Source organism: Quercus suber, unplaced genomic scaffold (assembly GCF_002906115.3).
Source record: "Quercus suber isolate HL8 unplaced genomic scaffold, Cork oak 2.0 scaffold_169, whole genome shotgun sequence".
NCBI lineage: Eukaryota > Viridiplantae > Streptophyta > Magnoliopsida > Fagales > Fagaceae > Quercus > Quercus suber.
In genome coordinates, this window is record NW_027069629.1 from 1113884 (window position 1) to 1180460 (window position 66577).

The following is a 66577-nucleotide window of genomic DNA, read 5'->3' on the forward strand; positions in this document are numbered from 1 at the left end:
TAATCTGTTGTCTTAGATCTAACATAAACTGATTGTGTTTCCTTGCTTTGGACATCTTTTTATTTGTGCACTCTAAAATAATAATACGAACATACATGGAAAGTAGTAGCGGGAGTAGTAGAGCTAAGATTGCTCGTGCTTTCCATTTGATGGGGATTAGAAGGTTTTGGCCAAGATGAGCCTACGACAACCTAATTATAAGTTTTTGGCCATGGGTTGAATTTTCATGAAGCAATTTATTGTAAATTTATCTCTAACTTTTAGCTTTTCTATTTTACAGAATTTGTGAATGGTAGTGTGGGAGGACGGGAAACCGAGGACAAGAGCATGCACATCGAGGACAAGAATAAACGAGAAGAGGTTAAGACAAAAGAGGCACACCTTGGAAAGTTTTGTCAAGGAGTTCTCAGAGCAAACATGATAACGCAATCACAAAACTCGAGAAGATTGGCATGCCCGAGGAACCTGAGGATATTGATACGTTCTCGGAAGGGCCGAAGTCTGGCCATGAAGACCACCAGACACGTAACCGAGGAAAGGAAGGAAGGTTTGTCATTAAATGGATGAAGGAAGAGTACAGATAAAGCATCCATCACCTTCACATTTAACGCTCTACACCTACTTAGCTGGCTACATTAATGGTGGAATGACCTCTGAACAGTGTCATTACAGCTTATAACCTAACAGAGAAACAATCTAGTAAGGTCCTGATGGGACAAGTATTTGAATGAATAACTTTGGCCCTCAAAGTGGAAGGTCAAGATGCAACCTAGATGACTACATCAAGGAAAGAAACCCCTATAAGAAAGGGGATCAAGGATTAAAAAGAAGAGAAGAGAGAGAGACTGAGAATATTATAGTGCAAGAACAAGTGTTAACCTTCACCTTGGCCTAAAACCAAGGAGCATTGTTGTATTAATTCCAAACACATATTGTTTCGCTTTACCTGACTTATCTATATCTATATAATATAATACTAAAAGCTGAAGCGTAGCAATTAATGTTGCTACACTCACGTTGAGCGACATCAGCAGTCATGTCATTTCAATCATATTTTCTGAATTTATCCTACAATTTTAAAATACTAATAAATCTAAAATAATTCCTAGCCCTATCTCTTTCATAAATCCCACTTCTTACATATTTAATTCCACCATAAAGCACAAATCCAAAGCCTTTTCAATCAAAACCTTTGTGAAACCTTTTGTTTTCTTCCTTTCCTTTTGTTGCAAGCACGTCACTTCTTTTTTTTTTTTTTTAATCTTTATTGATTGTTTATTTCAAAATTAATTCTTAGTGGCAAAATGTGATCCTTTTCAATGAAAACCTTTGTGAAACCTTTTGTTCTTCCTTTCCTTTTGTTGCAAGCACGTCACTTTTTTTTTTTTTTAATCTTTATTGATTGTTTATTTCAAAATTAATTCTTAGTGGCAAAATGTGATGCAAACGTTTGTGTTTCACCATTTGCTAACCATTTGGCATAGGATATATACTAAAAAAAAAAAAAAAAAACTGCTAGAGAAAGAGATATAATTGACAAACGTTTGAGTTTCACTGTTTGCTAAACTTTTTTTTTTTTTTTTTTGATAAAGTCTGCTAAACGTTTGGCATAAGATATATATTAATTAAAAAAAACTGCTAGAGAAAGAGATATACAAACATATATCTGCTAGAGAAAGAGATATAATCGACAAATGTTTGAGTTTCACTGTCTGCTAAACGTTTTTTTTTTTTTTAATATAAAGTCTGCTAAACGTTTGGCACAAGATATATATTAAAAAGAAACTGCCAGAGAAAGAGATAAACGAGCATATATCTGCTAGAGAAAGAGATATAATCGACAAACATTTGAGTTTCACTGCCTGCTAAACGTTTTTTTTTTTAATTTTTTTTATAAAGTCAGCTAAACGTTTGGCATGGGATATATATTAAAAAAAAATAAATAAAAAAAACTACCAGAGAAATAGATAAATGAACGTTTAGCAATAGAGATTAGGGAGCATCCGTGAGTCACAAAGAGAGAAGAAATCTGATATGATGCAGAGAGAGTTGGAGAGAGATCTGAGGGAGGCCTCTTCACTACTGTCAGTCTAGTCTCCCTCCATCTTCCGGTTCCACATAGTTGTCAGTAAGTTTTAATTTCTTGAAAACTTGAGGATGGTGCTAGGGTACGACCATGGGTGCAACTTTTTCAATCTCCAACCCAGGCTCGATATCAGAACATTTTTCTCGGTAATTTTCAACTAATCTCTCATCCTATTGTCTTCAACTAATCATTTATCATATTGTCTTCATATAGGTTTGCTAGCAATATAGGGATTTATTGAAATTAGGGAAACAACCTAAATGATCAAATTCAACCTTAATTGTTATTTGGATTTTTTGTCAGTTTCTGAGTTTTGTTCCTTTGCTTTCATGAGTTTCAGTTTTAGTTTCATGTTCTTTTTAAAAAAAAAAAAACTTTTCTGGTTTGTTATTTGGGTTATTAGAGAAGAAGAGAGAGAAGGCAGTGGAGCAAACATAGGCTAAGAAGGGACAAGATTTTCAAATCCACAATGATTACAAGGTTGCCCACGACTCATTCCCCAACAAGTATTTTCCAAAAATAAAAAATTTTGCTTGTATTTTCATGCTATGAGAAGTCCTTGCTTTTACGAATACAGGTACATGATGTTTAGTGCTTCCTCTAACTTTATAGAGCCCACATAGAATATCACATAGAATATCACCATTCAGCAATTGAACTCTTCTCTTAACTTGTGTCAAATCCACATGTTAAGGGCTTGAGTGAGTTTGGTTGATAGTTCATACCATGATGTTATATTAATCTACAACAGATTTGAAACAATAACCATGATTTTGACGCTGAGAAGAAATGCAAGCCTTTTGTTGTAAAATTAGCCTTTGTCACATTCCAAAGTTGGTAATGATAAATACCTATAAGCCATTACTTTTAGTTGCAGAGAAATTATGAAGCTATCAACTATCGAACTATTTGACTAAGGCAAATAACATTTGACCTGATAATAGATTTTTCTTTGCATGTTTCCCTCATTAGGCATATCTCTTAGGCCTGTCTAGTTGCCCATGAATCAAAACCATTCATATTTTGTATAATACTACATTCAAAAATTGTCACTATATTGGATAGAATGACTTATTTGTGCAAATTCAGGAAATGCCACTCCAATTTTTTTTCATTGAAATAAGTTATATGGTTTCACGATTGGGCTATGTTTTATGCTAGATCATTTGTTGTTTGAAATAAGTTAACGGTTTTGAGTTTTACTATAATGCGGATTTTAGCAAAAGATCTTTATTTAATTTTTGAGAAAATTGGTTTGAATTCAAAATGGCTTTAGAGTGAGGTTATGATTAGTTCAAAAACCCTTTTATGATTGTCCTGCCTTGTATGCATATAAGCATGCAAGGTTGTGTGTGTATTTTTCTCATTGGGAATAATTAATTTCATTAAATGTCTTTCTTATATTTAGAGGGTATTTTTTTAATTTGTAGGTTTGGAGAATTGACGGGCTTTTACTTGAGTTCTTCTGTGATGCAGAAGGTACGTTTTTTGATGTGTCATAGTATGCATTCTTTGGCCAAGATGTTGTTGAGTTAGGGGGTTGCCATTCTTCATCGCTTGGAGTTTTTAAAATGGTTAGTGATGTTATTACTTTAATTTTAGGAGTTTCACTCTTACCTATTTTCTTTATTTGGCCCTTTGTTTTACTAATCTACTTAAATTTTGTTCTTTTAATTCAAGGTTTTCTAAGCTAGGTTTGATCTTATTGAAATAAATAAATAAATAAAAATTCTAAGCAAGGTATGCTTCTTTAGTTTTAGATATTAATTTTTGTGTGTCAATGTCTTTTAATTACTGTTTTATTTGTATATTTAGCTACTATAGTTTCTTTTTTTCTTTCTTCTTTTTTTGGGTTTCTTCATTGCATGTTATATAATTTATTTGGAGTTTAATATTAGAATTCATGTTTATTTAATGAAATTTTAACTTTATGTTAGAAATTTTTTTTTCTAGAGCCTAATTAATTTAGTTTTGCATATAATTCTAAACATAAAAGCCAATTAGGACTAGATTTAGTGCATAATTGAACATAAGTGTAGAATTTAGAGGTCGGGCTTGGTGCAATGATAATTACCTTCCACAAAACAAGTCACTATAGTAGTTGGAAATACCATGGTATGGCCCATCTTTTTTTGGTTTCAAGCAGTCACAAATCACATAAACCTGCAAAATAATTTGGATTCCATTCTTTTTTGGCAAAATCATTTTGTTGAGAACAATATACTCCTATGAAACTAAAGCTCCAATTATTTCCAATTGATGATGGCACTCGGAAAAGGGTGAGATTAAAAAAAAAAAAAAAAATTTGATAAGTGAGATTTAAAATAATTAAAAACCTTATGAGGTTAGTATGAGATTTTAGTAGCATAATAGTTTTCAATACATAAAATTAAATTTATTTCTTTCCATATGTTCCACTTTTCACAGCATAATTAAGCATAATCCTCATATGAAGCTTTTTTTTTTTTTTGGTTTGTGTATATTGTTAATTTTTAATTGTCTTGGTTATTTGTAGTTCTTTTGGGCACTAATATATATTTGTCTCAATTTCGTGATACTTTGACGAGCATTGTCTTTCATTGTTGCTTTTAATTATTTTTTTATAGGTTCGGGAAGAATTTTAGACTTGCATTTTCTTTTTCTTTTACTTTTTTTCTGATAAAAGTAATTGCCTCTTTGCAGTAAAAAAATTTTAGCTGAGGTTTTGGTTTTTCTTTCATCAAGCCAGATCAATCGTGGTAACTCTTGCAACTACTATTGGCTTGCAAGAAGTAATGGGAGGACATGCACTGTTATAGTAGTGATTTATCTAGAGAGTTTAGTTTGATTTGCATTCTAGTTATTAAAATGTTCCCTCAAACATCACTATGTTAGCTTTTGAAGTTACTATTGCTATATAATTTTTTTTTTCTTTCAATGGCCTATTTTAGTAATTGTGGAAATTGTTATCAGATGAATAAAAGTATTCGGGGTGTGCAACGATTTGCTATACAAGATCTGGTGATTAGTAAGTATTTGGTTCCAAGAATACATTCAATGGCCTATTTTAGTAATTGTGGAAATTGTTATCAGATGAATAAAAGTATTCGGGGTGTGCAACGATTTGCTATACAAGATCTGGTGATTAGTAAGTATTTGGTTCCAAGAATACTAAAGCCAAGAGTGTGAAGTAGTTGCAGATTTTTTTGGGGTTGTTTGCTTTTGTGGCCAAATGTCAATTGGGCATGAGCTTTTTATGGGATGTTATGCTAAGTATGCATCAAAAATGTGTTTGGCATGGTAGCAGTATGGAATTGAGACAACTGATAATGAAATTGAAAATTGGGAAATGATTTGTTTACGCTTTAGAAGCAAGTTAAATCTAGATTGGCTCTTCAATTAAAGGATCATATAGAATAATTGTTCGACTTTTTCTTTCATTTTTTTTTTTTTTTTTTTGGTGTTGAAAAATGTGATACAAATGTTAACTGGTGTAAAATTTCATTTTGGTAAACTTTATTGACCGTAACCCCTCTCTAATTGGCCATTGAAATAAAAGTGCGTAAATATTAACCTTAAACACATTCAATCTAGAGAAACTCCACTCTTAAGAACTTTTCATGGTTAGTTTTACACATACTCTTTTAAACCCAAACACATTATACCATTAAAAAAAAGTTTAAAATGATATTAAACTATAGATTTACAACTCAAAATGATGTTATACCTCTTTTCTTCATTTTAATCTTTAATTTCAATTTTAATTTTAATTTTAATTTTCAATAGAACGTAATCTGCTACACAATGATTACTCTTTATAGAATAAAAGAAATATTAAATCTATTTTTCAATAGCATTCCCGCGTATCGCACGGGTTAGCGACTAGTATGAGTAATGCTTGGGACACATAATTTCCCACAACTTTGTGCCACAACTCGCCACATGGCGAGTTGTGATTGGCAAAGGTGTGTCCCCACATGACCCACCATCACATCTTTGCCAATCATAACTCGCCACGTGGCGAGCTGTGGCACAAAGTTGTGGGGAATTATGTGGTCCTATCATTACTCGACTCATATATATCAAGCAACCATTCCAACATCACTTTATAGACTTGTTAAAAAAATGGAAAATAAGGTTGATTGACATTCTATCTCTATAAATTAATTGTGCGAGGTTGAAATCTATATTGCTAATTTTGGCCTGCCACAAGTAGTATTTTGTGATAGTTTGATATTTTTTAGTTTTTAGTTTTTAATTTTATTTTTTTGGTGGGGATCCAAATTTAACTCTAGAAGTTAAGCCAAGAAGATTTGGTTTCAGAAATTGAATTTAATTTCAAGCAATTTGTTATTTCAATGTTTTCTTTTTTCTGATTTGTGGGCAGTTGTCTTTCATGTCAATTTGATTTCTGATTTTGTTTTAATCTTTGTTACTTGTTAGTATTAATTTTCTTTTACAATTGGGAAGTTTTGTGAGCAATAATAGTCTTTATAGTAGTGATGATATTTGGCTAGACTCTGGAAATATCTCTCCTACTATTTCTCAGTATATACACAGTACTTCCTTGTATAAAAAACTAATAAGAAAAAAAGAGTAACGCTATAAATACAAACTATTTTACAACATTTTTACAAACCGTTAATGTGGACAGCTTCTTATTGGCTTTCAACTAAGCCCACCATTAACACCACCTTTTTATTTACCAATAACCATTCGTCATATCAACAGTTTGTAAAAAATTTTATAAAAAAGTTTGTATTTCTAGTATTATTCATAAAAAAAAAATGATAAAATAAAATAATATTTCAATGTGATAGTAAATTTGGTAATTTGCTATAATATTTTTAATATTTAAATAAGTAATTCTGAATATGAAATTTCAAATATTTCAAAGGAGTAAATTACAAATTAATCACAACCCTGAATTTGGGGTCATTTTGATTCTACTCCTTAATGTTTCAAAATTTAGATTCGCTCTCCTAACATTAGAAGATCATTTTGATTAGCATCTCATCTATTAATTAAAAATCCTTGTTGGCTGTGAAGTGAGCCTAGCACGTACATTAGTTCGTTCAATTATATTATAACATATAAATTTAACTATTACATATAATAAATAACTTTAAAATTTTAAAATAAATATTCTAAAATTTACAAATCACAAAAAGAAAAAAAAAACATTTTTTCCCTTTACAATATTTTTGGACATTAAAAAATTTCACAAGGATATCAATATGTTCTTTCAAAACAAACACGTACATACTCGAAAAATTGTCGAACATAATCAAAACCAATAAGTTTGTAAAACCCAAAAGTCCCTCTTGCCCAAAATCTGGAAAAGTAAAGAAATCCATTTTCTTCCATAAGTACCCGTAAACCATATTGAAAAAAAAAAAAAAAAAGCAAAATAGAGACTTCATGAGAGAGAGAGAGAGAGAGAGAGAGAGAGGAATTGAATTGAATTGTTTCGTTAACTTTAAATAGATAAATTAAATTCAAAAGAAATTATAAATTAATTATAATGTAGAAATTTGTGAGGAGTCTAGAATTTATGTAGAAAACTCTCATGAGATTAAAAAAGTTAAATGCTTTGATTTTATAAAAAGTTAAAAAAAAAAAAAAAAGTTCAAATGTTTTTTTAGAATTTATATGGATGTTGAAAAAACTGGTTTTGCATCTCATACAAAATGTACAGCAAAAGCAACACAAGTATTTACTTCATTCATGTGAAATAACATGGAATATCTAGAATTTTAGAAACAAAAATAAAAAGGCATACCTTGATATAGTAAAATTCAAAACAAAAGAAGTTCAAACTTGGGAAGACCTTCAATCGTCACCCCAATTTCACATATCCTCAAGATGTGCGGTCTCTCAATCAGTTATGTACGCACTTGCTCAAGAGAGAATGTGTTTAGAGAAAACTGTACTTTTCTCTTTTAATCGTACATACGATTTTTTTAACTGTCAAAATGAAGTTATTTTAAACAACTAATTATTTAATTGGGTTTTAATATGTGGCTTGGGATGGGACAAAGGGACAAATAAAACTCTAGTTCCAATGGGCTTTGGGCTTATCTGTCAACTCTTGACAAACCCAAAGCTATAATTAATTATATTTAATATCACTATATAAATATAATTGTACTCTAAGTTTTATTAATAAAATTAAATCCTAAGAATTTATTATCTAAACAATTAACCCCTTCATTAAAATATTTGTAGTAATACAAAGTCATAATATATAACTACCACTTTGAAAATTACTATCTCTTGATCTTTGAGTACCTGGTTTAATCCTTTAAGCTATTCATATATATTTATGAAATCAATTTTCATAAAATATAAATTTTAGTAACTCTTTACTAAAGTGGTTAGGCCTGACACTCAGAATAATCAAACTTACTAAACTTATCTCAAGGGAATATTATATATCTCTACAAAGAGACTATGAATTTCATCTTGAGGATAAGTGTTCCTTTAGCACTACGTGTAGCTGCCCAACATACTGAGGTTTTGACCGTTGAATTAAATCTCATTCTTGATATATCAAAACAACCTACATTTCATGATTGAGTTCACTATCCTCTTAGGATTGAGAGTTTATGTAAATTAAAGTCATGAGATTTATTATTCAGTTGACAGTTGTTAATAGAATAATTAATCTTACAATGGTTTAGTTCAATATTTTTTATATACTCAAGACACATCAACATATTAACTAAAAGTCTTCACTTCCATGATTAAGACAAACCATCTTAGTTGACACGTTATAGTTTTCACAGATGAAATGCCCAATTTCATCACTGACTACGAACTAAGGTTTTGAATTTACAAAAAACTTGTGATTTATATTTTCTATGACTAATCATATACTATGCATTTCAAGGACTATATGATAATATCCGAATATTCATGTTACCATTATTTTAGATAGTAAAACACCTTCATTATTTAGAACATAATGTCATAAATAATATCACACACAGCATCGTACAATAAGATTTTAGGACACTAATCCTAACAATGGATGGATGTTTATTTTTCAGAAGTTGTGCTATAATTCCTGATGCTACCTTACAATAATTTTCTATTATATATACGCGATTGAGGAAGGTATTATTAAGTAAGCAATCTCACTTCTCACCTAAGAGAGTGCTCAAACATAGTATTTATGTAACTAATTATTGCAGACACAAGAAATGGAAACAAGGTAACAAATGTTGTTCCAAAATTATGCATTCTTTGGAAGAAATTCCAAGTATAAATGAAAAGATAAAAGTCACTGGCTGTTTGCCTCTAATTGAAACAGAAACGGAATTAACATGCATGGATATATAGGCAGCTTAAGCTCCCAGCTAGACACTCATTTTTGTAATTATCACAACCTCCAATACACAAGCCATTCCATACAAGGCAAACTATTTAAGAAATTCCCATCTCTCTTATTGGTCATGACAATAGGGGATAGCCATAAATGGCACATGTAAATAGCAAGAACCATTATCAAAATGGATATTAAATAAATAAGTAAATAACTCATAGTTTGTATTGTTTCAATGGAAGTAAGATAACAGCTTCTCCTTATTCTAGCATATAGTTGTTAAGCATCTATTAAGTGATTGATTCTCTTAGTCAAAAATAAAGAGTGATTAGTGCCAATCTGGCCTGTCCTTTTTGTGAAACTTCAATGCCTCTCCAAAAGGTTTTACAGATGAGAACAGTTAGAATTATGTTTTAATGATTAAATTTACAATTTTCTAATAACTTAAACTTTTAAAAGAATTGGTAATTTATTTCTGTCTTCGCTCTAACTCCCATTTAAAATGTTAAAAATCGAACATGTTAAAAAAGAGTTTAACATTATGGTTAAGTGACTGTAATTCATAATTCATAATAATTTAAATATTTGAAGCATTGGTAATTTAACAAAAGTTGGTTTTGCCATAGATGTAGGTAATACTTTTCCTTCATGTAAAAAAATGTGATTTTAGCACATCCTCTTTTCAGGACATAACCGTACACTTTATCCTACAAAGTCAACTATTGCTCACAACAATCTCTTCGTCCTCAACAAACTTGAGATATTCACCATAATACATTTGAGCGTCTATGCCAGTTATTTTAAAGGATGACTTGTCTGGTTCAATTCACATCCAACTTCTTTCATCAGGTAGAAAGATTCCATTGCAAATCAGTACGGTTGAAGCTAATCAAAATTTTGAAGAATGTTAAAACCTTTAATTTCAAGATTTAAACCATGTCCTGCTTTCAAAGATGAGTGAAGTACTTCAACATGTTCAAACAATCCATTAGTAGCCAATACTGTGATCATCTCAGGTTGTGTCCATAACATTACTCATTTTATTACAAGAAAAAAGATCATGATTTCATTTCTTGTCAATTAGTGTACAAGGAATTATTCGTTAGCTTCCAGCTTAAGGACAGAATGTGATAAGATAATTAGCTCCAGTAGGGCACGTAAATGTGCTAGTTTTATCATCATAGGCATAACTATAAGCCTGAGGGCACTGTTTCTTGAAAATCATGGAATAGTTGGTAGGTGGACATGTGGCCGGGGTACCAAAAGCGCCAGTGCAACAGTATTGTGGCTGATTCAAAGCCAAACATGCACTCTTGCAAGCAATCACGCTGCCATCAGGTCCTTTCACGGCTAGCTCTGACGGGCATACACTGTTTACGTTCCCCGGGCAGCTCGTGCTATGGCAACTGCCTGCACCTTTTGGGGTTATTGATAAAGGCAAGTTGAACCCATCTACGAGGCTAACATCATAGAAATCATTTCCTCCAGAGCCGGATAAAGTGAATTCTACGAGTGATGCTGGTGGGATGGCACCTGCGCCATTGCATGCAACCTGGCCAGAGGCACAGTCGGCTGTTAAACAAGAGAACTTGCCGGTACTGTCAGTGGAGCATTGAGTTCGACCAAAAATTCGGCCCGACCATGTAGCGGGAACATCAAGGGTTGTTGAAGCTCCGGTGTCTAGCTCAAAACCGGTTGATGATAATTGTGCCCCTCCGCCACCAGTTAGGGTTCCTGGCCATACTGTGTAGGAGCACTTGTTTGTTAATGTGAGTGTCACTGAGTGAGCCCCTACACACATAAGTAAAGAGTATTAAATAATCTTTATTGTTACAAACCCATTAGTAGATCTTACTTTTGAAAACTAGCTTATAAGAAGAGGGTGTTCAAAAGTTTACAAACACATTGTTAAGCATATACTTTAAAAAAATATATTGTTATTGTTTGCTTATACAGTAGTTAATTACAAAAAGGAATACAATAATATTTCACAAAGAAAAAGTGAATGAGCATAAATAAATAGAAAAAAGAAAACTCAAGGAGAGAGAGAGAAAGGAAATGAGAATTTTGACCAGAAAAGAAGAGGAAGGCCAAGCTAAGGCCTAGAAGTGCTTGGATTTCCATTTGATTTGATTTTATAATAATTTTTGTGTTTTGTGAATGCAAGATTTAAAATGAGGGAACTAAGATTATATAGGCCCTGATCGCAGGACAAAAAGATAGTAGCAAATCTTGTTTAGATCATTTTTTTTTTCTAATCATTTGATTTTGGCTGATTAGGTAATTAAGCTGGTAAATTCGGGCTTGGATAAGATTAATTTTGCAATTTTACCATCTTCAAAATTACTCTCCATATATATTCTAAATAGCCAGTTATAATGGATCTGATCGAGGACACGCCACTATTAGTCATAATTTATGCCAATACAGCTTGGCCATGGGGATGGGATTTGAAGAGATAAATGTACCTTTTTTGGATCTTGAGGAGACACTAAATTTATCCAAACCTATAAATCATACACGCATTTACTTGGCCTAATTTCCAATCATATATGGGTATGAGTAGCATTTCCCATGCCAAGAATTTTTTTTTAGAAGACCCATGCCAAGATATATCGTAGCATTTCCCTCTTCTCTAATTAAGTTTTCCCCTACCTAGTAGTAAGTCCCTACGTACATTAAATAGTCAAGAATTTGGCAATTTGGCAATTTGCCCCCTTACACTAAGGCCATAAGAAATATAATGTCTCCTTTGATACGGTCAATAATAGCTTATATATATATATATATATAATTCAACAATTACAATGAGAGAGTTTTTTTTTTTTTTATCAACAATTACAATGAGAGAGAGAGTTTTTTTTTTTTTTTTTTTTTTAGTTGATAGTTACAATATGTTGCTAACTCTACAACTTGAACTTCCTTCCCTTTTTATTTTAGTTGATAGTTACAATATGTTGCTAACTCCACAACTTGAACTTCCTTCCCTAGACTTTAAAGCACTTTGTATATCGAAATGTGTCAATTAAACTACAAGACTCTTGACTAAGAGAGAGAGATTTGAATTTTAAATATTTTTATTAAAAATACCAATGGCACATTTGGTATAATACTATAATGTAATGATATTTACAAATAGTGTATTAGAAATTAGTGTTACAAGAAAACAAGAAGTTGTAATGGAATAACTATTACTATTTATTTTTTGGTGACAATACATAAATAGAACTTTAAATGAAATTATATTTAAGTTCAATTTACTAAATTACTCTAGTTTATAAATTTATATTGCACTTTTTATAACCTTGTATGTTTGGAATGAAGTGTTATTTTGACTTTAAACATTGGATGATTTGGGTATTGAAGAGCTGGTTTTTGTGTCCCATCCTAAAAAGAAGACAAACTTTTGGTAAATTTCAATTGATCATTCTCTTTATACTCTTTTTTCTTATTATTTATTTTTATAATCCACATTTTGAGCTTATAAATCTTCAGTCATGAACCAACTGTATAATTCTTCACCTATTGTTGCTAATTTTTGTGGGCCTTGATTGGACAAATTATTTAATTTGGGCCTTAAGATTCTGTTGCCAATGAAGATGGGCAGTGGCGCCGAATTGGAGAGGCTTAGGGGCCTTTTATTAAAAGTGTTTAAATAATAGTTTTAAGTGTTTAAATACTCTTACACATATTTTTATAACACTTTTTCATTCACACGTATTTTTATAACACTTAAACAATATTATTAGAAATTTCTAACCAAACGGGCTCTTAAGTGAGCATTTGGGAAGCGCGTTTTTGCGCTTCTCATGTCCTGCGTTTGGGTTTTTTTTTTTTTAGATGTGATTGTTGACTTTTTGTGTGAATAGTGCACACCACTGAGTTCTGTGCACTGTTTATAGAATTTATAAATCTAACTTTTCAACAACTTTTTCATTAAAAATAAGTTTTATAATACTATTTATATATTTAAAAATTATTTTATTACAGTATTTTTATTTTTCAATTGTATATAAAGGGACGCTAAGTCACGGGCTAGCCATTCACGTTTGCATTAGTAGTCGTGGGCCGCATTCACCTTTGCATGTAGAAAGGCGCAGCGGCCATCTCTCTCTGACGTGTAAAAAATATATCTGTCCATAGAAAAATAGTATCGTACAACGATATATAACATTCATTACCAGAATTGAATTTACAGACAAATAATGGCCAAAGACCAACATTGATTAACGGACGAATAACTGAGGTTGAAACTCTCTCTCTCAAAAAAATATAAATAAAAAAACTTCCAACTAACAAGGCACTAATCAACTAGGAACACGTGTTACTAACCACTAACTACACTGCTAATTAGATACAGACTTTTCTTCTCAAATAAAAAATAAATAAATACAAACTAAATGACAACTAGTTTACACACAACTTATACTTTATGACTTGTAACATAAGAGCATTCGAAGCCTGTGCTGATTTCCAGTATTGCAGTCTGTCTGTGCTTGATCTCAATAACCTCACCAATGCAGCTTCATATATTTCAACATTGTGCTAATCCCATAAATGCACACTGGGATTAACAGCCAACAGCTACAACGACTCGACTCAAAAAAAAAAAAAAAAAATCATCACTTCCATATTGTGAATACTCGAGTACTTTTAAATCTATATCTTAGTGTCACCAATACTGACAAAATCAACGGAAAGTTCTTGGCCAACACCCCACCAATATTCAGCCATAACCTTTTAAATGCTATTTGTTGCAAGGTTCGTCCATCCCAAAAGTGGTAGACAAACTTAATTATTAACTCTTAATGAGGATTTAAAATCTTCATTGACTTATATAGAAGTACCAAAATCTAATCAATAGGTTTATAGTGTGGATTTCGATATGAGAATAGTACTAAAAAAAATTTCTTACACTGCATTTATGAGAACATTCGCATCAATTTGTCTAAAAAANAAGGAAATATAGTATATAATTTATTTTCTAAAAATATTCATAAAATCATATATTAGGATTAGTAATCTATGATAAAGCGTTTTTCTCATAAGGGAATTTAGTTTTAGATGTAACCCTTTACCAAACTAACAAAGAGAAATAAAATTTTTTTTTTCTAAATTAAACAGTGTCATATTGCTTTCTTTTTTTAAACAATGAATTGTGTGTTATCATAATGTTTATTATGATAAGACTAAGATAGTGTCAAAATTCTATGATAAGACTCTTTTTTATTTTGGGTTTAGTGTCATAATGTTTAATAGTAAGATTGAGATAGTGTCATAATTTTTAGGATTTTTCTCTACATAAGTTTCTTTTTTTCCTAATTAGTTATTTGTCTAAAAAATATATATAATATAACCAAGAGTTTTTTTATTTTATTTTATTTTATTTTTATATAAATTTAAGAAAGATATATGGTAACATGGAATAATGTTTAAAAGTGAGATAAAGACAATATCCTAATTTTTAGGATCTTTCTCTACGTGAGAGTTGATAAAAGTTTAAAATTTTGAATTTAAAATAAAAAATTGTAATTCAAATTGGAGGGGAGAAATAAGAAAGCTTAAAACATAGGAATTTTTTAAAAAAGTAATAAATTACTCTTTTAACCAGTTTGTATTTTTAAATTTAAAATTATTTAACTAAAAGATAAAAATATTTTAGAGAGTTTAAGAATTTGTTTAAGGATATCTTCATAAGCAAAATTATGAAACCCAAATAAGAAATCTTGTTATTAGTAGTATAGATAGACAAAAATTTTTAGACAAATTGATGCGAATGTTCTCATAAATGCAGTGTAAGAAATTTTTTTTAGTACTCATTCTCATATCGAAATCCACACTATAAACCTATTGATTAGATTTGGTACTTCTATATAAGTCAATGAAGATTTTTAAATCCTCATTAAGAGTTAATAATTAAGTTTGTCTACCACTTTTGGGATGGACGAACCTTGCAACAAATAGCATTTAAAAGGTTATGGCTGAATATTGGTGGTGGTGTTGCCAAGAACTTTCCGTTGATTTTGTCAGTATTGGTGACACTAAGATATAGATTTAAAGTACTCGAGATCACATATGGAAGTGATGATTTTTAAAAACATCAGGAGCAGACGCCATAAGTTGAAACTTTCTCTCAAAAATATATATATATATATATATATATATATATTTCAACGTTACAATAATCCCATAAATGCACACCATTAATGGAATTAACAGCCAACAGCTACAAAGACTCAACTGTAAAGGAAAACAATCAAACATCATTCCACATTGTGACAGCTCACAAGAGTACTTTAGAGTATTTTCAAATTTATTTATTAGTGTCACCAATACTGATAAAATCATTATAAGGTTCTTGGCCAATCCTCCACCGGTGCTCATGCCATAACCTCTTAAGTACTCTTTGTTGCAAGGTTCATATCCCAAGCCTAGTGGCTGGTAGACGAAGAAAGCTAACGATGTGTTTTCATTCTAATTATAACACCATCTATTTCCATATTCAAATTCACGCTTTATTTATCTGTTAACTCTTGATTATGATGTAAAATCTTCAATGACTTATATATAGAAGTATTAAAATCTAATCAAGAGGTTCACTCAAGTACAGTGTGGATTTAGATATGAGAATAGGACTAAAAAACTCTCATAGACTCGTATTACATTTATGAAACCTTAATATAATAATCTAATTTTTCTATTTTACACAAGTACTTTACAAAAACAGTCTTCAAATTATCAATTATACATTCTCTTTTATTTAAGTAGTATTTTTCTCATTTTTATTTATTTATTATTATTTCACACTAACCCACCTAACACACACTATCTATTTTCTCTTAATGTCCTCTTCACAAAAGTCACATCTCTCTCTTTCTTCTTCTCCTTCTTTTTCTTCTTTTGTAATTTGGGTTTGATAATGTTCCATGATTTCAGGCTTATTTGGTATGTGATTTCAAATAACAATTTGTGTTAACACTGAAAATTGTGGTTCTAAAAAGAAAAGGTGTGTTTGGTAAAGGTGTTTGATTAAAAGTGTTTGAGTTATAATTCTCAATTTAGGTTGTTTAAATACTGTATTTTGAGAACTCATCTAGGCCAATTTTTAGTTTTTAAGTTACATTATTGAATGACATTGTTGTAAATATATTAAAAATTGTGGGACCCATGATTTGACCAAACATTGAACAGCATGTGAGAGACTCTTCTCTTTCTCTTTCCTCAATAGTTTCCTTTTCCTCTCTCTCTTTTTTATTTCACACTTATAGGTCTTTGTCTTCTTTGTATCTTGTGGGAAGCACTTTGTTATGAGCATCACCATTAAACCCTTAGATTTTTAGGTGATAACAAAGGGCCCTATATGATGGTATGAATTTGAGGAGTGAGGACCATGAAAATAATTGTGGTAGAGATAGACCGGGGAGTCTTATCCATAATAATTTGAGATTTAGAAGTAAATTACAATCGTACACACTATCAATGATGCATGTTGCAAATTTCCCTTGGAGTTTAGAATTTTTGTACAAATTTCAAAAAACCCATCTCACAATATTGATAGATCCAAATGTGAAATCTATTTAAAAGGAAAAGAAAGAGTATGGAGATATCACTAAGGGAGACGAAGATGGAGATGAAGGAAAGAGACCTGTGGGTTTTGAGAGGGAAAATCTCTCTCATCATTGTATATGTTAGATGAGACCTCACTTCTTTAAAAAAAAAAAAAAAAAACACACCCAAATAATTATGTTTTTTCACTTTTAAAAAAATGTTATTAGAAATATGGTGGTCAACATTTTTTGCATTATGAGTACTTTAAAACACGTGTTTTTACAACACTTTTTAAACTATAGTTTTCATTTCATTTTGAACACTAATACTTAAACTCTACTACCAAAAATGTTGGGTTTGATTATGAGCGGTGATTTTGAGCGGACGAAGCAATGATTTTGGGATTGATTTTGGGTGGTGAGTTTGGGCGAATTTCTCCGTTGCTATTGCTACTAGTCAAAAGCAACATACATTAAATAAGTCAAGAGCTTATCCAAGATACATGGATCATTTTCTAAACAATATGAATGAAATCAACAATCCTAAGTAAGTCCATATTCTGTGTGAAACAATTTAGTTATCACATTACACACATCAATTAATCTGCTTCAGTACTTGCATTTCTCCATAATAACATAACCGTTACACCTAATTCAGAGCTGAATTGGACTTAAGAGGGCAGCCCATGAATAGATTGTACAAACTACACAGTTCAACTTGTGCTTAAGCTTTGATAGTCTTCTCTTTATCTCCTTCAAAACCCTTTTCCTTATAACAAGTAGTATACAGCAACTATGACTGTAAATGAAATCTGCTACTAAAATATGTCAAATCAAAATCATCAAAACAATGTGATCAAGGATACAGTGAATATGATCCCAGTTCCTAAAACCTTTATAAATTAAGAATGTTAATAGTTCATACTCACATGATCAGCATCCAGATGAACATGGTTCTGTCCATAGCCATGTTGGTGGAGGCCAAAATATCTAACAATAGCTTGGAAAGTTTGCTAGCTAATTAAACACAAGACTATCATGAACACCATTAAGCCCTTTGATCAGAAAAATAAATACAAATCCCTTTACATCGAGCAAATTCTTGAGCTGGAACAGAGAAGTAACAATCATAATGCAATAAATATGGTTTAAAAAGTGTTATGAAAACATGCGTTTAAAATATTCATAATGCAAAAAATGTGTTTGGCACTTGATAAGGAAATTTTTGACATAAATGTTTCTCTTAAAATCTTCAATCTAACAGGATAAAAACACCTCGCCTGATTATTCATCAGGACAGACGTCCTACACCTCCATGAGATCCATCAGCTTCACAGAAATCCATCGGATACCTTGCAGCTAGTCTTGACGAGTGGTAGGCGCATAAAAATTGACGGATAGGTTTAAAGTATAGCGCGATAGAGGGATGTCACCAAAACCGACGAATGGATTTGTATGAACCCAACGGTTAAATATGTTGGGCCCCACAAACCATTACGTGTTCTCCACTCATAAATCCCTACATGGAAATAACTTGCACACCACATCCAAAAACGCTATTCACGTTTGTATCTTCCCGATATGAAAAGTAATTCCCTAGAATCTCAAAGCCTCAACTCCAAGATCTTGTCTACAAGGAAAGACCTCGCGTTCCAAGGGATCTCGGCTAAATCCACCCCACTATATAAGCATCAAACCTCCTCTCCCCCAAGGTACGTAAAATTTCCTAGCTCTCATACTTTGGAGTTCTGGGAGATTTTTCTACTGCTAACTTAACCTTCGGAGGGTCTTTGGCCAACACCCCACCGAAGCTTTCTGTTGGTTCTTTATTCTCTTATTCTTCAGGTACCCTAATCGGTGCGCATGTAGACTATCAACTCACTAACAATTTTTTGCATCATTAGCACTGAATTTCAAATAACATATTTTAAAATGTGAAAAAAAAAAACGTAATTGTATATTTAATATGTGTATGTGTTTTTTTTTTTAAGTGATGATTGCATAGTAAAAGAATAATATTTTATTTAAGGAGAGAGAAAAAAAAAAGAAAAAAAGAGAGAGAATGACAAAGAGGTGGGCTAGTGGGAGAAAGAGAAAAAAAAGTTTTGTTTTATTAATGGGCCCCATGGTTTTCAACTTATTTACAAAAAGACCAATCAATAACGTTACTTGAAAACTAAAAACTAGTATGGGTGAGTTTTCAAAATACATGTTTTAAGTACCCTAATTTGAGAATTGTAACTTAAACACCCAAAATAAAAAATCTTTATAAACAAGTTTTTTTTTTTTTTTTTACTTACAATTTTTATTATTTAAACACTGAAAATTGTTATTTGATCATCACTACCAAATAAGCTCTATTTTTCCCGTGGCCTTACGTCATATCTTTTCCTATCACTGTAATTAATTTGTACATATAAACTTTATGAAGTAGGTTGGGTTAAGAAGGTGCAATAAAAATTAGTATTCTCTTGGTCGTTTGGGTAAAGGTGGTCCAGTTTTGAATCCATCTAATGACATTATGAAAATTTATTGGGTAGTCTCACACATAAAAAAGGTGGGCTCCATGATGAGAGGAGGGAGCAATGCTCTGACTACACAATAATTACGTCTTTTAAAGAAAATCTAATATTGCATTTATTACCGAAAAAAATAGCCTGATCCTAGGCAAGTTAAGCTAGGGACACACTCATTTCCGCACCTTATTTATGTATTAGCAGGTAATTGGATTTTAGTTTTTTCAAGTATGTGTGATGAACTTATACGAAAGTTTTGAAATCCTACTAAGAGTTAACACATAAGCTTTATGTGAACTAGTATATAACCCGTGCGTAAGCATAATGAATTGTAGTGGTGTTATTGATATTAGCTTGTGTTATAAAATATATAGGATTTTAGTTAAACCAGGATATTTAGATGTACTAAAATAGTTTTTTCTTACAATTTTCATGGTATTAGTTATGCAAGTTTCTCATTAGACTACTATTATGTATATAATTTTGAAAATCACTAATTGAATACGACATATACAATATTAATTCATAATCATTGTATGTGAAATTCTATTAAATACAACACAAAATAAAAGAATAAATTAGTTCAACAATATTTTCTAAATTGAATGGGGATAGGTGCATGGGATTGTACAGCTCAATTATAATTTGTTACATTCAAGATTTTGACATTCAAAATATTTGAATAAAAACAGTATAAAAATATACTCATTAATTCAGAGAAAAAATAGCAACAAAAATCTAAACAATTAATTTGTATGGAAAACTAACAAAAGTGAAAATCAATTTTGAATCTAATTAAATTTTCTCTATGCATTGGTTATATATATAACCTAGTTAGTAATGGACCATATATAGTCATGGTGTGTGTGTGTGTGTGTGTGATTATGTTTTTTTTTTTAAATTTTTTTTTTATGGTTTATTTATATTGAACTCCTCGTTTTCTACATTGAATTAATTCACTTGGTACAAAACTTTAAAAACTTAGATTAGATGGGACATCTGACGTAAAATTATACTCTAATTAAATTTCAATTTGAAATATAATTTGAAGCTTTACCTGTTACTATATATATGTGTGTGTGTGTTCAGTTCAAGTTATAATTAATGTAACGCTAAACAATATTACACCATCCAATAATTTATTATAGAATTCATATTTTAAAAATCTCACCGTTGAATTACATATTTTATACGTTCTTAACATCCATGTCAATTTTTATGTCAATTAGATATTATTTACCACTTGATTCGTAAAATTATCTTTTATGCATTATTTTAAATTACAAAAACTTGAATTTAAACAATTGATTGATGACATAGTTATTAATCTTTTATTACCTTAAAATTTTATAAGTATGAAGAATATACAAAGATACTATAATCTAACAGTATATTTGTCAAAATTTACATAAAATTAAAAAAAAAATTAATTAATATAATATTATTTAAAATTATACCAAATATAATCTGAAACCATAGAAAAGGATGTCCTTCATGGCATTATATTTACCTTTATGTGGCGTTTGGTACGGGGTAATGTTTTAGGATTCCCGGGAATGTTTAAAGATTCCCATGTTTGGTTGCAAATTACGTAAGGGAATCAGATGCCTTAAACCCCTCTCAGTGGGAATGTGGATTCCCTTTGAAACAGGTGGGAATCCAGATTCTCAAGCTTAAAGGAAACACTATCATCTCACATTCCTAGGAATCTTAAAGAAATTTCCAATGAAACCAAACATAGGAATAGCTACATTCCTAGGAATGTGATTCTTAGGAATCACATTCCTAAGAATCTAGATGCCAGGAGTAATGTGGATTTCCCCGTACCAAACGCCACCTTACATCTATGGAAAGCGCAATGGCTAGCCAGCTGTTTCTAGAAAAACTCTCGTACTGCATTTATGATAGAAAAGAATAGCTTTGTCATAAGGGCCTTTGCATATCGATAAAGAACCGTAGAAAAAGATGTGTCCTTCCAGATTTCTCGTCCTTCCAGGCATTATATTCACCTTTGCATCTATGAAAAGCGCAACGGCCAGCCAGCTATCTCTGGAAAAACTCTCGTACTGCTTTTATGATAGAACAGATTCATAGCTCTGTCAAGGACCTTTGCATATTGATAAAGGTTAAATAACTATTTTGCTTCACTTTCAATTTATTTCTTATTCTAAAAGAAAATATTATTTTAGTCTTTAGGATCATAATCAATTTGATTCCCGGCTTGTGACTAATAAAATAATAAAAAAATATTTAATTGTTATATATATATATATATATATAAAGCTACAAAAGCAATTTTAACAATAAAAAATCCATGTCAAAAAAATTTAAAATTAAAATTTTGGATGAATTTAAAGAATTATTTTTTTTCCAAACTTTCTTGCTAATCAAACACAGCAACCTAGAGACAAAAATAAATAAATAAATCTTGAACTTTCGTGACCTGCCGATCACCACCTCCATGGCCATCTCTCAGTTTGCTTATTTTGATTGGCCCTTCCTCAACAAGATAGGTCTGTAAATCAATTATCTCTTTTCAACCCAAATCCCCAAAAATCAAATCATACAAAACAACAATGGTCTGATCTTTTCTACCCTTCAATCTTCAACCCACACCACAAAATTTCTCAGTTAATTTCTTTCTTTCTTTCTTTTTTGAGATAAAAGATAGGATTTTATTGATATAACCAACAATATACAACCAAGTATTACCCTGCTCAAACATAGGTAGAACCGGGGGAAAAAACGCAGCTATTACAGGAACACAAACTTATACTAAGCCTCCTATTTTTGGTTTCTCTCATATGTGCTCTCCCTTTAAGAAATGGAGGTGGGTAGATTGCTTTAGTTTTGCTCTGAAGGTTACGATTAGGACTTTACGAGTGATGGGGTTTGTTGTATGGGTTTGCAATTTGGTAGCGACAGAGCAAGCACCACCGCAATCAAATTCGTACCCACGAGCAGCTCGATAGCACCATGAGTGGATCTGGGTTGCGATGGATTTGGGTTGTTGGGTTTGCTTTGGGTTGTGATGGATTTTATTTTTATGATAAATTTTATATTTGGGTGGTGAGAAAAAAGTAAATAGAGAAGATATAAGGTTTTAATTTTGATGTTGCATTTGATTTGGTATCTCATAGCTTCAATCATAAAGAGTTGATTTCTACCCATGAACAAATTTCTAACGAGTGCAAAGCAACGTTAATTCTTTGTTGAGTCATCCCAGTTCTTACATTCTTATTAAATAATTAAGATTCCCATCTTTCACAGTGACATGGTTTTTGCAATTTACAACATAAAACCCACGTCAGTTTTGGCACACATTTTCACATTTTAAATAATCTTACACATATTTTAACATATTTTTTCACCTATACATATATCAAAAACACTCAAATAATATTACTCAAATTCTTCTACCAAACGGCCCTTTAATGATATGATATGACCATTTTCGACAAGAATTTGCTGATGTAGTTGTTTTTTTAAGTAACAATTAATTTTTTATTTTATTTTATTAGTATCAACCGTGTAAACCATTTGACACGTAAATATTTTTTGTTAGTGACTTAATGGTAGAGATAAATTGATTGCAAGTTAAAAATAATAGAAACTAAATTAACTCTTACCAAAATATAGGAATCAAATTATTTATAACTCCAAAATGTAGAAACAAAATGGTGTTTTTCCAAAAAAATGTGGTATGGGGCTAAAATCTTGCCCCATCCCCACCCCATCACCTTTACGGGGTGAGGAAAACCCGCGCGGGGCAAAGCAGGGAGGAGCGGGTTTAGCGGGGCAGGGAAAAATTGTCATCCCTAAACTTATATTTAAATGAAAACTTCCTTGTCAAGATTGAATTTTTCACCAAATAACTACTTGACATGTGTGCATTTTGTAGGAGTTGCTGTAATTTAGTTTGTAGTAAATCCTTGCTCTTTGCACAAATTGAGACAAATACTCTTATAGCTCAATTAGAGCATCCACAATAAGAGAGCTAATAAATTTAGCTTTTAACATTTTAAAAATCTACTTTACCTATTTCAAGACTTTACTTTATAATATCTATTTTTTACCGCTTCATTTAAATATATATATATATATATATATATTTTTTTTTTTTTTATTCTCCCTCTATATTGTTTGTCTCTCTTCCCATCTATGTCTCTCTCTTCTCCGAAGCAATCCAACCAACAAACTCACATATTTCTTCTCAACCCAACAAACCCAAACCCATACCCGCTCCTACTACCAGACGCCGCCAGCCACCAAAAAAAAAAAAAAAAAAACACCACCACCCACCATAACCCATTAGCTATAAAACCCACTCAACCACCACCATAGCCATGACAACCACTGTCGGTGTCGCCACCACCCATAATTACAACCCCCAATCACCAAAATCATAAACTCAAACCCACAATTGCATCACCACTAACAGTCAGAAAAAGAAAAAAAAACAACTCCCATAAAACACCACTTGACCAAAGAGAAAGAGAAAGACAATAGATCTAGAAAAAAAAAATTGATCTAAAAAACCCATCAAATTTGAGATCTTAAAAGAGAGAAAATCAAAGTTTGATCTCAAAAACCCAAACCACATTAGTGACTGAAGCTTGAGGAAGACAAAGATGAGGCTGGAGATTAGAGCTAACTGAAACAATGATTGGAATGAGAATGATGTGAGGGTGCCAACCACCAAACCTTGTTAGTAGGTACAAAGATCAGCTTGAATGGCCCTTGCCAAAGAAGGAGGGGGGAGGGGGGGGGGGGAGAGTGTAGGGAGAGGTCGACCAAAGAAGAGAGAGAGAAAGAGAGAGAGAGAGAGAAATGTTTGAAGAAAGAGAGAAGGTTTGGCTTAGTTTCGGTACTTTTTTTAACTAGAGGTCTCATTTTGTTTTAAATACATAACGACAAGTGGTAGTGGATTTTAATCTCTACATTTTATTTAGTTAATGGGTGATATGACAGTTTTTTATTAAAATCAAAGAAGAATTTAGTTAACAAATATTAAAGATAAGTCAAACTATGATAAAATTGTTTAGATTTAGCAACTTTGATGTAGTGAGTTTTTTAGTGTTTTTTGTGCTAAAATAGCAATTCTCTCAAGTGTTCAAAATCCTCTTGTTAGACATTGGTGAATGGAAGCCTTGGATTTGAACTTGAAATTTGTCTCAATTACAAACTTTGGCTGACTTTCCCCTCCAATATGGCAATTTCAGCGAGCAATTCTTGAACTACTTTCTTTGCCTTTTAGGTTTTAACATAGCTTTACACGTGGGACTGTGTCTGGAGCTTTCAGCTAGGCCTCACGGGCCGAGCTCGTATCCTCCTTTTTTTTTTTTGAACTTATTTTCTTTCCTTACGGGCTGCTCCTAAAATAGATCGAAAAACTTGAGGTCCTTCTTTACTTCTTTACTTGAGTGTTGGCCCAATTAATTCCATGATCCAAATTTGAACTAATTCAATCTTGGGAATTGTTTTGACCATCGGTATGAGTTATAGGCTTTGATAATTTGAGGGTTTTGTTTTGTGAATGGGCTTGGGCTGAAATTTGGGTTTTATTTTTATTTATACAATTTGTGGGATTCAGTGGGCCTGATTTTAGAAAGAAGTGGTATCCTTATGATTGCTGAGAAATTATAAGGAATATATATATATATATATATGTGNTTTTAACATAGCTTTACACGTGGGACTGTGTCTGGAGCTTTCAGCTAGGCCTCACGGGCCGAGCTCGTATCCTCCTTTTTTTTTTTTGAACTTATTTTCTTTCCTTACGGGCTGCTCCTAAAATAGATCGAAAAACTTGAGGTCCTTCTTTACTTCTTTACTTGAGTGTTGGCCCAATTAATTCCATGATCCAAATTTGAACTAATTCAATCTTGGGAATTGTTTTGACCATCGGTATGAGTTATAGGCTTTGATAATTTGAGGGTTTTGTTTTGTGAATGGGCTTGGGCTGAAATTTGGGTTTTATTTTTATTTATACAATTTGTGGGATTCAGTGGGCCTGATTTTAGAAAGAAGTGGTATCCTTATGATTGCTGAGAAATTATAAGGAATATATATATATATATATATATATATATGTATGTATATATATTATTATATGGAAAAAATATATATATATATATATTGGGCAGGGCGGGATGGGTTTAAACTTTTTAGACCCCATCCTGCCCCGCCCCTCCTCGTCCCCGCCCCGCGTTATTAAAGGTTATAATTGTAAATTTTTCATACCCTAAAACCCTACTATTTAAACAAATATATCAATATTAGCTTATTTTATTTTACCCAATATAGTTCTCTACCTTTATTTTGTTATATGTTATACGATGAGATTTTCATTTATTTATTTTTTTATGATTGTCTTGTTAAACACTTAGATATATTATTCAATTTTTTCTAAAAATTGATTTGATTTGATGCAATAAATTTAGTTGTAATTTTAAGTATATTTTTATTAATGAAATAGGCTTCATTAAAAAAATTGTACTAGTTATAGGGCAAATTAACAAAAAGTAGAGTTTTACTAGGTGGGGTAGGGCTTCACAAGGCTCCAAGGGGCAGGGATGGGGTGAGAAAGTTTTCCCCATCATGCAGGGAGGGGCAATGATGGGTCAAGACAAAACCATGCGGGGCGGGTACGAAAACCCCATCTTTTGGCCTTGCCCCACCCCATTGCCATCCCTATATAAGTTTAGACAAGTATCTATTTAAGGCATTGACATGTATGCATTTTTGCAAGAGTTGCTGCAACTTGTTTACAACAAATCTTTTTCCAATAGTGCCCAACTAACCATAAAATCATCCCTATCAACATAGGTAAAATTGTGTAAAACCCATCCAAAGTTATGGTAATTATGGAAATTTACATAAGCACTATTTATTTTGTATTTAATTTTGTATTATTTTTTTACATATTCCCAAATATAAATAAAAAGAGTAAATAGTAGTGGTTGTGTGTGAATAAAACAATTAAAATTTTTTAGAAAATTTGATATTTTAATTAAATATAGTTTAGACTTTAAAGACTCTTGGATTATACATTTATACCTCCACATTTGGCTAAGCTTTTTACTTTTTCTTTTTTTAATATAAAATAATTTTGAGCAAATTATATCTTACTCATATGTAGTTTGACCGAAATTTAAATTTCCTACCTATAATTTAAAATTTGATATTTTACCCACTTAAAATTAGTTTAGTTAGTTTTCCTTAACCAACCTCTTAAAAACATGGCTAAGTATATGAGTTTACTTCATTTTTATGTTTATTTCCTCTAAAAATACATAAAAACATAAAAATACAAAATTAAATAATATAAAAAAAAAAATTCATAAGAACACTGGCATCATGAAATTTCAAATCATAGTTAGACAACTTAAATTTTGGTCAAACTTCATGTAAGTAAATTATCAAATTTTAAATCATAGGTGGATAATTTAAATTTCAACTAAACTGGATAAGTTGTAATTTTTCCAATAAATTTTAGTATTTTATCTCACAATTAACAAATACTCCTAATCTATAGAAAATTACGGGATATCACATGGACTCATAAAGTACTTTTTTTTTTTTTTTTTTTTCTCTACCATCAATATCTAAAATTAAAATTTGAGCAAAATTAAAAATTAAAATTTAATTGCTTCTAAAAAAAAATAAAAATTTACGTATTTATTTGGTAATTTAGAAACTAATTTCACTAAGAAAAATGGCCACTGTAAATTAATCTCAGATTAACATACAAAAATAAAAAATTGCTCGTGATTTGAAGAAAACAAAAATAAAATACAATTTTTATTGTTTATTGTGTTCTTAGCTGAGAGAGAGAGTAGAGAATGGAGGTAGCAGAATTGGGTGAAGCACTCAAAGTGTTGGACTCTACTCTTTCTCTCATCAAATGGCGCCTCAAATCTCAATCTAGGCGCCGACTTGAAATAGGTCCGTTTTCTATTCACTTCCCTCTGTGTTTTTCTTCAAATTCCTCATTACTTTGATAACTTCTTTTTTGCTTTATTTCACCTAAGTCATTCATTTTTCTTAGTTATTATATGGTTTTGCTTTCTGGGTTTTTATTAAATTTGCGTCTTTTCCAAATTTGAGGCTCCATTTCGGTTTTGGGTTTTGATATTATTTGGTATGAATAGTGAAATTCACACCTTATTTTGTTTTAGCTTGAAAAACATGGAACCCCATTTAACCCATATGGCATTTTAGCTGATTCTTACTAAATTATGTTGTGGTGTGACTTTTCCTAATAGTTCAAGTTGTTGGAAAAGCTCTAGGCTGTGTTTGGTTATTGAATATGTTTGTAGTTTCTGCTATCATTTATTGGGAAATGAAATGGAAAATTAATGTGAAAATGTGCGGTTGGGTTAAGAAATTTATCATTTTTCCGGGAAATGAAAATGCTAAAACTTTTTCAGGACTAAACATGACTTATGATCCAAAATTTTAGTTTCTTTTCCTTTATGATGGATGTGATGTCCCATTAAGGTGAATTGTTAATTGTGATCAAGTCAACATGGTGTGCAGCGAGTCTGCGATGCTATTACGTTTGATACACTGATAATTTTCTTGTGTTGAAGCTTATGACTCATTTTCTTGTATGCTGTTATTGCTGAAGCATGTAGAACTTGCTCCTTTCCTTACATTTATTTTTCTTGTTTGGTTTTAATTAGAGGGTAAATGCAATTTTGAGTGATTTCTTTTTGTGCTGTTTGAATTGTGATTTTGGAATATTTTCTTGCAGACATACAGGCATTATGTACAGGAATGAGGCCGGTTGTAATGATAGACTATGGTGGAAAGATGCCTGAACTGCAGGAACGACTATGTGCACTTATTAAACTTATTCAAAAGGTTTTACTCAATACTTTTTGTTGCTAAATTCTGCCTTGGTGTTGCTAGTTACTGCCACTGCTTTGAATTTCTTCGATTCATTTGTAATTCTTTCTCAATTAATCGTCAACTGCAGAACTTACAATTTTTTGTTTGAATATTAGTTTAATTTTATGAGTTATATGTCATTATATCTCAAAGTTCTGTGTTGTAATCTGATGTCTTAGATCTAACATAAACTAATCATGTTTCCTTGCTTTGGACATCTTTTCATTTGTGCACTCTGAAATCAATTTTGGTGCTGTGCTGAATCAAGGACCAGCATATTGAACCAGTACTATTTTTATTTGAGTTGTTTCTATGGAGGTACACATATCGGGATGATTTGTCAACATGGAAAGAAGAAAATATGATTTAGAAAAATGTCACACATACAAGACTGGATCCTATCTCAAAGTAAACAATAGTGATTGGAGCCCCCTCAAATTTCTTAACTAGTCAGAACTTAAGGAAAATGGTCCTTTTCTACAGCCACTTACACAGAGGACTCCTGGTGATACCATTTTGCATACTTTCAAATCTTTTTTGTCACTGTTCAGAAGCAAGTGCCGACTCTGCTGAGTCATCCTTCAAACTTTTTTTTCCCTTTTCTATGGATCTCTTGTTCTCAGCTTGCAGTGAAAACTCACTAAATAACATGTAATCATAAATGAGAGCATATAGTATATTCAGGTAATTCTTCAGCGTGTTACACCTGTAACCTATGATATCTGATTGGTGTCATAAGGGATGCTACCTATACAATCCTTGTTATTAGCTACAAAGATCTTTAAGATGCCAGAGGACAAAAAGGACATTCTCAAGTTTTTCTTTGTTATTTTCCCTTGTCATAGGAGGAAGGGGAATGTGCTTCTTTAAGGAAAATGTGGCAATCAATAAGGGTTTGAGGGATAACCCTATGGTTCCTGCATCTCTTGTGTGGTGCCTTGGTACTGGGGTTTGAACTTAACCCCCCCTCTGCGTATCCAAAAATAAAATAAAATAAAAAGGCAGTCAATCAAAAACAAGTTCATACTGCCATTGAGCTTAGGTTCAAATGGCAGGAGTGAGATTGTGGATTCAAAACCCATTGAATGCTTGTATAATTTACCAATAAGAAAAAATATTTTTCCCCTTCTTTTTGTGTTTGAGAGAGAGAGAGAGAGAGAGGAGGAATGCACATAGCGGGGGGCAAAAGAAGGATTGGAGAAAATAAATTCCTGGCACCCAAGTTTCTCCCCATGGGGAGAACCGGGCAATGCATCATCACAAAACCAAAAAAAGTAGTCTTCCTGTCAAATGCATTATTACGTCTACTGTATAATTTTTCTTTATTACTACAAAACCAAAAAAGTACAGTTTAATTTAATTGAAGGAGACATATGGTGTGTTGAAGTTGAAGTTTAAATCTTTGCAGGAATGCTGCCCCCAGTAAAGGATCTCAGCTGGAAGAACTGCTGAGGTAAAAGTCAACTAGATTTTTGCTAATCATCTTAGTTGGTAGAAATCTGATCTAACTAGAATGGAAAATGTCTACAGCTGAAAGGCAAGTTATAGGATTAGGAAGAGAGAGAGTAATGTTTGGTTAGTGCATGTATAGTGTAAATGTGACTATGATGATAATGATTTGCAGTTCAAACTTTGGGGTTGGTTAATGTTAGGTGGATACATCAAGGTGATAGTTCTTAATGATGATTATGATAGCAATAGCTACTATTATGATGCATTCATAAGCAACACGTTGATCCTTTGGCTTTTCTGTAATTTGTTGGAATAGTTTTTCGGTTCCTTATGATCTAAGCATGGGTGGGAGCAAGGAACAATGGGCAGAGGCATTTCTGGCTCATATGCTGGAAAAGTGGGAAAGATGTAGGCCAGCTTGGAGTTCTTTGCAGATGGAGGTTAGTGAATGCTATCCACAAGCCATTGTTTTGTAATAAAATACCCTACCCTGCACTGCTTCCAACATCCCTAAAGTTCAAATAAAGAAGGGAATCCGATTTAGAATGTAATTTATGACTACTAAATGACCATGTAACAAATCAATCTTGTTTCAAGTATTGATTTTTTTGGTGGAGGGGCTACAATGATATTGAGAAATTTGAGTTTTATAGCATTTGAATTGTCAATTTTCTTTGAAGTGTACATCTTTATCCTTTTTTTTTTCACCATCATTTCATTTGTGAGAAAGGCTCCAATTTTCTAAGAAGACCAATTCATTTGATCCGAGACATTATGGAACAAGTTTCAATGTTAGAGTGTATGTACACACTTTTTCACAACTTATTGAAGTGGCTAATCAGTGGGTGACCAGTCTAATACCACTTTCAATGGACTCGCTGACAACTTTTGTTATTCACTATCCACAACTTACCACCTTAATTCTAGTCGACCAAGTTTTCACGTAGCAACTTTCCCTTAAGATATATAATAAAAAAATTGCATGCACCGGCACGAAATGTTTGACATTGAAGTTGAGAAATCAGCTTCTTTTTGAATTGTCACATCTTCCTTGAGAAGATTTTTATCCTCAGTCAAACAAATCCATTCAGGTTCAGATTTTCATTGAGAAGATATTATTTCTTGTATCTAATAATAATGTCCATCTCAAGAATTGCAAGTTGCAAAGCAATTTGCTGTCCTTCCAATGTCTTTGCTGTCAAGTCAGAATCAAACATCTCAAACCAGTGGTATCTGATTTAGAAAAAAAAGAAGTAATGAATGATCCTACAAAAGTCATTTTATCTATTTTATCTCTTCACACCCTCTAACAATAGAGCTATATTTTTAGCTTTTTGATTAAAATAATACAAATAACTCATTAAAAATATAATAATAATAATAAAAACATCCAAAAAAAAAAAAAAAAAAACACCAGCACAACACAAACATCCACCACCACCACCAGTCCAAGGAAAGAAAAAACCACCAACCCAAATCTTTAATCTTTTTTCTCAACTCAGATCAAACAAAATCACCAATCACAAACAATCAAAAATCAACGCATACATATCGGCAGAATAGATTGGCGATGGGGCTTGAGGTGGGTCAGCAAGCTGGGTTGACGGAACAGATCAGTGATGGAGCATGGGGAGATCGACGATGGGGCTTGGGGGGAGTTGGCGAGCTAGGTTGGCGGAATAAATCGGTGATGAGGGAGCTGGCCGGCGAGCTGAGGGATGATGGAGTTGGTCGGCGAGCTAGAGAGAAAAAAATTGAGAAAGAAAGAAGAAAGAAGAGAAGCCGAAGAGAGAGAGAGAGAGAGAGAAAATAGGAAATGTTTGTTTAATAAGAAAAGAGAGAGAAGTGTGATAAAAAAAAAAAAAAAAAAAATTAGCTTCAAACTATAGTACGTAGCGCATATTGTAGCTTTGAAGCTAAAATTTTTAGTTATACCTTCATTGTTGTAGAGCTATTTTTGTATTTTGGTGAAACAAAAATAGCTATATAGTTATTTAGCTTCAATACTGTGAGTGCTCTTAGAGATTCCCTATCCTTCTTGAATGTATAGTTATTTTAACTTCAATGCTGTGAGTGCTCTTAGAGATTCCCNGGGGGGGGGGGGTTATGGGGGAATGGGGATTGGGGAGTCTGTGACACGGCCTCCAGAAATTCATCAAACTAAACTCAATTTGGGTCTCCATATCGACTTGTGCTTGATTGGATTGGTAAGCAAAGTTGTTTTCTGGTTTTATATAATTTCACATGCCTCTTTTAACTCTCTTTCTGCCCCATAAAATTTGTATCAGAATGGAGTCACAGTTTTGGTTGGAAAACTTTTTCTTTATGCATAACATAGTTCAGATAGGTGGAATTTTGTTAGATGCAATGATCACGTTCTTCTTTCCTTTTATTTAGTAGGAGGATCTTGGTTGTTAATAATTACTTTATTTTGAATATACATATGCAGCAGTCACCCATTTTTGAGCATCTGAAAGTAATGGTTATAGAAGATATGATATATCTAATTCATGTGAAAGGGCTTTCTGAGTATGTTAGGTCAAGCTTGAGCTTAGAAGCACCTCTGCTTTTTGTGGACCTTGAACATGACCCTCCCAAGGTTGGTTCCTATTGTAGGGTACATATTTCATAATCTCTACGTTCAATATCAGACATTCTCTCCTTTTCCTCTTTGGTGAAGGCCCTCTTCTCATCTTTGTTACAGATGATAACACAAGCAGAAAATAGCCCAGTAGGAATGCAGCTTATATCAATTCAGAAGTTTTTCTCTACGCTATTTCCTCAAGATGGAATAAAAGATGATCTCTTGTCATGTCACAGGACAGAATCTATGGGTGATGCCACATCTTCTACCCATGAGCTTGTCACTTCTCAGGCTTCTGAATTTATTGATCTTAGTAGCTGCATGCACGATACACTGGTCACTGTGCCAACTTTAAATGGGTAACTTTTTAAACTCACTTTCATAATAAATGCATAAATCCTTCTTGTGATGAGGATGGGTGGAACTACATATTTCAAACTCAGCTTCATTCGAATATTTTACAAATGTGTTAAAAAATATTTTTAATCACATTGGTCAATCAATTAAATTTTTGGGCTTTGGCCCAAGTAAAAGTTAATTCCATCTCTCAATTTGAATAATATAGTATGTATAAGTGGCATAATTTGATTCGCAGTGGAGAATCAGGAGATTCTTATTGCAAAGAAAAAAAATTATGTTAATTTGGAAATCTTTGTGGGCCATTGCCTGCCTTGGCATTTATGCACATGTGATACACATGAATTGTGTGGTGGCCCCTAATCTAGTAATGTCCTGTTGAAAATAATTGATTTTCCCAACTTTTAGGAAGCAATTGGGTGGGTTTAGTTTCATTGACAGTAGGAATTGCTTGTGATGTTTAGGGAATTCTAAATGTCAAGTGAATCTTTGCCAAATTCTCATATAAATTGTACAGACTGTGTTACCTAAACTTCCCAGACAGTTGAATTGCTGGCCCCTTTGTGGTTGAATAGCTAGGAAGCACAGACATGGATATGACACGAAGATACAACAATTTCTGAAAAATTAGGACATGACATGGCGGGGATGCATATTAATTAATTAATTAAATATGCTTTTATTTGTTTATTTTATATATTTGTTAAGCATTAATTTTCATATATTGTTAATCATATATCAATTTAAGGGCAATAATGGATATAATACTAAAAAAGAAAAAAAAAATCCAAAAACCAAAATACACCCCAGCTGTGTCCCATCATATTTCAAAAAAAAAAGGGCTGGGATGTGCCTGCAGCTGTGTCCCAGAGGAGTCTGCTTGTCTCAGAGGAGTTGGACACGGCAGCCCAAATGAGGTGCCCGTGCTTTCTAGTTGAATAGTTAATTTGGCTTGAAAGGTTGGTCTTAATATTGTTGGACTACCCCATACGTCCTGTTATTTTCAAGAATGCTTAAATTGGGCATGAGCCTCAAATACACCATTTAACATTGCTTTCTACTTATTGGGAGAAGTGTTTGCTTGAATCAAGTGGACATAACTTAAAACATGCTGTTAGTTCACAACATTATATTTTTTCAACTTATCTGTTGGGATGAATGCAAGTTTATATGGAGAGAAGACCTTATGAGTCTAGAAATTTAGAAGTTTGGCTCTAACTATTAATCACTCTCTGAAACGTTTCTTTAATTTTCAAAAGGACATGAGAAATATGACAAACAAGCAAGAAAAAAAAAAAAAAAAAAAAATTAGCTTCAAACTATAGTACGTAGCGCATATTGTAGCTTTGAAGCTAAAATTTTTAGTTATACCTTCATTGTTGTAGAGCTATTTTTGTATTTTGGTGAAACAAAAATAGCTATATAGTTATTTAGCTTCAATACTGTGAGTGCTCTTAGAGATTCCCTATCCTTCTTGAATGTATAGTTATTTTAACTTCAATGCTGTGAGTGCTCTTAGAGATTCCCTGTCCTTCTTGAATGTATTTATCATCTGCCCCCCAGATTCTACTCATCTCATGGGGCCACACACGGGTCTCCAGTCTCCTTATATCCCTGAGAAACCTTCACCCGTTGTAATCAACTTTTTTTAACCTCGAACCTAGAAATTCTTTTTTTTTAACAAGTTGCTTAGAAAGTCCATAGAAAATAAGCCATTTGCAATGACTGGCATGTCAACCACGCTCTTGATCCCATCTTTTGGATGAATAAACTAATAAAACAATGCAAAGACTAGCAAAAGAGAAAACTTAAAAAAAAAAGTTTATTATTAATGCCTCGAAACACAAGCCTTCCCATCATTACAGGCAGGGAAAAAGGAGTAAAAATGAGCGGGTTCACACCCTTTTTAGTTGAACTGAAAAAAGCAAATCCTATGCAAAAATTACAAAAGCATTTAAAAAAGAAAAAAAAAGAAAAAATAAAAGAAGTGCTCCAAAGAAAAAGGTCGTTGGAACAATGAAGCACAACCAAGTCTTTTAAGCTCCTCCTTTAATCAGGCTGAGGGCATCAGACTCGGTTGGGAGGGCAGGGATTGCTCCCTTTTTGGTAGTTGTAATGGCTCCACATGCATTTGCAAATTTGAGAACGGCCCTTAATCTTGGTTCATCCTGCAACCAACGCATGGAAAACAGACATTAAGGGTGGGTTTGATTACAATAAACAGGTATAAAGAACAAAATCTAATTTTAAAGATGATCCTTTAATTTAGAATTTTAAGAAAGCATGCATAAACATCAAATATTTAATTCAAATCTAAGGAATGCAAATTTGTAACACCATAAAAAAATAAATGGGGAGCTAAACACCATCTGAATGTACAATTACTGAACAAGCAAGTACTTACTTCTAGTATGGATTGGTCATCAACGATCTTGCAGAGTAGGGCACCAACAAATGAATCTCCAGCACCAGTTGTATCCACTGTGTTGACACGGAAAGCCTCTACCTCTCCATGGAAGTTCTACGTTCAAACAAGTAAAGATATCACCAAGTGTTAAAGACAAATATAAGTTTCAGGTTCAGCAATCTAGTACAATTTCAATCTTCCAATAACAATTCATATTAACGCTCAGGTGAGTATCAAACTTGATTGCCGCCTATCTTATGTTCATTAAAATAACACATAAAACTTTGATTAAAATATTAAAAAAAAATTCTGCATAATGACCGCAGAAACCTTCTTTGTTTTGATTTAAATAGTGCAAAGCCCCATTATTAGAAATCAAGAATTCAGCTAGACCAAACCCCACAGATGGAAAATAAGAGTGAAACTCACAAGTTAGCGGTTGGCCTATGAATAAAATAGTTAGGTAACTTGCACCAAAAACAAAAAGTTAGGTGACAGTAACATTATTTTTCAAGAGCTTTAGACGACACTATCATAAACATCCCCACTTGCAGTACGACAAAGGGAAACAAAGCTGACAGAAAAGGATAAGAACGAAAGCAATTTGCAGTGGCCAGGCCCAAGGCCATGATTGAACCAACTCTATAGTTTATCTAGTGTTTAATTTTTTTATAAACTGGTAATGGTTATCTAGTCACCTTTTTTTAATTTATTATAACAACTGCTAGTCTACAAAATAACACCCCCAAAAAAATACCACCCAGTAATGTTATCATTACTATTTTTATAATGTTGTTGCTAAATGACATCTTATAAAGAAAGCAAAAATCAGATCAGCATTTGGAAATGACATGGGGAAGACAGAAACATGTAACATGATTACAAGAGTTCATACGCTGTAAAGGCTTGGTCAAAAACCAACCACCAGCACTAAAATCTAAGTCTAACAAAGACCTAAAAAATGAGGGGCCTGTGTACATTGTATTGTATTACTAGAGTTCTGATAATTCAAGTTAAACCAAATGGAAATTCGTATGATGCACTCTGAACACAAATAATGATGTAGGGTGTGACCCACAAAAAAAAAAAAAAAAAAAATTACAGTGTCTGAACCCCAAGTCAGTTAGAATTCACAAGCTCCCCCTAAAGGCCGAGTTTCCCATGTCCCCACCAACACGCCAATTTGGGCGTGGAAGTTTCATTACTTCATCCGTTAAGGTATCACCTACCCATTATTAGAGCTAACAGGCTAGAAAGTCCATTTAACTTTTTTTTTGGACAATAGCTAACAGTCAAAGTTCAATAGGAACAAAATAGATAAAGCAGTAAATTAAATGAAGTTAACCCCAACACCGACATACCTTGGTATAGTATCTGCAGCCCAAGTCACCAAGAGTGACAAGGAGGAGCTTCAAGTTGGGGTGCCACAGTGTCATAGCAGATTCGTCATCAATCTTATTACTCCCTGTGAGGAACTCTAGCTCCACATCACTAACTTTGATCAAATCAGCCTTATCCCAAATGCTCTTAATCTGCTCACGGGCCTCCTCTGGCGATGGCCACAGTGGTAGCCGGAGGTTGGGGTCATAGGAGAGCAGGAGACCAGCATCTTTGGCCACCTCCATTGCCTTTAGGTGTGCTGTTCTGCATGGCTCCACAATCAAGCTTATGGATCCATAGTGAAAAACTTTGGCCTATATAAAATAATAAGAAATTTAATATTAATTGGACTTTTCTCAACCAAAAAAAGACTTGATCAACTCCAACCGTAATTATTTATAAAACGTCAGCCTATAGATACGTACAAATATAATTGGACTCAACAAAGTAAACGCTGTTAACAAAAACTGCTTGTTCGACATATTTTATTGAAAAAAAAAAAAGAGGATTGAAGGGCAGGTAGTGAGTCAATATCTGGTGCTTGTATACCCTACCAATTGACAAATGGTCGGTTGTTAACGGGTGCCTGTTAACATCCATTTTAACAAAATTTTAATATTACTTTTATGAAAAATATAAATATATATATATATATTATTAAAAAATTTAATTACATTTTTTTATACAATTTTAATATTACTTTTATGAAAAATATAAATATATATATATATATTATTAAAAAATTTAATTACATTTTTTTATACAGAATTTCTAAAAATACTTCATAAAATAATACCCTTAACACATTAATTAAATTTTTCCATAAATAAAAAAAATTATAATTCATTATATGCTCCCCAATTGTACACATAAAGAAAGCAAGGTAAAAGAATACTGCCTTTCTAAATAAATAAAGTGCATATTAAGAAAATTGTAAAAAATGAAATTGAGAAAAAAGGCCTGGAACGAAAGGAAAGGATTAAAAGACAAGCAAAAATAGAGGACCATATATTCCTCACATTGTATTGTGAAAATTGCATAAAATATGTACCCACCAAACCACCCACCAACCTTTTTTTTTCGGTGCTTAATTAACTAACCACCTACATGGGTCCCACAATATATTTATATCCTTATACAACCAAAAGTTCAGATCTTTGTAATGCGTGACAGACAAAAAATAATCTTGATACTTAACTTAATTTCAGAAGAAAATAAAAAGACCCAAAAGTTTGATTTTTCAAAAATTTATAATCTTTCTCTTTTTGTCTGATTTTTCAAAAGTTTGTTTATTTTTTTCCAAAAACGTATAATCTTACCTTTTGGGACACATGATCATATTAATTTAGCATGCCGTAAGTTCACATGGAAAGTGGGAACTAAATATTTTATTTTATTTTATTTTCCAAAATTAGACGCAAGAGGCAATTCAATCTGGAACACAATCAAACACAATCACAGATCCAAAATATATCCTCAAAAGTCAAAACAAAAATTGCGTGACCAATAAGAGAGACATGAACTTAGCCCAAAAATTAAAGAAAGAAACCCAAATAATAAGAAAGAAAGCGCGTGTGATAACGTGAGAGTGGGCACTGCGCGTGGATTGTCAGTCAAAAGTCATGTTCTCACGAAGTTCACAAAAGCACTTAAGTCAAAGATGGATATACTATGCACGACACGTCACAGTGTTTCCAGAGTCCAACTAATCCACTCTTCCTTACAGCGAGTGACTTCCACTATAACATTAAGCCATCTTGAAATATATATATATATATATATATTTTAAATTAAAGCATTAAAAATATGCTAAAATTATTATATATTTTATTAATAAGTGTTAAAAATTGTCACATTATCCCCATAATAAAAAATATTCACAATAATTACTTTATTTTGTATTTAAAGTCATCCATTATGTTATTTCTTATTTTTTTTCAACAAAACAAAACAAATGTTTGATAATCTTTAAAAAAAAAAAAAGGTACGACATACAATGTCACATCCATCTTACTACACTGCACAAACACATCTCAAAATAAAAAAATGTAACTTTATTGTTTGACTAGACTCATTTGAAAGGAAAAAAAAAAAAAAAAAAATCAAATTTTGATTTTTTACTACTACTAACTCCTTTATTTACTACTACCTAGGTTTATTTTTAATATTCACAATAATTACTTTATTTTGTATTTAAAGTCATCCATTATGTTATTTCTTATTTTTTTTCAACAAAACAAAACAAATGTTTGATAATCTTTAAAAAAAAAAAAAGGTACGACATACAATGTCACATCCATCTTACTACACTGCACAAACACATCTCAAAATAAAAAAATGTAACTTTATTGTTTGACTAGACTCATTTGAAAGGAAAAAAAAAAAAAAAAAATCAAATTTTGATTTTTTACTACTACTAACTCCTTTATTTACTACTACCTAGGTTTATTTTTTTTTACTAAAATTCAAGAATATTTCACAATTGGCTAAAAATAGTATGCATATATCTAACAAAATGTATCGGATCCATATATTTCATCACGAGTCAACAAATTATAAAATGGGGTATATTTATATATTTATTTTTTTAAAGTTGCTTATAATGAATCAGATCTCTTATTCAATCTAGAGACTTTGAAATCCACATAATTTATATATTAATAAGACATGAACCAATAAAAATTTTAGTAATTCAACGGTTTAGAAAATTGTTGTTGGGTCTGTGGAGATCCAAACACGAGTAGGACCCACTTGGGTCGCCATTGACGACACGTTTTACAAGTGACAACACGTGAGAACGCAGCGAGAATCTAGAAACAGTGGAAGAAAAAAAAAAAAAAGATCCCCGCCTAGATCTACTCGTGGGACCCACCGTAGCCAGCATTATATACTTATGCTGACCTGGCAGATCCCACATATAGAATTTTCCCAAAACCCACACCCCCCTTGACCGCGCGTGATCTTCGCTCCCCCCTCTCTCCCAAAATTAGCACACACAGAAAGAAAGAAAGAAAGAAGATTTAGAGAGAGAAAAAGCTTACGGATCGAATGAGATCGAGATTGAGTTCGTCGGGAGTGAGGAGCATATCGGCGCTAGGGTTTCTGTAAAACATGAACTCGCGCTCTCCGTCGGCGCGTAGAGTCACGAACGCGAGCGCCGTGCGCGCGCCCTTGTCGAAGTTGATCCCTTCGTCGACGACGCCGTTTTCCCTCAGAATTCCGGCCAGCATGTGCCCGAACTCGTCGTCGCCGAGTTTCCCGACGAACGCCGCTTTCCCGCCGAGCCTCGAGACGGCGATCGCCACGTTGGCCGGAGCGCCGCCGGGAGCCTTGAGGAATCCCGGTGCCTCGGCGAGCGACACGCCGGACTCGGTCGGGACGAAGTCGATGAGCATCTCGCCGAACGAGACGATCAGGCCGGCTCCGGTCTTTTCAACAACGCCATTGTAAGCCATCGCTGAGAGATTTTTTTAGAGAGAGAAAGTGAAGGAAAAATTATCTTCTAGAGAGAGAGAGAAATTGTATTGGGTAATGTGAAAACAGTGGGCTTGATATAGGGCCCACTGCCAACTCATTGGCTATTTTACTTTATCAAAAAGAAAAAAAATTAAATTAAATGAATATAAATTATGAGAAAAATGAGATATAGAAATCAGTGAAGTTTTAACTCTTATCTACAAAGTATAGTTCAGATTGGAAAAGAACACTTTATCCTTGTCCATAATAATTTCACTGAACTTATCTACAATGTCAAAGAAAATTAATTTTTTTTTAAAAGTGTTTTATTCTTTAACCAAAAAAGAAAAAGAAAAAAAAAAAGGAATTAGGTAAAGATAAATTTAGATGGGAAATGTATCATATATGAGTTACGGAAATTAGCAAAATTGGTTGATGAGTTTATAACGTTTTGTCTACATAATTTCTCTCCAAATTGGAAAACAACACTATGTCCTTATCTTTAATAATTTCACTTTTATTTTATCAAATATGGGTTACAGATATTCGTAAAATAGGTTGATGAGTTTAAGTTGTAAACAATAACATTTTATCTACGATAGATCTCTACTCCAAATTGGATAAAAACACTTTATCCTTATCTTTAGTAAAATCAATGAACTTTATCCATAACAAAATATTTAAGAAGAGAGTTAGAGATTGATTGGAGTTGCTCTAGTGAGCTTAATATCCTCTGGGCTTTTTAGGTAATTTAATTATTATTTTTATTAAAAGTTATCAAGATATCTCCATTATTAAGTTTTTGAAATTACAATTTTTTTAAAAAAGTCCTATCTATTTGAGTATTTATTAAATTAGTCAATAACGGGTGCAATGCACTTTTCAACAAAATGTGATTTTGAGTCATTTTAAGAACACAACAATAACCTTATGGCCCAATAATATTTAACCCCTTTCGTTTAATTTATTTCTCTTATTGACCATAAGAATAGGTAGTGTTTCCACCCAAACTTATCCATTTGGTAAGATTTTTAATTACTATGAATATTATGATTTTCGTGATGAATTCAAATTCTTTTTTTTTTTTTTTGAGAAACATGAAATCAAATTCTTGGTTGTTAAATTCTAGAGAAATTATATTTTTAGTGTTCCAATATTCCATAGGTTTTAAGAAACTAGTTTTAGAAATTTTGAATTTAATATAACTTTAAATGGGGAGGAAAAAACTGTCTGGCCATTATGGTAGATAAGACCTAATAAAGATGGTTAACCAATTTTAAACATAATTTATTACTTTTATTTTTTATAGATAAGATATTATTTCAAACATATCTTATTTTATTTAAGATAATACAATAAACACACTAATTAGTTTTTGATGTAAATAACAATAAAATCTTATATCCTCAAATTCAAAACAAGAAAATTTATCAATTGTACTAACTAGATTCTACATGATTAATTACAATTCCAATTGTGTGCAAGACACTGTTTTTCAAACTCTAATTATATTAGTCAACAGAAAACCTATAATTTTGGTAATTCAAGAAAATTTCTTTAAATTTTCTATTTTAAATTATTGCCAAATGAACACATGTTTACCTTTAATTTATAAGGGCAGTATAATAATATAATATAATGTATTTTCTTACATGCACCTTAAAGTATATTTTTAGTTTAATTTGTAGCCTAAATTATGGAATTATGCAATCACCCTCTCAATTGGAATTTTCTTCTTTTGTCATATGACACCTTATTTTTTTGTCACATGACACCTTATAAGTACATTATAAAGAGCAACTTAGTTGTTATAATTTAAATATATTGATAAAATTTTAAAAAGTACTAGAAGTAATTACACTCCTCTCCCTTGAGATTTGAAAAAATGACACTCTACCCCAAAATTGAAGGGAGAAAACATTTTCTTCTCTTAATATCATATTGACCAAGTTTTGTTAAATTAATATTAAAAATACTGTGTACTAATATGCCCTTTGCTTAATGTCAAATTTCTAAAATGATCTTATTTCTTAATTAAAATTCATTAGTTTAAAATTTTAATTAAATTGTATTCTAAAACGTTAAGTATGAATTTTCTTTTTCTTTTTCTTTTTCCAATAGATTATGGAGAGATTCACCATTGCAAGTGTTTTGGTGATTGATAAATTTTGCATTTTTATTCTAAATTTTTTTTTTTTACTAATAATGATTAAATTTTTATATGAGATTATAATAAAAATTTATAATATTTCATTACAAATATAAATAAAATGGGGGGAGTGTTAATTTCTTCAAACTTCAAAAGAGGGGAGTGTAATTACCCCAAAATACTATCATTAAAAATCTATTGCCAGTAGTTTCTAAAAAATTAATATGAAATTCATTATTTAATTTTAAAATATTTAATAATATAATGTAATTTTTTTAATTTGATTAAAAAAATTTTGTGCATGATATGCTTTTAGTCTTATAACTTTGAAGTTTTTTTTTTCTTTAATTTTTATTATCTATTTTACTGTTCAATTCCAATTATATTATTCATATATTTTCACAATTTATATATAATTTTTTTGTTTATTTATGCATGCAATGCAATGAATGCATGTAGTAGAAAGAAATCCTCTTGGTTCTTTTGATTAATTTATATGTTTTTTTATATTAATTTGGGCAATTAGTGCAATGCACAAAAAAGTTTAAACAAATATGATTTTTCTCTCTTTTATTTTTGTCTAATTAAATATGAAATTAATAATTATGATAATTATTGATAGACATTTATTATGATTATTTATATATATATATATATATACATATCAAACCATTTAAAAAATATGATAGGTCAAGATTTTAATTGAGGGTTTAAATTCTTCTAAAAAAATTTGAAGGTTTAAATATAGATTATAATCTAAATTTAATTTGAAAATATATATTAAAATAATGAGTAACAACGTGTAAATTGTGAGGCTTCAAAAGTTTATCTGAAAAAAATATTTAAAGTTCACTAAATTTATATATTACTGGTTATAGATAGATAATAGATTACGGTTTATTACAAAATATTATATGAATATAAGTATTTATTTAGCCATGGCATGCAAATATTATATAGAGAGTTAAAATGAAAATACATTTTATTCAAATTGGTGGAAAAATGTTGCAGTATCATATATTATTGAATAATTTAAGGCAAAAATATTATTTTCACCCCTAAACCTTACTAAAGTGAAATTGTAAAAAAAAAAAATTAAAAAATATATTTAAGAACAGAAAGTGAAACTTTCTAATAACGAACTTTTAAAGTTTAGGGTCAAAAAAAAAAAAAAAAAAAAAGTAGATGAAGAACTTCGTATAAACTAGAGGGATGATGATGATATTTTAGCCAAAATATAAGGCGAAATATTTTTTCATATTTTGGTTTTTTATTTTGTCTTTGGAGTGATAAAGAGCCACTATGAAGGATTAAAGAGTGATTAGACATTGTTAACCAAAAAAGAAAAAAAAAAGAGTGATTAGGCATTTTACTTTTGAAAAAGAATGCGTAAGAGCATCACCATCAGATGTGGTAAATGTGCCAAATGCCAAATATTTGGCACATTTACCACACCAAACACCAAAATCTCCTTTTATTAGATGTGCTAAATCCCATAAAATTTGCCACATGTGAGCAGTACCGTTGCAAATTTGCAACGATACTGTTCGCATGTGGCATAATTTTTATTGTTTTATTTATTCTGTTTTCTCTCTCTCCTCTCTCCTCAGATTATTCTTTTCTCTTCACTCTCACCGTTCCCTCTCACCTCTGTTCTCTCTCACCGTTCCCTCTCACCTCTGTTTTGTTGATCTTAATCCGTCATCGCCAATCGTCATCGCCGTCATCGTCGATCGTCATCGCCGATCCATCATCGTCGTCTCACCGGTTTCATTTTGCATCGTCATCGCCGATCTCTTCGGGCATCGTCATCGTCATCGCCAATCGGAATCGACGTGAGCATCGACGTTGAGGTGAGATCAGAGTGTTCGTCACGATCGTGGGCATCGACGTTGAGGTGAGGTGAGATCTTGATCGTGGGTTGCCGGTGTTAGTGGGTTTGGGTTGCCTGGGTTGCTTGGGTTTGGGTTGCCTGAGTTTCGTGGGTTTGGGTTGCCTCGGTTTTGATTGTGTTTTCTGGGTTTGAGTTGTTGTGCTAGTGGGTGTTGCTCTGTTTTTAATGGGTTTTGGGGTGGATTGTTGATGACGGTGGTTGTGGTGGTGGTTTTACAATGGATTGTGGCTGCCACGGTGGTGGTGGTGGCGGCGGCAGCAGCAGTGTTGTAGATGTTTTTTATTGTGTTAGATATATTATTTTATTGTGTAGTTTATATTATTTTAATGTGTAGTAAATATTATTTTAATGTATAGAATTGAAGTATAGAACATCTGATAAATGGTATGTTGTAAAATGATGTTGTAAAATAATAAAGTAAGCCTTTAATGTGGTAAAATGGCATAAATTATGCCACAGCTGATAAGGATGCTCTTAGAGATTTACAACAGGTAACTTGCAGACTTTTGGTAATAAGCCAGAGGATATTGACGACTTTTAATAAATTGAACAGGTTTCATACTTGGAGTAGCAGCATATAATATAAATGGTACAGGACTTGGAGACACTATTTAAATGCTGTTATTTAAATTTATCTCCTAAAATTTTGTTATGTAGTTTTTTTCTTATAGATAATAGTGTATTTTTTAAGTTAAATAGCCACATGACAGAATTTTAAAAAGGAAATCTAAAAAACAGCACTTAAGGTACTGAACATAAATTTTGTCATTTTTCTATTTATTTTGTATAAAATAGACAGAAAGTACCATGCCCCCTCAACTATTAGTAAAAATAAAAAAAACATATATATTTATTAGTCATCTTATTCTTAATATTATATTTATTTCTTTAATAGATGCAAAATCCACAACATTTTTCTATTTATTTTTTATAAAATGGACAAAAAGTACCACGCCCCCTCAATTATTAGTAAAAAAAGAAGGAAAAAGAAAACATATTTCTTAGTCAACTTCTTATAAATATTTTATTTATTTAAATCCACAACATTACTTGGAATTAATACGCTTAAAGCCAACACCATAACTCACTATCACAAAGTGACAACAACCATATGGTGAGAAATTTTTTTGAGTAATGACACATATGACAGATCCACTAGGCTTATTTATATGGACAAAACTTACGTACAGTATCCTAAGTGTTGTTTTTTAGGTTCTTCTCTTAAGATTCTGCCATGTGACTATTTAACTTAAAAAATACACTTTCATCCATGAAAAAAAAATCATATGACAAAATCTTAAGAGAATAACCTAAAAAACAACACTATACTTAAGTCTTGCTCATAAAAAAATGTTGTGAATTTTGCATCTATTAAATAAATAAAAATAATGTTAAGAATAAGATGACTAATATATATATATATGTGTGTGTGTGCGCGCGCGCGCGCGCGCTTTTTTTTTTTTTTTTTTGACAAATAGTTGAGGGGGCATGGTATTTTATGTCCATTTTATACAAAATAAATACAAAAAATAGTTTGCAAGTAACAAGTATAAAATTTCTGCATACGCTATGAATGTAAAGGCCGATTGTGAAAATGAAAGTTACATATAGTGGAGGAGGAAATTATCTATATCAATGGCATGGAAATGGAGCGTCTCACAAGTTACAACAAATGAAATTCTTGGATGCATTGCAACATTTGATACCTTGTGGGAGGTCAAAACGGAATTATCTGCACGCTCCCCATATGGAGAGTTCGTTACCCAAAACTGTCCGTCAAAATAAAAGGTGAACGAATAATTAGATATGGTTACTTATTTGTGCCTCCAACGTGTGATACGGATCTAGAAAATTTTCTCAAGAGGGGTCAAGCGTAGAGTATTATTATATTTTGGTAGTTTTAACTTTCTCAATATAAGTGTGGGGCTTAAGAATCTGGCAACTCCAACCCACTTTATATTAAGCCCAAGGCCCATGCCGAGGATGAAGAATCGTTCGAGGATGAGCGTAGAAAGCCCAAGTTGCCAAGAAATATCGCCGAGGACGATCCTGTCCTCGGCCATCTAAGACCATAAAAAAGAAGAGCAGTTGCCACCAAAGGCAGCCTCTTTAAGCACCCCAAGAAAAAGACAAGTACGATGAGTCATCCATGGAAGCATGGTGGAGAAGCAATTCAAGGAGAAGCTGTCATCTACACAATAAATGCTTACAACTAATGTCCTGGCCGCATTAATAAGGAAATGACCTTTGAACAGTGCTGCCTTGGTTGCTATAACTCACAAGAGGTTTGNATGGTCCTCGGACTCAAACCTATGGGGAAACTAGTTACTTCAAAAGACTAAGTACTAGACAGAAACAAGGTCTTGCATGGTCCTCAGACTCAAACCTATGGGGAAACTAGTTACTTCAAACGACTAAGTACTAGACAGAACTAAGTTCTTGTATGGTTCTCGGACTCAAACCTATGGGAAAACTAGTTACTTCAAAAGACTAAGTACTAGACAGAACCAAGGTCTTGCATGGTCCTCAGACTTAAACCTATGGGGAAACTAGTTGCTTAAAAAGACTAAATACTAGATAAAACCAAGGTCTTGTATGGTCGTCGGACTCAAACCTATGGGGAAACTAGTTACTTCAAAAGACTAAGTACTAGACGGAACCAAGGTCTTGCTTGGTCCTCGGACTCAAACCTATGGAGAAACTAGTTACTTCAAAGGACTAAGTACTAGACAGAACCAAGGTCTTGCATGGTCCTCAGATTCAAACATATGGGGAAACTAGTTACTTCAAAAGACTCTACGTACTAGACAGAACCAAGGTCTTGCATAGTTTTTGGACTCAAACCTGTGGGGAGACTAGCTACTTTCAACAAAACGGAACGTGAGCATTCACCTAAGTTACAAGCACAGCCAAAGGGGAGTCTGGTGCCTCGAATCACTTGCCCCAGCCTACTTCAATAAAAATGTGAAACAAAAACAAGCCCATGAGCATCACTTAAAGTATTTCAAGAGGAAACAGGTTGCATTTCTGAGACTGTCTAGTTTTCAGGTCCTTCGTTTTCAATTATCCAAGTATTACTGGCACACCGCTAGGATTAACCGAGTATTGAGCAAAGCGTTAACACATGATAACTAAAGGGAAACATCATTCAAAGAAATAAACACAGACGCTTGGATACATTACAAAAAATAGTTTCATTACAATATAGCAAAAACAAAAAATAAAATAAAATGGAAAGAAAAGAAGACTAGAACGGCACAAGTTGACAAAACAAAAATGACATATTTCTTCAACTTGATAGACAGCTTGTCTTTGGGGGTCTACCGAGAAGTTGTGTCTGATGCTTTGGGATCCTGGCTCGGAGGCGTAACTTCGGAGAGCTCTTTCTCCGCAGGAGGAGCCTGAGAGTTAGCAGGGGTGGCTTTGGAGTAAGCAGGAGGCTTCATCACATCCTCGGGTGCTTCTTGGTTACTGGTTTTTTCTTTCTCCAACACCCCTTGGTACTCAATCTCCTCGGCAGGCTTATCAGTTGAAATTGGATCCTTGGCAGTACTGGCCTGGCCTTCATTTGTTGCTTTAGAAGCGATGTCAGCTTCAGAGTTAGTGGAGGCAGCCTCACGGCCTCGCAAACTCAGCCTCCTCCTCAGCCTGCTCCTTAGAGCTTTCAGCCTTTGTCCTCGCAAACTCAGCCTCTGCTTTAACCCTCAAGGCCTCATTCCTGGACCACTCGACAACATTTTTGGCCCCATCTGCCTTAGCCAACTTTTTCTTTAGGTTAGCAACCTACTCCTTGGCAATCTGTAGCTGACCTTCAGCCTCCATCAAATGCCTTATCTGGTCCTCGACCTATTTTTGAGCGCCAGCTAGGCCGGATACCGCGCTATCTTGGGCCCTCGTCATCTCCTTCAGCTCCTCCCTTGCCTTCTTGAGATAAGCCTCGGAGTTCTTAAGTGTCCGCGTGGCATCCAAGCGCCTGTCGCGCTCCTGATCCAGGGTCTTGCTCTGGTTATTGGCCTCCTCTTCTAACCTAAAAGTAGCCTGGACAGCCTGCCAATCGAAACAAGCAAATAGTAAGTTGGGAACTAAAGAGCAAAATTCAACAAAGGCATAAGTGTCAGAGGTCTTACCATATCCAAGTACCTCTTGAGATTAAGGACAACCTCCTGCCTCCTTAAGTCCCCCAGTTCGGCCATATCGGTGGGGAGTAGCAGGGACCTTTCTAAGGCATCGGCTACATAAGTGCTTTCACCCCCTCGAAAGTCCCTAAGGGAGGCGTTATCCATTAAGGGCTCCCCATGGAGCATAGGGGCAGGTAGCTAGGCCTAGGGCTTGGACTGCCAAGTGACCTCCTTTTCCTGGCCTTAGTGCCCAATTCTCAACTGCTTGAGGGGTCGTCGGGCTTCATCCTTCTCTTGGGAGGAGCAAGATCTTCCTCCGTCCATCGACTCTTTGCCTTTGGATGGCCTCTTTCTCTTTGGATCGGCAGACTCAAGCTGAGGAGTCAAGGTTGGATGAGCAAAGGACGACCTAGTCTGCACAGGCTGAGGCTTGGGTGGAGGAGGAGGAAGCTTGGATTGTTACTTCCCCGGCATGTCCTTCCCCGGTTGGCCTTCAATTAGATCGAGTAGGCTGGTTTGAGGTTTTCTCTTAAAATCCATTTCGGCCTGAGAAGAAATCCCCTCTGACAAGATATCTGCTTCGGTCAAGTTGGGGTCACCTAGGTCACCAGAGAGGTCCTCGGGCGGATTTACTTAGTCGAAGGTGCCAAATTCGTCCTCGGACGGACCCAAATCAGCAACTTCTTCCTTTCTCTCTGCACTGTCTCCTTTGTCCTCTGCAACCTAATGGGATGAGGAAGGCCCTGACAATGGGACACCTTCTGGGATGGGAGACCCTTCAAGGAGTAAAAACCCATGTTCTGCTATGGTGATTTTGTGAAGCTGGGGATCTTGGGCTCTGATTACGTACTTCGGAACCGAGAATGACTTCTGGATCATATCGTACTCGAGGATCTTGTGAGCAGCCTTAACTTGATTGTCAGCTTCATTCACAAAGATCTCTGCCCTAAGTACTGTTTCCAAGTCTTCCTTGTTAACCAAGTGGAAGTGTTGTCCGAAAGCGTGTGGATCTGCAAAAAAGAAAGCATGTTCATGTTAGCAACGAAACAATGCAAACTACAATAACATAAAAGATCAAGTCCTCTCCTACTCTAAGCACCCCATTTGGTGTCCCTTCCTCAGTTGGACAATGAAGGCCGTCATGTCATTCCCCAAACACTATGAGAAAGTCCTTATTTAGCCCCTTACTGGACTCGGAAAGGCACTGAATAAACCGAACTTTATCGTCCCTCGTCTTCATGTATTAGGACTTACCCTTTAGGTGTTAGAGGTGTTAGAGGTTGTAACACACCAATTTACATCGTGATGGGTTAACCTCACCCCATCTTCTCATTTAAGGCATCCACGTAACCCAGGATCTTGAACACGTTAGTGGCGCACTGGGTAGGGGCTAATCAGAAGTGCCTAAGGTAGTCCCTCATCACTGGCCTGATAGGGATTCTTATACCACCTTCAAGGAAGGCGATTATGGAAATCACTACTTCAACCACCTCTCTCCTGATGTACCATTCCCCTTCTTCATAGTACCTTAAACCCACATTATTGGGTATCCTATAATCGGCGATGAATTTCTCCGTCGCCTTTTCAGACTCAACCAACTTCTTAACCTACCCATCCTAAAGAACGGCTAAAAGATTCAGGGAAGAATGAAAGAAAGAGAGGAATAAGGGGAAAAGAAAATAAGAAGGGGAAAAACACAAGATAGAGTAAGAAGAAGACTTATAGAAATGAGGAAAAGCTCCCAGGACAAGGTTTTTATGCTACAAAGAGACGCGAAGTTAGTTGGAGACTTGACCAGATTTAGGATATGTGCGCAAGAACTTTTGAATGCAAAAGTAAAGAGACAAATTGGTTCAAATGGGTATTTATACCTTCAAGTAAAAACGACTGTGCGGGGTTTCCCGCCCATAAAGGTGAAAAATTCCCACCGTTAGATTACCATCACACTGTTGAATGTGGGGAGCACAGAGCCGCCATAATTTAATAAGGGTGTGCGTCGTATGCCGAAGCGCCAGAAACGTGCATTGGACAAGTGAAAAGACTCTAACGCTGGCGTAAGGACAAGATTGGACAAGCCATGACAAAGGCCCGAGGACATCAAAATTCTCCTCCCGTCTGAGGAGCCGGAGAATAGGATTTTTAGGGGCTATTGTGGGGCTAAGAATCTGAACTCCACACTTTATATTAAGCCCAAGGCCCAGCCGAGGATGAAAAATCGTCCGAGGATGAGCGTAGAAAGCCAAGTTGCCAAGAAAATCGCCGAGACGATCTTGTCCTCGCCATCAAGACCATAAAAGGGAAGAGCAGCACACCACCAAAGGCAGCTCCTAAGCACCCAAGAAAAAGACAAGTAGATGGGTCATCCATGGAAGCAGGTGGAGGAGCAATTCAAGGAGAACTGTCACTCCACATTAAATGTCTACAACTAAGTCCTGGCCGCATTAATAGGAAATGACCTTGAACAGTGCTGCTTGGTTGCTAACTCACAAGAGGTTTGGTAAGGTGGCTATGGGAGGGCATCAGTATAGACTTGGATGATAACAAGTGGAAGGCAAAGATCGTTTAAAGGACTATATAATAGGAGGAACCAACCACGGAGGAGGGTTGAAGAATTTCTGTAACTATTCTTATTCAATAATTATAGAGCAAAACCCTCGGATTGTGCCAAGAATAAACTTTCTTAATCTTAGTTCATCTCTGTCTGTTGTCTTGAACGCCATATTGACTGTTGTCCATGCACTAAAGTCTAGTTCTTTGCCCACTCTCTACAAATTCATTGTATTGGGTAGTTGGGTCTAGCACTCATCCAAAAGCAGGAGTGCTCAAGCCTAGTCCCTACAATAAGTATTTATGTTATTCTCAATATATATATATATATATATATATACTCAATATATATATATATATATATATATATATATATATATATATATATATATATATATATATATGTATATTATTTTTTTTGTGGAAAACAACAAAAATATTCTGCTAGAAAGATATACTTATATATTTTATAACTTATGTTTTAAATGCTCCTAAAATTAATGACTTATAGTTATATATGAAAAAAAAAAAAAAAAAAAACCTCAATATTAAAGTTTTTGGAAAATCTAGGGGACCCCCTTTCTACCTCGAACTACATCACTTTGAATTAAATAAGATGTGACATGTCCCTTAAGTGGAAATTTGTAAGATCCCTCTTTCATATCCTTTTTTCCCCCCAATTTGTAATATAGGTTTATGGCATGGCTTGTAATTTTATTGATAAATATTGAAATATTAGTCACTGTTTTTTTTTTTTTTTTTGATAGGTAGTATAGTTTTATCTTTCTAGAGAAATTTAAGACACCTTTCCAGTAATTTACCTTTAAAATAGGGATTTTTTCTTAATAAAAAAAATTGTGACACTTATGAGTTATGATGTTTGTTGCAGTTAATTTTGTCACACCTTAGTGTCAAAATAAATGAAATATTAAAAAGAAGATAGAAATAAAATGATGCAAATCCCTTTTAGTTCCTCAAAAAACACCAAAAAATATAGCTATAGATCTCATCTATAGCCGCGTTTATTAAACGTAGCTATAGGTCTATTGTTGTAGCCACGTTTTTGAAGCACGCGGTTATACGGTATCTATAGCCGCTTTTTTAGTAAACGCAGCTAAAAAAAAGGCAACTATAGCTAGCCCTTTTTTTACTGATAAAAAATGTCTAGAAGATAAATTAAAAATGAAGGCATACTTGAAAGTTGTAACTCTATACTTTCTGGGGTGAGATATTTATCTCATTTCTTATCCTTATTATTATTTTTTTTATTGATGATAAATTTGAATCTATAGTGTCTAGTTCATGATATTATTCTTTATTATGAGAAAGCAGATATTAGTTGCTTATTTATAAGTTTTCAAAAATCTCAAAATTTAAAAAGTACACTATTATTTTTCCAATTTTGAACAAATAAACAAATAATTTTTAAGTAAGACGTTAATCAAAAGGCATACTTAGTTTATAGTTGATTTTAATTTTATTTCATATTTCATGTATAACATATCACTACAAAAAATTGGACCTATACACATTTTCTTTTATTCTTTTTTAGAGTTAATTATTAGACTAGTAGGCTATTAGAATTAATTACTAGGTTCTAACTTAATGATTTATTGTTATTCAAATTTATCTTTGAGTGTATTTTTTTTTAAATTCTTTTATTTTTATTGAAAGAAATACTACTAAAAAAAAAAAAAGATTAGAAAGCATGTTAAACAGTTAAAGGCTTTTATATTTATTTATTTTTTTAAATGGGCCATTTTGGTTTAACCTGATCAACAAAGTCTGGGTGAGGGTCATGAGAATAATAATTTGCTGTAGTCAAATAAATTCTTGACCTAAACATGTTTGAATCGAACATGAGCTTGATCATTTCAAGTCTCGACCCATTTGTCAGGTCTAGACAATGAAGACACAATTCACAACAAATACTACAATTTTTTTAATGTTCTTATTGTTGGACAAAAACTGTTGTGTTGGAGTAAAATCCATCAAACATAATTTCACCTATAAGCATTTAGGCATATGGGTTTTTACTGATGTGAGTAGTGTCCATTCAAGTTAACGTATCCCTTAATTACAATCTCTTATTTCAAGGGAAGACTCTTTGATTCCAACAATGTCACCTTTGTACACAATTTTTTTGTTTGTTTGTGTTTGAGGGGATAAGTGTTTTTATTTATTAGTGGTTGCACCTGATAATGTATTTAGGTAAGCTGAAAATCAAGGGCGTATTTCTGATCCTGATTCCCGGAGCGGCTTTTTATGCGAGACTGCCTTGTGTCGAAGAATGAACCACTACCCTGTAGTAGACCTCCGGTCTCGGAGATAGACCATTATAGGACTAAGAAAAATTAAGGCATATTCGGTGCCCAACTATATAGTTATTCCAGACCCTGCTTGCTAGGAGAGGAATGACTTGACTAGATTTATGCCTTTATAGGTTTAGGCAGGTTTAAAAAATCCTTCAAGTTCAAGCACAAGATCCTCATAGCTTATGGTTTGTGAATGCTTAAAGAGCTCTTTTTAATCAAAAATACGGGGTTTCATAAAGGAAAAGAGTTTTGATCTCACTCTTATGAGTGGAAAAGCAATTGAGGCCAAAAAGACGGGCTTTCTAAACTATTCGACTTTTTATCGACCTCTTATGAACAGAAAATCTATTTATGCTATGTGTACCTTGGCGGGGATCATAGTTCTCAAGTTGAGGTTTTAAATTTAATTAAACTCCTCAAATATGTTTATGCCATACTTTCTTAAGGACTTTTAATTAAATCATGGAAATTGATGTCAAATACTTGGTATTTAATTAAGCATTGACTTAATTTTGTTTTTTGGTGAGATAATTTATTTTAATCTCAAGGATGAGTCAAGGACCCATGTTTTTATGAAATTGAAGCAAAGACTCTTTTTTTAAGGTATTGAATGTCCAAACAAAATTCTCTTTCTTTCATTTGCTTCTTTGTAGGAATTTTAACAAGTAATGATGTTTTGATTGAAGTCTCTAAAATAAATTGAGATATTGGAAGTTCCTTTGAAGCAATTTATTTTTATGATCAATTATAGAGATTAGGAATTTGAAATTTCTCTCAAACCAATTTTATGATCATTTTATTTTGGGAATTAGAAACTCCAATTTTGATTGAGGAGTTAGGAATTCCAATGAAATAATCATATTGGAATTAAATACTCCATTAAATTAGTTTGAAAGAATTGGAACTCCACTCTATTTAAAATAATTTTGGGGGTCAAAGACTCTATTGAATTATATTATTTTAATTTAGTGAAGTCAAAAACTCCAAATTGTTTAATTGGTGGAGTCAAGGACTCCATGGATTTGTTTGATTTATAGAGTCAAAGACTCTTATGTTTAAATTGGTAGAGTCAATGACTCCATTAAATTAATTCATAATGGTAGATTGATTTGTATAGTCAATGGTTTTATTAAATTAATGGATAATGGCAAAGTCAAGGATATTAATATTTAAATTGGTAGAGTTAAGGACTTCATTAAATCTATATATATAACTAGCCTCTAAACATGCGTGTTGTGCATGCTCAGAGGCACTCTTTTATTTTTTTAGATAAGGGTTAATAATTTGCATTTATTATAATTTGAAAATATATACAACTTTTTTTTTTCCAAACAAATAAAAAGGATAAACTTTAGAGATAAACTGTAATTTTTTTTTGAACGTGTGTTTAAAAGTGGTATGGTGATATAGAGAAAAGTTTAGGTAGGAAAAATAAGATGAATGTGAGGGGAAAGAAGGCTAAATTTTAAGAGTTCTCTTAATTTTTTTTTTTAAATTTTAGATTGGAGGCGTTTTAATTTTATTAGGATGAAAAATGAATGAAAAATTCTAACTTTTAGGGAATAAAAATACGAATGCGAAGGGAAATAAATCCTAAATTTTAGGAATTCCCCTTCTGAATTCAAAATGAAATTTGTTATTTGACATTTATGAATTTATTTCTAAGAGAAGTTACCCTTAATTAATGAGGGTATTTTTGAACTACACAAAAGTTTAATTCAAAAAGGGAAATCCTCTTATAGATGGTATAGATTAAATTCAAAGCTGAAAAAAAAATCCAATTAGTGATTAAAGCCAAAGCTGAAAGAAAATTCAATTAGATTTTAAATTGGACTCCAATTTTGCATCATGTGTCCCATCTAATTTTTAAATTTTGTGTCAATTGAATTATTAAGTGCTAAAATCAAAGAGTCTAAATCTAATTAGATTCTAAATTGGATTTCAATTGAAGTTTAATTTTGTGCTATGTGTCTCATCTAATTTTTTTCATTGTTGAGACAAGTGAATTATTCAGTACAAAAACTGAAGAGTCTAAATTCAATTAGATTCTAAATTATATATATATATATATATAGATGAGTTCAAGTTACACCTGGTGTAACTCTAAAGAGTTACATCTTTTCTAAACCATTGGATTTAAGTATATCCAATGGTTCAAAAAGACACTCACTAATGGCAATATTCTGATTAAGATCTCATTAATTATCATTTATTTATTACATTCCATACCTATCTCTAAACCTTAAAAAAAAAAGGTATACGTCTCTCTCTCTCTTTCTCATCCACTACAAGTTTCTCTCTCTTTCTTTCTCCTCCATTGCTCTTCCACCTCCACGGCCAGGTTGCCAGCAGAGAGAGAAAAAAAAAAAAAAAAAAAGAAGCCACGACCACTAGTTGCACAACTGGGATTTCTGATCACCATGCTTTGCTTGGGCCTTATGTCTATTCAAAAGGAACTGATAATTTCACATATTTTGTAGCCTATAAGGTCCATACGCGACTAAACTAGTGCTCCATATATGATTATTGGAATGTAAACTCATCCACTACAAAATTTTGAAGATGATCAATACTAATGCCAATACCGCAATACCAAGTTACTAACTAAATTGACAAACAAATTGGTCCATAAAATTTTTCTCCTATATGTGCTTTTTGCTATGTTTCCTTTTGTAATTAGGGCTGCGTTTGTTTCGCCTGAAAATGCTTTTAGGAAATTATATTACACCGTTGTGTGTGTTTGGTACCTATGGAAAATATGGTCAAATGAAAAATACAGTACACATTGACTGGAAAATAACCCCCTTTGGCTGTAAAATTGTTTACGCTTTTATTTTACCTTTAATGAATTTCTAGACTACACACCTGAAGATAGAGAGAGTGAGAGAGAGCTCAAGCACACTCCACCTGAAGTGATTCCCAAGCATATCCTCGCCGGTCAGATTATCATCCTCATCCCCTCCACGCGGAATCACACACCCAAAGATAGAGAGAGCTAGAAGGGAAAGTGAAGAAGACAACCCAACCTTTGCCGGTCTGATCACGCAGCAGGTTCATGCCTTAGCCTCACCAGACTATCATTGTCTTTGCCACAGATCTACACAGTGGGTCAAGGAAGCTTTCTCTTCTCTCTTCCTCTCTCTTTCCCTCTGACCAACCAAAGCCAAGAAGCTATCAGATCCACCCATGATCTCTGATCTACAAACCAATCTTGTCGCTGTCGCCTCCTTCAGACCCACCCACTGATCTCGTCGCTATCAGACCCACTTGCCGATCTCGCTGCTATTAGACCCACCCTCCCATCTCGCCTTCTTCAGACCCACCCATCGATCTGTGGTCCTTTACCTTTCTCTTTCTCTCAATCTATCTCTCCCTCTCCCTTTCTCACGATCAGTGCTTATTTTTTAAAAAGACTAAATTTTTTTTGTTATGTTTTATTGTTGATTTGAATTATATATTCAGATTTCCTATTATAATATTTGATTGGAAGCTGAGAAAATGTGAGAGAATGTGTTTTCTAGAGGATTTTCAGAAACACAACCAAACACCTTAAAATATTTTCCAAAACATTTTTTGTGATGTGACCAAACACTTGGAAATCATTTTAATTTCTGAAAAATATTTTCATTTGAAAATATTTTACACTTTGAAATCATTTTACATTGAGCGAAACGTAGCCTAAGAAAAATTGAAAAGAATATCCAGAGTCCAGACCAGTAGTTTTTGCTTGTTAGGTGACAGATCCACCAAGTCCTTTTTAGTGTAACACTAAATTAAGTCGTTATTTGAGTTGTTATACTAGATATGTCACACTTTCCCAACCTGTTTTTTTATTTTTATTTTTTGGGTTGCCAAAGTCTGAACTCTGAACAAATAAATATAAGAACAGAACCTTTTGGGAAAAAATACATTTAATAATAAGGTTTAATTTTTTATTAGATGGACCATAAAATACATTTAATAATAAGGCAAGGAGCATGGTGGTTAGATTGGAATTAAGAGAAAGGAAATGGAATTGATTTAGGGAAAATCGATGTAGGAGAAAGAGAGCAGAGAAAAACATGAATTATGGGGGGGGGGGGGAGAGAGAGAGAGAGAGAGAAAAACATAGACTATTTTTTTGGTTTAGAGATAAGTATAGAATGTTATAAATAAGAGATAATAAATGAAATTCTAATCAAAATATCAACATTAATGAGCTTCTTTTTTTATCTTTAGATCTACTTAAATCAAATAGTTTAAAAAGATGTAACTCTTTAGAGTTACACTAGATATAACCTGAACTCTCATATATATATATACACACATAGAAACTAGCGTGTGCTCATGTGTGTGTTCTAAGACCCTTTTTTTTTTTTTTTTTTTAAGGTTAATAGTTTTTTGAGCAACCGTGTGAGTAAGAAGTATGATAGATATAGATTAGATAGATAAGCCATAAAAAAAGAAAAAGGCAAAATGAAAAGAATTTTATTTTAGAAAGAAGTAAACTTGTGATTTTTTAATCTATATCTATAGAGAAATTATTTTGTACTTCCGGAATACCATAAATACATACTCCCTCCTCTTATATGAATGGTGCACCCTACTAATTAAATTCATGGAGGAACCCACCATTCATGTGAGAGGAGAGAGTACGTATTTATGATACTCTAGGAGTACTTAATAATTTTCCATATCTATCCTAAAAGGGGGAAAAAAGATCATTTCATTTTTCTAACAAAATAAATAAAACCCAGATTCCTATATATATATATATATATAATCCACATTAATTAAAAAAATGACAAAATTTAGGTATAGTATTTTAAGTGTTGTTCCTTAAGTTCCCCTTTTAAGATTTAACCATGTGCTTACTTAATTAAAAAATACACTTTCATCACATAAGAGAAAATCCACATGGCATAATTTTAAGAAGAAAACCTAAAAAATAACACCTAAGTACTGTACCTAAGTCTTGCCTATAAAAAAATATGTATCTTTATTCTTATCCCTTATGTTATTAAAAAAAATACATATCATTTATCCCTATCCCTTATTTGAGTTATTTCCATTTTTTTAATGTTATTTTTATGAGAAACTATAAGGAGAGGTGGTGCCTAATATTATAGGATATGGAGAAATGTAGTGAAAAAGAAATTTTTTTTTTTTTAATTTACCTAAAATTAAGAAGTTTTATTTAGAGTGGACAACTTAATATATTGATTCAAGACAGAAATTCTACTACAACATAATCTAGGCGTATATGTGTGTGAAGATTCCTCATAGAGATTTGAACTTCGGTTCTTACTCTCCATACTCCACAATTACTTATATTTATCAAGTGATTATCGCATTAAGGGTGTGCGGTGGTGAGAACTCTAATATTTAAATTGGTAGATTTAAGGACTTTATCAAATTAATTCATAGTGGTAGAGTCAATGACTCCATCAATTTGTTTAAATTCGTAGAGTCAGCGACTCTACAGCTGCAAATTATTTTACAACAATTTTATAAAAATGTTGACGTGGCCAACCTGTTATTGGTTTTCATCTAAATTCACCATTAATATCACTTTTTCATTTACTAATAATTACTTACTATATCAGCAATTTGTAAAAAATTTTATAAAATAATTTGTATCTTTAGCATTATTTTTGAATTAATTAAAATGGTAGAGTCAAAAACTCCATTAAATTTTGAGAAGACATTGGAGAAAAGAGGAGAAAGAGAATTAGAGAAAAAAGGACCGGTGGAGTCTCACATACAAAACTATTTCCACTCGCTTTCTCTTCTTTTCTTTTCTACTTGCTGCTTCTCTATTGCTCTTTTCACGTTTTCAATATATATATATATTTATATCTTTCTTTTGGGATAACAGAAGTGACATGATTTGTGGCATCATAATTTCTTTAAGCCCTCTATATATATATATATATATATATATAACAGAAGTGACATGATTTGTGGCATCATAATTTCTTTAAGCCCTCTATATATATATATATATATATATATATTTTTTTTGTTAACCTTATCACGTTTGCTTATGGGATCCTTAATGCAACAACCCATCACTATTTTAGGAACTGTAAAATCCCTTTAAATCAAGCAACGTGCATTCGTAAAAAAGAAGAAGAAGAAAGGCAACGCGTATTCATCAAAATATCAAGCAACGTTTACAGTAAGGATTTTTACTGTTCACACGTTGCTTGGTGTTTGGTAGATCCGTTGATGTATTTATCTATCTTTTTTTTTTTCTTTATTTATTTATTTATTTATATTTCACCCCTATTTTTATTTACACCTTTTTTTTTCTGTTCTTTTTTTGACAATTAACTTTTTTAATTTTGGAGAGAACATGTATTCTTTGTCCTCCAAAGAGTCACCCACAAATTTGTTCAAAACTTATATCATATTATATCATATTATATTATATATAATAAAAGTTAGGCTTAGACGTCGTGGTTGCGCCAAGTGGCTTCCCCAAATTCCAGAAATTTTAATAAATTTTGTAGATTTTAAGAATAGATATATACATATTTTTTGGATAAATATGACCAATCAAGTAATGAAAGAAAGTATTATTTGATTTACAACTATAATAATTGTGTTTATCTAAAATGTTATCAACAAAGTCTAAAATCAATAGACTCTTCATCTAATCCTTTTTTTTTAAATTATATTATCACGTGTAACCAAAAAACAACATAGTACACGTAAAAACAAAGTATTAGATGAAGATTTTGGATAAACATACATTCTAAGTTAATTCTTCTTCTTTTATAATTCCTAAAATGATTAGAAATCTAATTTCCATACAATTGAAAATTCTCTCCCTCTCCATCAAATTGCAGAAATTTTGTTAGATTTTTTTATTTTATTTTAAAATAGACATATTTTTTTTGTTCTTATCTTCTTTTCCTATAATTTCTAAGTTGATAATTTGATTACAATCCAAATTCTTCATCTAATCATTTTCTTATTATAATTTATAAGTTGATAAATAATATCAATTTGATTACAATCCAAAATCTTCAACTTATCTTTTAATTTAAATTATATTACTATACATTAAAAATAAAATGAAAAATAAAAAAGCAACGTTGTACACTGTACACTTTAAAAAATCAGCAAGGTAGTACATGTAAAAAAAAAACAGCAACTACTCTTAGTATTTAAATAAAACACTAAATTCTTTGAATTTCCTCTTGCCACTTTTTTTAAGGTTTAGACTTTAGCTTTACACTCTCACAAATTAGACTAACATTAGACTTTTTATTCATATCAATTTCTTCAATGTAGAGTCTATATATACTAAATAATTTATAATGAATATGTACTATATGGTTTTTTTTCTTTATACTTCCCTTCTTCTACCTACAACCTTTCAGGTATGTATTTGTTTGCTCTAATTTTTTTTTCATTAAATCGAATAGGTTTTGTGTATATTTTTTTTTTTTGTTTAACCTAATTTGCTTATGATTTATACAATTTATATGATTATGGTTTGAGAATTAATCATTAAATATGCTTCGGCATGATTTTTTAAATTATTTTTTGTTTTATGACATGGATTCTAATGGTGATATGTTTCTTTCATCCTCTTAATTTTGATTTAGAGAAAAATCTTCTGTTTAGCTTACAATTAAGCATGTTTTGATATAAATTTGATTGTAAATTGTTCATAACAATTTTTTTTTCCTGATTGAAATAGCTTTGGCTACCTATTAGAGTTGTACACCTTGATCTATAAAAGAAGTCAATCTATCCATTTAGTTTTATTTTTATCAATCATTAAATATGGTTTGACATGATTTTTTATCAATCGTAAAATTTTATAATAAAGAACAATAACAAACAAGAACAAGGATATAATGTACAAAGAAGTATTCAACAATCTCCCAAAAATACAAAATTCTCATTAGAGCATAATTGGTAGTTTACAAAATAATAATTTTATTAGGTGTTATCATTTTATATTTGATAATTATTATACCAAAAAATTTTTTTTCATTTTTTTATTATAATAACTATTTGAGAGATTATTGTTTATCAAATAAAATGTATATTCTATAAATTTATGATAAAATCGTGCAACGCACGGGCCTTTAACTAGTTCTTTAATAAATCTTGCTTGGACTTTTTTTGTTTTTTGTTTTTTTATGTAACCATTTATTTTATTTTATTTTTGTTGTTGAAAATTTCACATTTCAACACTTATTAACTAAGTACTATTTTTTTTTTTCTTTTGAGAATCCACCAAGTACTATATAATTATATATTTATTAGGGTTTAAAAATTTTGGAGAATTTCTACAGAATTTGACAAATTTTTTTTCGAGATTTGGTGATGTAATAGATTATTAATGATAAATAAAAAAATAATGTTATCAAATTATCCGAAATCTTAATCCCAATACCTTCCACCTAAAACCACCTAACAATCAAATTCCTCTATCCCATCCTCTCTTCCCCACCGATCGCTTTTCTCTCTCAAGTCACTTTACCAGCTGGTGGGTTGGCATTCAGATTTGATAGCCTACAAATGTCCCACCGATTTATTTATTTATTTTTTCTGTATAGAATATGACCCACCAATGTTAGTGTAATCATTTACACTGTTATTATTATTATATAAATTGGCAATTCAACTTTACTTTTCTCAAAAAAAAAAAAAAAAAAAACATTTACTACCACAATAATGCATACTAGCTAGCCCTGCCAATATGCCTTCTCTTTCCTACATTTTTGTTTTTCTTAAAAATCTTTTATTATTGTAAGAGATTTGTAATTGAATTGACATTTTGTTCAAATCTCCTTCTTTTATTGAAACTATCGATTATATATATATATATATATAACCTTTTATTGTTGATTGTTTTAAACAAAATTAAAAGATTCAATTAAACTAAAAAAAAGATAGAGACATAGAAATATGAGTTAGTGACTAAAAGGATACTATAATTGAGAAGTGACACTGACCCAAGAACTTGCCAAACTTTAAGATAATTTTCTCTTTTCTCTTTTTTACAATATTGCCTCAATATTTTCTTCTCTTTTTTTTTTTTGCAAAGAGAAACTTTATTAAACTTGAAATCAAGTATAATAGACTGATAGAGTATACAATATCCCAGCCTCAGCCTTATATCTTACCTATTGTAAATACTAATAAATAGGATATTGAGATCTTATAAAGAGTATTTTCCCTACGTCAATAACATGACAACTTTCTAAATTCTAATAATATACAGATTATATATTATTTGTGGAACCTCAATCTCAATTCTTAAGGATGTATTCTCAAACAAAAAGTGCTCTCCTTTGACTGTCTTGCACAATTTCCTTTGAGTATAAATTAAGTTGAGAATTTTTTACAAGTCTAGCTAGAAATTTGGTGCTCCACCTTCAATGGGTCAGCACACTCCAGCCTCTACTATAATTATAATGTCTTTTGGGTCACCGACGGATTAAGGAAGCTAAGAAATTAATGGTTGACTAGTAGTCACCATCTAATTTGATAAAATCTACTTTTCCAGCTTGAAAATATATATATATATATATATATACTTCTATAATTTTAAAAAATCCAATGGACAAGCTAATGGTAATAAAAAAAAAAAAAAAAAAAAAAACCCTACATCATTTATAGAAGAAATAATGGGTTTTTTTTTTTTAGAATTTTTTTTTGGATGAATAGTGAAAGTTAAATAAACAAGAGCATTAACATTTTAAGTAACATAAGGCACGAACGTATAAAGATAATGAACTAATGAAGTATTGTTATACAANATTGATATGAACCTTGTTTTGTTTTAAACAAAATTAAAAGATTCAATTAAACTAAAAAAAAGATAGAGACATAGAAATATGAGTTAGTGACTAAAAGGATACTATAATTGAGAAGTGACACTGACCCAAGAACTTGCCAAACTTTAAGATAATTTTCTCTTTTCTCTTTTTTACAATATTGCCTCAATATTTTCTTCTCTTTTTTTTTTTTAGCAAAGAGAAACTTTATTAAACTTGAAATCAAGTATAATAGACTGATAGAGTATACAATATCCCAGCCTCAGCCTTATATCTTACCTATTGTAAATACTAATAAATAGGATATTGAGATCTTATAAAGAGTATTTTCCCTACGTCAATAACATGACAACTTTCTAAATTCTAATAATATACAGATTATATATTATTTGTGGAACCTCAATCTCAATTCTTAAGGATGTATTCTCAAACAAAAAGTGCTCTCCTTTGACTGTCTTGCACAATTTCCTTTGAGTATAAATTAAGTTGAGAATTTTTTACAAGTCTAGCTAGAAATTTGGTGCTCCACCTTCAATGGGTCAGCACACTCCAGCCTCTACTATAATTATAATGTCTTTTGGGTCACCGACGGATTAAGGAAGCTAAGAAATTAATGGTTGACTAGTAGTCACCATCTAATTTGATAAAATCTACTTTTCCAGCTTGAAAAATATATATATATATATATATATACTTCTATAATTTTAAAAAATCCAATGGACAAGCTAATGGTAATAAAAAAAAAAAAAAAAAAAAAAACCCTACATCATTTATAGAAGAAATAATGGGGTTTTTTTTTTTAGAATTTTTTTGGATGAATAGTGAAAGTTAAATAAACAAGAGCATTAACATTTTAAGTAACATAAGGCACGAACGTATAAAGATAATGAACTAATGAAGTATTGTTATACAAAAAGCTAACCATTGATAAGGGCATGTGGAGTTAATTAGATGGGCTTGATGGTACTGGATAGCTTGCCTTTGAAGGGAAGATATGCACGTTTAACCACTGCTTGGGACCTTCATGAATAGGGTTGGTGCTAGAATAAATGTTTACATTAATGAAAAGAACTGATAAACAAATCTAGATGTATGAATGCATCTACAAAATAACTATAATAGCAATAGTAAAACAGCATCAATAACTAAGGCAGTTTTATATTTTATTTTGGTTATACAATAGAATAACCGTACTCAAGCTTATCTGCGCTGGATATCAATTCTAATGGTTGTTGGTTTGATTAGGGTGGAGCCATAAATTTTGATTTGGAAGACCGAATTACATACCGATACATTTGCAAAGGAAAATTCAAAACACATACATACATTTACATAAGTGTGTGTATATATAAGATGAGTTCAAGTTACACATTTTATAAATCATTGGATTTAAGTAGATCTAATAGTAAAAAAAAAACATTTATTAATACTGATATTTTGATTAGAATTTCATTTATTATCCTTTATATGGCAGTCTATACCTATCTCTAAACTCAAAAAAAAAGTAATACTTCCCTTTATCTTTCCCCTACATTGCTCCCATAGGGAGAACTTCTTCCAAATAAATGCATTATTTTGGGTTTATCAAAAAAAAAAAAAAGCATTATTTTGGAGAATTTTTATTTATATATATAGAAAGATAACTTATTGTCTTTATTAATTTTAAGGTACACAAATTGCCTACTTTGCAATTAATATCTACAAAAAAAATGTCACCATTATTTTATTATCATTTTTTGAGTGACAGATGCTACATCTACAACAATTTTACAACATTTTTATAACAAATCACACGTAGTTAGTTATTATTGGTTCAAATTTGAAACTAATACTAAGATTACTTTTTTGTCCCAACAATAACAACCAGTAATAACTTGCCACTTAGGATTTGTTGTAAAAATGTTGTAAAAATGTTGTAGACATATCATTCCTCTTTTGTGAGTACTATGATTGCTATCACTTCCTAATATTATATAGTGGGTTCCAGTTAACTCAACTGGTAAAATTTTTTACGGTTGAATAAGAGATTTGGGAATGAAACTTTCTATAAAAAAAAAAAAAAAAAATTCCTAACATTAAATATTCTTTATTTTTTAAAATCTAAATAAAGCGTTGACCATTTTGAGTACCATCACACCTAGCCATAAAATTAAATCTCCTATGGTAGTTTTTGACTTTTTTTCATTTAACATTTTGAGTCTAATTTAAGTATTGACAAACAACAACAACAACGAAAAGCTTACTCCGAAATAAAAATAAAAAAAAAATCTCCAAGAGAAAATTGCTTTTATTAAATACTCACTATTTGAACTTAACAACTAAAATTCATCAAATAAGAGAGGAAAAATAATAAAAAGGAGAAACATTATTTTAGCAGTAATTTTTTTTTTTTGGGTATAAAATAGACAGTTTGTTGCAATTAACAACTATTGTTTTTAGACCATTTATTAGCTTTTCAATTCTTTTTTTCTTTGGGGGCTCTTAATTTTTGGGTTTAATATTTTAAAAATTGTAAAAAAAAAAAAAATACATTAAGAAAATTTAGAACAAAAAGAATTGGTGGAAAGAGGGTGGGGAGGAGCATGGTCCCCCAAGACATGCTATGGCCACCTCTGGGCTTGACCAATCATAATATTGTTTATAAGTTGAATTTCTATTTGATTTTGGTGAGAAAGAAACTTAATTTTATTTTTAACTAGGGATAAAGAGACTCTTCTCATCAAAAAATTATTAGTTACTTTTAGTGAACCACTAGTTGGTTACTCTAAGATAATAAAACAAATCACATCTAACTTTTTATAATGATGACTTGTAGCAAACCAATATATGTACTTCAAGTCTTCAACAATACTATGATTAAACAAGTAATGATTAGATATTATTGGAATATAACTAACATGATATTCCAAATTTATAAAAAATAAATATGTGATATGATTTGGATATGAACATAATTGATAATTCTATTATGAATATTAAATTTTTGGGTAAAATATCATTTTCGTCCCTAAACTATCACAAAAGTTCGTTTTTCGTCCCTAAACTTTCAAAAGTTCTATTTTCGTCCCTAAACTATCACAAAAGTTCATTTTTCGTCCCTAAACTTTCAAACGTTCTATTTTCGTCTTCCAAACATATTGATTTTTGTCCCTCCCACATCAGCATTCTGTCAAGTTACGTCAGCACTCCGTCAGAACTTTTGAAAATTTAGGGACGAAAATAGAACTTTTGAAAGTTTAAGGACGAAAAACGAACTTTTGTGATAGTTTAGGGACGAAAACAGAACTTTTGAAAGTTTAGGGACGAAAAACGAACTTTTGTGATAGTTTAGAGATGAAAATGATATTTTACCCTAAATTTTTTTTTAGAAACTTCATGAATATATTCATATTAAGGTGAAAGTAAATAAATGAGTGATTATTATAGTAATTTATATGTAGTATACAATAAGATTTGCTTCAATGCTATCATCATTCATGGAATTACATGATTAAAATAAATTAGCAGCATCACTCTCTAAATAAATTTAAATTTTCAATCCTAAGGGCTTGACTTAGTTTTTTTTTTAAAAAAAAAAAAAAAATTGTTTTAAGAAGATAAGGGTTGACGTAATGATTTCTAAGATTTTATAAGATTTAAGATATATTGAGTTTGAAATAACCTTTAACTAACATCTTAAGGCCATCAACTTTAAGGTATTCTTTTATATAATTATGTAATACACGTAGGATGAAAAATTACATAAATTCAAGAGAATAGTTATGTATTGGCGAGTTCCTTTTA

The 66577-nt window shown here is 32.0% G+C and overlaps 3 protein-coding genes and 1 long non-coding RNA gene across 5 annotated transcripts; 2 read left to right on the forward strand and 2 right to left on the reverse strand.

Annotated features, from left to right (window-relative positions):
- Positions 1–10506: 10506 nt before the first annotated feature.
- Positions 10507–11528, reverse strand: LOC111998016 (thaumatin-like protein 1). Its single transcript, XM_024030136.2, has 2 exons — positions 11465–11528; positions 10507–11183 (listed from the first exon to the last, which is right to left on the reverse strand). Exons 1-2 carry the CDS (start codon positions 11514–11516, stop codon positions 10507–10509), a joined length of 729 nt encoding a protein of 242 aa, XP_023885904.2. The 5' UTR covers positions 11517–11528.
- A 15640-nt stretch (positions 11529–27168) lies between these two features.
- Positions 27169–33568, forward strand: LOC112033481 (uncharacterized). 2 transcript variants are annotated; one of them, XM_065777946.1, is made up of 4 exons: positions 27169–27402; positions 28214–28323; positions 32255–32401; positions 32507–33568. In XM_065777946.1, the coding sequence occupies exons 1-4, from the start codon at positions 27300–27302 to the stop codon at positions 32747–32749; spliced, it is 603 nt and encodes a 200-aa protein (XP_065634018.1). In that variant the 5' UTR covers positions 27169–27299; the 3' UTR covers positions 32750–33568. The 2 variants fall into 2 exon arrangements, with proteins under 2 accessions (XP_065634018.1, XP_065634017.1); XM_065777945.1 differs by having other exon boundaries at positions 27170–27402; positions 32252–32401.
- LOC136069427 (uncharacterized) lies at positions 29551–30481 on the forward strand. Its single transcript, XR_010630665.1, has 2 exons — positions 29551–29803; positions 30119–30481. It is a non-coding gene; the product is annotated as an uncharacterized LOC136069427 (long non-coding RNA).
- Positions 33569–34551: 983 nt separating the features above from the next.
- Positions 34552–40046, reverse strand: LOC112033480 (fructokinase-2). Its single transcript, XM_024066245.2, has 4 exons — positions 39572–40046; positions 36512–36844; positions 35148–35264; positions 34552–34911 (listed from the first exon to the last, which is right to left on the reverse strand). Exons 1-4 carry the CDS (start codon positions 39983–39985, stop codon positions 34780–34782), a joined length of 996 nt encoding a protein of 331 aa, XP_023922013.1. The 5' UTR covers positions 39986–40046; the 3' UTR covers positions 34552–34779.
- Positions 40047–66577: the final 26531 nt, after the last annotated feature.

Coding starts and splice junctions, on each gene's coding strand:
- LOC112033481 (XM_065777945.1), top strand. CDS start 27,300: ATGGAGGTAGCAGAATTGGGTGAAGCACTCAAAGTGTTGGACTCTACT. Junction 27,403..28,213: donor TAGGCGCCGACTTGAAATAG/GTCCGTTTTCTA, acceptor ATTTTCTTGCAG/ACATACAGGCATTATGTACA. Junction 32,402..32,506: donor TTGAACATGACCCTCCCAAG/GTTGGTTCCTAT, acceptor TCTTTGTTACAG/ATGATAACACAAGCAGAAAA.
- LOC112033480 (XM_024066245.2), bottom strand. CDS start 39,985: ATGGCTTACAATGGCGTTGTTGAAAAGACCGGAGCCGGCCTGATCGTC. Junction 35,265..36,511: donor GCTGCAGATACTATACCAAG/GTATGTCGGTGT, acceptor GTTTGAACGTAG/AACTTCCATGGAGAGGTAGA. Junction 34,912..35,147: donor ATGACCAATCCATACTAGAA/GTAAGTACTTGC, acceptor CGTTGGTTGCAG/GATGAACCAAGATTAAGGGC.
- LOC111998016 (XM_024030136.2), bottom strand. CDS start 11,516: ATGGAAATCCAAGCACTTCTAGGCCTTAGCTTGGCCTTCCTCTTCTTT. Junction 11,184..11,464: donor GGCCTTCCTCTTCTTTTCTG/GTCAAAATTCTC, acceptor TTATGTGTGTAG/GGGCTCACTCAGTGACACTC.